Raw genomic sequence first — 72,089 nt, 5'->3', positions numbered from 1 at the left:
GCCAGCATAATCAAGGACCCCATGCACCCTGGACATTCTCTCTTCCACTTTCTTCCATTGGGAAAAAGATACAAAAGTCTGAGGTCACGTACCAATCGACTCAAGAACAGCTTCTTCCCTGCTGCCATCAGACTCTTAAATAGACTTACCTCACACTAAGTTGATCTTTTTCTATACCCCAGCTATGACTGTAATGCTACATTCTGCACTCTCTCCTTTCCTTCTCTATGAACGGTATGCTTTATCTGTATAGCATGCAAGAATCTCCTTTCTTTCTCTATGAATGGTATGCTTTGTCTGTATAGCATGCAAGAATCACCTTTCCTTCTCTATGAACGGTATGCTTTGTCTGTATAGCATGCAAAAATCTCCTTTCCTTCTCTATGAACGATATGCTTTGTCTGCATAGCGCGCAAGAAACAATACTTTTCACTGTATACTAATACATGTGACAATAATAAATCAAATCAAAACTTAAAAACCTGGATTTTTTGCCATACCAGGACAGCTGAGTCCTTTCTGGATAGGTGGCCCGAGATAGACCTGTTGGTCTTCCCATCGACGTCCAACTTGCGATCTAAGGAACTTGCGATGGTACCCTCAGCAAGCGTACAGTTTCTACTTAAAATAAAAGGAGCAATATCATTTCACCCATGAGGTTGAAGCGGTGTCTCCAGAATGTACTGAATAGTCTGCTGTCAATTTGTGAATTGATCTAATGCCAGTCTTGATGACGATGCCTCAGCCTTGTTCATATTTCTTTTACATGTGTCATAAACTTCGTGACAAGCAATTAATTCAATTAGAATAAATTGCTTTGAATCACAATAATGCATTAGTCATTAATTTCTTTCCCCAAAAACCATCGCCAGCTGTGATATATTTGTGTCCTGGGTATATAAATCAAATAATCTAATTATTGGCCAAGAATGTACTCAGAAAATATGAGCGAGTTTAACCCGCTCACTGTTATTAGAATGTAATTAACCCGCAATATCTGGTAAGGAGGAGATACTTTGTGATTTGCAAATTGCCACAAATTGGACAATTCGGGTCATTTCACCTTTGACCCCATGAAGACAGCAATTCACCTCCAATCTCCCTGTAAATGTCAAGATGCTGTTCCATTTGCACTATTAAAACAAGCTAAACTCAGTTAGGGCTGGAAAGAATGTTCCCGATGGTGGGGGAGTCCAGAATTAGCGGGTCATATGATGCGCGATTAATTCACTCGGGAGGCTGGATCATACCCAGGAAATAAAGGCTTTTATTAGCAACAAGAATAGGGCATACTGCTTAACAATACAATCCCAGACTAAAGGGTCACTAGGAAGTGCAGTGACCTTTATACTCCTATAGGAAGGCGGAGCCAACCGGAGTGTACCACAGAACAATACCAACAGGTGGAACACCCCAACCCTAACCCCAACAGTAACAAGAGTAACATATGTACAAGTACCCATAGTGATAACCATCTATGGTTCAGTACCCATAGTGGTAACCATCTATGGTTCACCACATCATAGTTTGAGGAAAAGGGGTAAACCTTTTAGGACTGAGGTGAGGAGAAATTTCTTCACCCAGAGAGTGGGAAATGTGTGGAATTCACTACCACAGGAAGTAGCTGAGGTCAAAACATTGATTTCAAGAATAAATTAGATATAGCTCTTGGGGCTGAAGGGATCAAGGGATATGGGTGGAGGGTGGGATTAGGATATTGAATGGATGATCAGTCTTGATCAGAATGAATGGTGGAGTAGGCTCGAAGGGCCGAATGGCCTCCTCCTGCTTCTAGTTTCTATGTATATAACATTTTTTTAAAGGAGCATCTTGGAGCTCAGTGGTGAGGACCAGATTCTAAAAATTGAATGTGTACAGGGTACAAAGCTAAAAACAGAGTCTTAAAAATATTTTGGTATGAAAGGATGTCTGTGAACTCAGTGTGAAAATCTTTCATCTTTTTCTGTATATCTATGTGATCCTGCAGCCCAGATTTGCAGGATTATTTCAAGTGAATCAGATTGGCTGAAGACTGGCATCTGTGATTCGGGGAACTTCAGAGGGAGGCTGACTTGAATCATGAAGGTGTGTTCATATTGTGACCTAACAAGTTCAACATTATCACCCAAATCCTTCCAATGTGTGTACAGTGGGCAGGAGAGCCTCCTGCTTTGCCATGCTGGATGTGGAGTGCTACCCCTCAATGGGTGGCACAGTGGTTTGCACTGCTGCCTCACAGCGCCAGGGACCAAGGTTCGATTTCCGGCTTGGGTCACTCACTGCCTGTGTGGAGTTTGCACGTTTTCTCCGTGTCTGCGTGGGTTTCCTCCGTGTGCTCCTGTTTCCTCCCACAGTCTGAAAGACGTGCTGGTTAGGCGCATTGACCCGAACAGGCGTCGGAGTGTGGCGACTAGGGGAATTTCACAGTAACTTCATTGTAGTGTTAATGTAAGCCTTACTTGTGACAAATAAATAAACTTTAAAGCTATAGTCCTCTGTGGCAGGCTGATAGCTTGTTCCCGGGAAAAAAACTAGCAACGCACACCAGGTGCAAACATGGGCTTTGTCTACCTCATACACCGCTAGATGTGGGAAGAGAAAAGAAGAATATTACTAATACGAGCAAAGAACAATAGAGCACAGAAACAGGCCCTTCGGCCCACCAAGCCTGTGCTGACACATGACGCCTTTCTAAGCCAAAGACCTTTTGCCTTTACCTTGATTTTTCTCATTTTTCATTTGCCCGTCAATGAGGCAATGGGGGGAATTTTCCAGTCCCCCCCGCTATGGGAATCGGACGATACAGAAAATTTGACGGATAATTCAAAGGTCTGTTGACCTCGGGCAGGGATTTTGGGTGTTGCCGAGTGGCGCGCAGCCTGAAAATCCCGCCCTATGTGCCAGGAACAGATGCTTCCAGGTAAAGTTAAACTAGAAATTTTGAAGGATAAAAACTAAGAACAAAATGTCTGAAATAAATGGGTAAAAAGGCTGGAATGGCAGGGCTTAGTGCTCGTTGCCAGCTTAACCCAGTGTTACATTTAAGAACTCTCCATTGAAGGCCAAACTGGACATGTTCCCTCCCACAGTCCGAAAGACATGCTGGTTAGGTGCACTGGCCATGCTAAACTTATCTAACAATGTCCACACTTCCCGCTGCCTCGGCAAAGCAGCCGGCATAATTAAGGACACCACGCACCCTGGACATTCTCTTTTCCACCTTCGGGAAAAAGATACAAAAGTCTGAGGTCACGTACCAGCCGACTCAAGAACAGCTTCTTCCCTGCTGCTGTGAGACTTTTGAATGGACTTACCTTGCATTAAGTTGATCTTTCTCTACACCCTAGCTATGACTGTAACACTACATTCTGCACCTTCTCCTTTCCTTCTCTATGAACGGTATGTTTTGTCTGTATAGCGCGCAAGAAACAATACTTTTCACTGTGTGCTAATACATGAGACAATAATAAATCAAATCAAATTCTCCCTCAGTGTACCCAAACAGACGCTGGGGTGGGGTGACTAGGGGATTTTCACAGCAACTTCATTGCAGCATTAATGTAAGCCTACTTGTGACACTAATAAAATTAATTTTAAGAACATGTGTTTGCCACATGGATAAATAGGGATAAGGGAATGAAAATGTCGCAAGCCTACCTCTCTAAATGAGAGCGATCCAGCAATGGTATCTTTCAAAGTTTACAGGGTACTCACTTACTGTATGTTGGGTCTTTGACTGAGATTGCTTAAGTTGCTTGAAGACACACTGCAACAGAGCAAATGGAAGAAAAACAGGAAGTGAAATTTAATAAAACGTCAAGCTACGCAATTACACTTGCTAATCAATGCTTAGAATTCACCAACTTCACATCATCGTACTTTTAAATGCCATTGAACGGTCATGTGTTGCTTCAGTTCTCTGTGAAGAGCACTGAGGATCTATTGCGGTAGATTCTGCCTCCAGACGTGCTTAATTATTAATTGAAAGACTGATGCCAATTCCTACCGCATGTATTGTATTTCTCTAAAACGCTGTCGCTATCACTGACATCTCTTAAAAGTCAAACAGTAATATGAAAAGAATCCTTTTCACTTGTCTCTTTCAGTATGTTTTAGATGCTCCTTGCTAAGTCAGTAGGTGTCATTTTTCGTGTTTGCTCCACTGGCGATGAACCTTACCTGCTGGCAGTATGTTTGCGATTTCCTGATACACGTAGCTGGTGGCCTCTCCACAAAATTCAGAAGATTGCCTCCAGTAAGTGCTGTGAAATTGTCCTGATTTAGTTAGGGAAGAATTGTTCTGGGTTGCTTTGTGGGACATTATAGATGTCTTTACGAACTCCTTTGTTCGGTATTTTTTCAAATGTTAAGAGTTTATAATTTAGCCGGAAATGGCGTGACATCTTTGCAATATCATGCAAACCAAAGCACTTCACTCCTGAACACAATAATGTATAAAATCCAAAGTATCTCTGAGTACTTTGAGGCATTTCTGGGAGAAATGTATTTCGGGGCCAATTCAGAGTCAGATTACTTTTCATGGAATCCCTACAGTGCAGAAGGAGATCATCCAAAGACGTGAGGGTTAGGTTGATTGGCCATGGTAAATTGCCCCTGTGTTAGGGGGACTCGGAGGGTAAATATGTAGGGTTATGGGGATAGGACTTGGATGGGATTGTTGATGGTGCAGACTCGAGGGGCCAAATGGCCTCCTTCTGCACTGCAGATTCTATGATTCTATGATTCGACCCATCACCGGCCCTCCGACAGAATATCTTGTCGAGGACCACCCCCACCTTATCCCCATAACCCCATTTGCCCCACTAATCCCCTAACCTAACTCATCTTGGGACACTAAGGGGCAATTTACCATGGCTAATCCACCTAACCCACACATCTTTGTACTGTGGTAGGAAACCGAAGCACCCGAAGGAAGCCCACGCAGACACAAGGAGAACGTGCAAACTCCACACAGACAGTCACCCAAGGCTAAAATTGAACCCGGGTCCCTGGCGCTGTAAGGCAGTAGTGCTAACCACTGTGCCACCATGCCGCCCACGGTACATTTGTTAATAATGAGAAAAATTGATATAAGAATCACAGAATCCCTACAGTGCAGAAGGAAGCCGTTTGGCCCATTGAGTCTGCACCAACCACAATCCCACCCAAGCCACATCTCCACGCATTTACCTTAGCTAGTCCCCCTGACTCTGAGTAATCTGGCATGGCCCATCAACTTAACGTGCACATCTTTGGACTGTGGGAGGAAACTGGAGGAAACCCATGCAGACACAGGGAGAACATGCAGACTCCACACACACAGTGACTCAAGTTGGGAATTGAACCCGGGTCCCTGGCGCGGTGAGGCAGCAGAGCTAACTACTGTGCCACCGTGCTGCCCACTTAGCAATATCAATGTATTAATGACTGATTTGAATTCAACTCCTGCATATGGTCTGGTTCAGTAACCTTTCCTAGACAGTGTAGCTATCCGTTCAACGAGGCTTGTTAATCCTTTTTTAAAAAAAGTTATTTCAAGTTAAAAGATTTCGCTGGAACCATTGTACATAGTGCTTTTCAGAAGAAGGAGCGGGTACATTAGGTTTGTTAACATGGTTAAACACGTACGAGGACAACATGTGCTCAGTGACTGGGAGTTGGAGGACAAATTGACAAAGCTATGAAAAAAAAATTTGAATGTGAAACTAGATTTTACAAATAGGAAGACGGGTCCCAAAGCAACGAGGTGATGCTAAACTTGTATAAGGCATCGTTGCAATCGTTTGAGGTACTAACACCACATGGCAAACAGTACTCCTAATCGGCATCCTGAAACCACACAGCAGCCTCCAACCAAAATCACCATCACCAAGTCCAGATGGATAAACAAACTGTTGATATGTTTGAGGCTTGTAAATGTATTTCTTTGTTTAAGGGTATATTCGGAAGCAATGTATTTTCTTTTGCTGTCATTCAAATAGCCTGATTATTGAAGGATAAAGTTCTAATTTAGGATAAAAAGGGGGATGTTGCGATGTGATGTACATGTGCCTTTAATGCAGTACGCCTTCAACTGCTGCCATTCACTGCCATGTGACACAAGAGAAGATGCAGTGGCTGTGATGATGCTGTGCCTTGAAGATATTTATATCATGTTTCTTGTAAGAGGCAGTATTTTGTTTCAAGGGGATGATTTAAAAGTCATAGAATCCCTACAGTGCAGAAGGAGGCCATTCAGCCCATCGAGTCTGCTCGAATCCCACTCAGGCGCTATTCCCATAAACCCATGCATTTACTCTGCTAGTCCCCCTGACATTAAGGGGCAATTTAGCATGGCCAATCCACCTAACCCGCACATCTTTGGACTCTGGAGGAAACCCAAGCAGATGTGGGGAGAATGTGCAATTTCCACACAGAAAGTGACCCAAGCTGGGAATCGAACCCGGGTACCTGGCACCATGAGGCAGCAGTGCTAACCACTGTGCCACCGTGATTTATCTGAGACTCCATGCTGAGACTGCAGGATAATTCATTTTAGCTAATGATGTGTTTGCCTAAGCAGAGTTAATGCATTTGTGTTTACTTGTTTTTTTTCCCCCTGAGGTTTCAGAGTAGTGTTTTGATTAGGTCGATTGACAGAGACAGAGTCATGTGCTTAACGGGAGGAGCTAAGCTTGCAGGGCAGATACAGTTTCTCTTTCATTTTTAAAACAAGCAGATCCTGCCTGGTTCAGAAAGAAGAGCGACATATCTTTCTGTCCCTCCCTCGCTCTCTGGAGGTTGTCTGGGAGCTCCAAGGCTGGCAACCTAAAAGCAAGCAAGTAAACCTGTGTTTTGGAAACTGATTTTGAAGAGGGGTTTAGATCTGTAAGAGGGACATTGCTTGAGTTGGAATTCATGGGAATAGATGAGCAGTAATGGATTGCATCTTCCATGGTCTTCTTCAGATTGCACATAGAATGCTTACATCCCCTCCACCACAACATGTAATGAGCATTGACCGCCCTATGGGTTGGCCCCTGGCAGTCAATCTCACAAACTAGCTGGAATTGGCAAACAGGATACGTGGAAAGTTGATCCCTGGGAAATCAATACCCTCTGCCATGGTGGGTTCAGCAGTGGGGGCATTTAATTGGGGGGGGGGGGGGCTTGGGAACCCCCCCCCCCCCATCCCCATAACTTTCTAGTTCCAACCCCAATTATGTCTGGACAGAAAGGCCCACCTTTTTCACCTTGCTGCCAATTGAGACCACTATTAGGCAATTATTGCCCACTTATAGGCCTCATCCTCTCACCTCTGGTGTTGACCCAATGGCAGGTGATTGGGAGGGGGAGGGGAGGTCTCAGCATGTAGACAGCATGACAAGTAAACCCATGCAGCATTGCTTGTGACATTCCAGAGGGGGAGAGGGGGGCGGTCTCATTCAAAGACTCTTTGCCCCTGAGCAAGGGATCCTGGCTCGGGAAGAGGTAGTTATTCTTCTCCCCTTGCTGCCATCCCCTATTGCCTCCTGTAACCACCAGCTCATGATCTCCTCCCTCCCCCTTCAACCGTCACTCACCTAAAGGTCTAGGATCCAGTGACAGGCCTCAGGGTGAATGTTGTGAATCCAAAAGGAACTCTTCAAATGTAGACAATAAAAATATAACAAAACTTACTCCAACTTATAAATTAAAGAAAAGGTTTAATAAAGAAACTTCATGACTCCAAACTTGAGGCCTCACCCTGGGCCATTCCAGTTCCCCATAATTCCCAGCATGTTCTAATTTATACTGAGTCAGCTGGTCATCGCATCATTCTGTCATTGGTTACATGGTTTACTGGGCCAGCTGACCTTTAAAGCTTGTTGCCATTAGTCAAACTATAACAGATCCAATGTTATCACCGGTTACATTCTAACAAATGTCATACTGGCACTGCCATTCCAGAGAGCTGCCAGTCTCTGATTGGCCAGCAGCTCCTGGTAGGTGGGGCTACCACCCATGGGGGGCTTTGATCCTGGATAAGGACCATGGCTGTCTAGTTAATTGCCTGACCAGCACTTATTGATGGGCCTTCCCGAAAAGAGGCAACAAGGGGATCTCAGAGCTCTCCTGCCAGTGCTTGAGACCCTCAATACCATTAAATACTACCCTCTGGATTTAAATAAGTCCTGGATGCTAAACTACGCTGGGCCTCATTTCTGATTCACACAGTTGCTCATCCATCCAATGCAGATCCAGTTACAATCAGACATACACAGGAATATATAAGCCACATCTAAGCAATGTACTTTTTAAAAAATACAACCACATTTCCCCCCAGATATTTTAGTGCCTTGAGATGTGTCGACATTAATAATTAAAGTTTTCAATGAATTTCTGTCAGGAAACAAAGCAACAAAATATCATTGTTATCATATTCCTTTCCCGTATTCTGTCTGCTGTTCAGTTTTGAACTAGACAAAAGATACAAACCTGTTCTATATGTATAAATCAGTCATGGGCGGCATGTTGGCACAGTGGTTAGCACTGCTACCTCACAGAGTCAGGGACCTGGGTTCGATTCCCAGCTTGGGTCACTTTCTCCCTGTGTCTGTGTGGGTTTCCTCCGGGTGCTCTGCTTTCCCCCCATAGTCTGAAAGACGTGCTGGTTAGGTGCATTCTCCCTCAGTGTACCCGAACAGGTGCCGGAGTGTGGCAACTCGGGGATTTTCACAGTAACTTCATTGCAGTTTTAATGAAAGCCTACTTGTGCCACGAATACATCTTTAAAAATCAGTAAATATGAATGAGCCATATTGCCAACACCCACAGTTTTGTTTGGCCGTGATTCATGGAAGTTTACATGTGGAAAAACTGTTGAGAATTAACAGCGTAAGAAGTCTCACAACACCAGGTTAAAGTCCAACAGGTTGATTTGGTAGCAAAAGCCACTAGCTTTCGGAGCGCTGCTCCTTCGTCAGATAAGTGGGAATTCTGTTCATGAACAGGGCATATAAAGACACAAATCCAATTTACAAAATAATGGTTGGAATGCGAGTCTTTACAGGTAATCAAGTCTTAAAGGTACAGACAACGTGAGTGGAGAGAGGCTTAAGCACAGGTTAAAGAGATGTGTATTGTCTCCAGACAGGACAATTAGTGAGATTTTGCAAGCCCAGGCAAGTCGTGGGGGTTACAGATAGTGTGACATGAACCCAAGATCCCGGTTGAGGCCATCCTCATGTGTGCGGAACTTGGCTATCAGTCTCTGCTCAGCGACTCTGCGCTGTCGTATGTAGTGAAGGCTGCCTTGGATAACGCTTACCCAAAGATCAGAGGCCGAATGCCCGTGACCGCTGAAGTGTTCCCCAACAGGAAGAGAACACTCTTGCCTGGTGATCGTCGAGCAGTGTTCATTCATCCATTGTCGTAGCATCTGCATTGTCTCCCCAATGTACCATGCCTCGGGACATCCTTTCCTGCAGCGTATCAGGTAGACAACGTTGGCCGAGTTGCAAGAGTATGTACCGTGTACCTGGTGGATGGTGTTCTCACGTGAGATGATGGCATCCGTGTCGATGATCCGGCACGTCTTGCAGAGGTTGCTGTGGCAGGGTTGTGTGGTGTCATGGTCACTGTTCTCCTGAAGGCTGGGTAGTTTGCTGCGGACAATGCTCTGTTTGAGGTTGTGCGGTTGTTTGAAGGCAAGAAGTGGGGGTGTGGGGATGGCCTTGGCGAGATGTTCGTCTTCATCAATGACATGTTGAAGGCTCCAGAGAAGATGTCGTAGCTTCTCCGCTCCGGGGAAGTACTGGACGACGAAGGGTACTCTGTCCACTGTGTCCCGTGTTTGTCTTCTGAGGAGGTCGGTGCGATTTTTTGCTGTGGCGCGTCGGAACTGTTGATTAATGAGTCGAGCGCCATATCCTGTTCTTATGAGGGCATCTTTCATAAGAACAGGATATGGCGCTCGATTCATCGATCGACAGTTCTGACGCGCCACAGCAAAAAACTGCACCGCCTTCAGGAGAACAGTGACCACGACACCACACAACCCTGCCACAGCAACCTCTGCAAGACGTGCCGGATCATCGACACGGATGCCATCATCTCACGTGAGAACACCATCCACCAGGTACACGGTACCGACTCTTGCAACTCGACCAACGTTGTCTACCTGATACACTGCAGGAAAGGATGTCCCGAGGCATGGTACATTGAGGAGACCATGCAGACGCTACGACAACAGATGAATGAACACTGCTCGACAATCACCAGGCAAGAGTGTTCTCTTTCTGTTGGGGAACACTTCAGCGGTCACGGCATTCGGCCTCTGATCTTCGGGTAAGCGTTCTCCACGGCGGCCTTCACTAGACACAACAGTGCAGAGTCGCTGAGCAGAGACTGATAGCCAAGTTCCACACACATGAGGACGGCCTCAACCAGAATCTTGGGTTCTTGTCACACTATCTGTAACCCCAACGACTTGCCTGGGCTTGCAAAATCTCACTAACTGTCCTGTCTGGAGATAATACACATCTCTTTAACCTGTGCTTAACCCTCTCTCCACTCACATTGTCTGTACTTTTAAGACTTGATTACCTGTAAAGACTCGCATTCCAACCATTATTTTGTAAATTGAGTTTGTGTCTTTATCTGCCCTGTTTGTGAACAGAACTCCCACTTATCTGATGAAGGAGCAGCGCTCCGAAAGCTAGTGGCTTTTGCCAGCAAATAAACCTGTTGGACTTTAACCTGGTGTTGTGAGACCTCTTACTGTGTTTACCCCAGTCCAACGCCGGCATCTCCACACTGAGAATTAACAGTGCATTCAATTGTCCATAAAATCATGAGTATCAGAGATGCTCAAATATTCGAACTGGATCTCATTTTCCTGTACAATTTGTTCACTTATACAGCTAGTCTCCTCTATAGTTTAGACTTGGGTGTGTGTATATTTTGAAGCTTGTACAGATAGTGGAGCTCTCATTATGCACTGCTACTGGAGGCTGAGAGGCAGACCATTATAAAGTTTCAGTGTTAATGCCATTCCACTGTTGCTAAACTGAAGGATGAACCTGCTGCAAAGAAATATGTTTGCCCACCACTGGAAGGCACTCAGAGCAGCAAAGTGAGAAGAGGTGGAATTGAAACCACCTCCAGAAATATTAAACGTTAGTCTGATGAGCAACCACTTCTAAATCAAATGTTCATTTTCTTCCAAATCTCTGGAAAGTTAAAGCGAAGGCAGCAGAATAAAGATGTTGGGCAGGGTTTTCCGGTTTTGGAGCGGGCATGGCTGGAAAATCCCGCCCGATGTCAATGGACATTTGTGTGGTCCACCATCCCCCGTCCACTCCCCCCCCCCCCCCCCCGCTACGATTCCCGTGGCGGGCTGGATGTGGTGAACCACTGTAACTACATGTGTATGCCTGGACACACCCATGCTGCACCTGGCCCGAGACTCCTCCCTTTCCACCTGAAACTCCTCCCTTTCCACCAGAGCGAGGTATAAAGGTGATGGTTCCTCCTCCTCGCCTCAGTCTGGGCCAGGTCAGCTACAAGGGTGTGCTCCTGTTCTTTGTGAATAAAAGCCTGTTAATTCACTCACTCGCTGGAGTCCTCGTATCGTGATTGATAGCGCATCACTGGACAAGAAAAGTCCCCCCATTAAGTAGGCAATAATTACCCACTTAAGGGCCTCAACTGGTGGTGGATTGGGAAGACCAACGTCAAGGCTTCCTGCCTGTGGGTTAATTGGAGCAGAAACGGGAAGATAATTCGGATCTCACCTACATCCCTGCCTCCGATCTCACCTCATGGGAAAGCATTAATTGGCACCCATGCTGTATATTAAAGTGGTTAGCTCAGCTTTACAGCAAGATAAAAGAATGAAAAGGTTGCCACATGATGGTTGCTTAACTAGTTTGTGCAGCTTTATTAGATCGGTGTTGCTTGCTTACAGGATGGAAGAGAGGGAAAATCTCCCAATACCTCTGATGAAGTCACTACACAATCATGTGGCACACTACACAGTGATGGATTGATTTACAATACATAACATCCTTCCCCCTTTACTCCATTAGTACAACAATTAACATTAATTTTAACTCTTATTCACTGTAATTAATAATTATTTTACCAAGTATCATATGTACAAGAGTCTTTTAGATGTTTGACAGTTTTGCTTCGGCAGAATCTGTTGTTCAGGAATCTTTGCTTTCCTATTCTCAATAGTCTGTTCACCAATTGGCTCAGGCACATCATCTGATAGGGTTGGTTCTCCTCCAGCTTCCACAGATGCTGTTGATCCAACTGATGTAGAATCCGCATTCGACTCAATAGGTTCAGCACGCTGACAGAGTGGTTAGCACTGCCACCTCACAGTGACAGGGACCCAGGTTTGATTCCCGGCTTGGGTCGCTGTCTGAGCAGAGTTTGCACATTCTCCCCATGTCTGCGTGGGTTTCCTCCGGGTTCTCTGGTTTCCTCCCACAGTCTGAAAGATGTGCTGGTTAGGGTGCATTGGCCATGCTGAATTCTCCCTCAGTGTACCCGAACAAGCGCCAGAGTGCGGCGACTGGGGGATTTTTGCAGTAACTTCATTGCAGTGTTAATGTAAACCTATTTGTGACACTAATAAATAAAGGTTCAGGCATTTTCAAACATTAAGTGTCAGGTTTTGACCTTTCAGATACCAACTCTGCAAATTCTCTTCTTGAAGCGAGGATTTGACCCGTGTGACTCCTCCAAACTCGCTCATCGTCGGTTTTTGCTGTGTAAGAGTAATTTCACACTAAAACTGTTTCTCCTTGATCAAACTTCTTGGTTTTGATATCGGTTCATGGCGAGTAACTTGGTTTAGTTGTTGTCACTCTACTCTGGTAGAAGTGTCGGGTGTCCTTTCCAAATCATGTCCACAACCTTCCCCCAATACCGGATCTGACTTTGTGGGTCATGCAGTTAAGAGGCTATAATAGGGACACTATCAAACTGGGAAAAGTACAAGATGTTCACATCGCTCTCCTATGATTTGGCTTTGTCTCAAATTGGTAGACGAGATAAACCATGTTGCTCACATCTTCTGTATTTAATCTGGTAATTATGCGCAGATTAGATGAGGGACCATCTCTGCAAACGACTCACAATTCAAAACCAAAAGAGAAACTGCTGGAAAATCTCAGAGGTCTGCCAGCATCTGTAAGGAGAGAACAGAGCTGATGTTTCGAGTCCAGATGACTCTTTGTCAAAGCTCCATCCAAAGATGTACCGGATAGGTTGATTGGGCATGATAAATTGCCTCTTAGTGTCCTGGGATGGGTAGGTTAGAGGGATTAGCGGGGTAAATGTGTGGGGTTGTGGGGATAGGGCCTGGGTGGTCGGTGCAGATTCAATGGGGCAAATGGTCTCCTTCTGCACTGTGCGTTTCTAAGATTCAATGACTCATGTATTAACATACAGTGCAAAGTATTGGGCCTGATTTTACCGAAACTTCGCGCCCGTTTTCGGGAGCAAAATTGCGGTAAAGTTGGGCGTCGGGCCTTTAACGCGATCTGCATCCAAATCTGAGCAGATCGCGCCTTTACCGACACCTGATTCGGGCGCATTTGCATGCATTTAAATCAACTTAATGAACCGCGTGCCCAACCCTACCGCCAAATCCCACTTTACCGTCTTCTGGCCCATTCTGCATCCGCGCTGTTACCGACTGCAAAATAAAAGTCTGAAGTCGCCGCTGCAGCCTCCAAAGAGCGGGGTCAGAGACTGCAACGGCTCTCTGACCCAGGTCATCTTCTGGTCGGGGTGGGAGGGGGGTGGGAGGAGGAGAGGAGGTGTGACGTCTCATCCACTGGGGGGGCGGGGGGTTTGGGAGGGGAGGGGGTGTAACGTCTCATCCCCTGGGGGGGCGTGGGAGGGGAGGGGGTGTGAATGATCATCCCCTGGGGGGGGAGGGGAGGAGAGGGGGTGTGACGCCTCATCCCCTGGGGGGCGTGGGAGGGGAGGGGGTGTGATGTCTCATCCGCTGGGGGAGGGGGGGGGAGGAGGAGAGTGGGTGTGACCGATAATCCCCTGGGGGGGGGAGGAGAGGGGGTGTGACGTCTCATCCTCTGGGTGGGGAGGTTCCGCTGCCTGTCTGCGGCTGATCCCTCCTGGCACCATCACTGGGACACTACCAGCCACAGATTACTCTTCCCTGCAGGTGCGAGAGAGCGGGAGAGATGGCTGTGGCTGGTAGTGAACCAGTGATGGTGCCAGGAGGGATCGGTCGCAGACAGGCAGCGGAACCCCCCCCGACCAGAGGATGGTACGTCACACCCCCTCTCCTCCTCCTCCTAGGGGATGATCGGTCACACCCCCTCCCCTCCCACCCCACCCCCCCCAGGGGATGATCGGTCACACCCCCTCCCCTCCCACCCCACCCCCCCCCAGGGGATGATCGGTCACACCCCCTCCCCTCCCACCCCACCCCCCCCCCAGGGGATGATCGGTCATGCCCCCTCCCCTCCCAACAACCCCCCCCCCCCCACCCCGCTCCCCGACCGGAGGATGAACGTCAGAGAGCCGTTCTCTCCGCTTTCTGCTTTTTCTTTCGTGCCCGGGCGCGCTATCAGATTTTTTTCGAACTGCGCATGTGCAGTTCAGAGCTCCGATCGGTCCGCCAATGCTAAGCCCCGCCCACAGCGCAGATCAGGTCGGAGCCGGCAAAACGCGTATGGGCGCGCTGGAAAGAGGATTCCAGGCACGGGTCTATTTGACGCCCAGATTCGGCACTTAGACTCAAAATGGTAAAATTCCCCCCATTGTTTCTTGCACGCGATACAAATAAAGCATACCATTCATAGAGAAGAAACGAGAGAGTGCAGAATGTACTATTACAGTCATAGCTAGGGTGTAGAGAAAGATTAACTTAATGCAAGGTAAGTCCATTCAAAAGTCTGACAGCAGCAGGGAAGAAGCTGTTCTTGAGTCAGTTGGTACGTGACCTCAGGCTTTTGTATCTTTTTCCGGAAGGAAGAAGGTGGAAGAGAGAATGTCCGGGGTGCGTGGGGTACTTGATTCTGCTGTCTGCTTTTCCAAGGCAGCACGAAGTGTAACATGGACGTCTGTGGTAATCTTGAGGAACAGAGAGATGCGAGCAGGCACGTAGTCCCAAAGAAGATATAAATGTTGTCATAGACTGAGCCAAATCAACGTTAACCTATAGGAAGAACTATTGTGGAAGATAGCTTCAAGCGCTTGGCTTAAAGACAGAGTTTCAAATTCCATTTCCACTTTTGGTTTGATAGCGTATGGCACAGTTCTAGCCTTTAAGCTTTTGTGGTACTAACCAGTTTTATCTTACGTCATGCCTCAGCTCCGGTCATTTCCCCTAAAGTATTTTCAAATACCTTCTTGTATTTTTCTAAGAGTTTCTGAAATATAATCCTCGAATCAGTTTCCTTACAGTGCTGAAGGAAGCTATTCGGCCCATCAGGTCTGCACCAACTCTCCAATTGAGCATCTTTCTCTCCTCCCACCACCCTATCCCTGTAACGCCACGTATTTACCCCACAAATTGCCCCAACCTACACATCTTTGCACACTAAGGGGCAATTTAGCATGGCCAATCCACCCAACCTGCACATCTTTGGACTTGTGTGCTTTCCATCAACCGATGGTTAACTGCTTGCCAATTCAGTTTAAGTTTGTATAACCACGCTCTTCCAAAAAGTGCAGCAAAATTCCCTTTTGCTACATGTAATGACAATGTTTCAGACTGCCCATTTGTTTCAACTTGCACCATGACATAATCCTTCACTGGAACCATCTCTTCTGTGTAAATTCTCATGAATATATTAGATGGCTTTAATGGTAGGTTCTTGATTTTTAACTGTATACATTTTCACAGCAGCTCCGGTATCTACTTCCATTTTAATTTCATTCCCATTCAGTTTCAGATAGACCCAAAATCTTTGTGTTTCACCTCGCATCAATAATACACCTTTGATCTCTGTAGATATCGCGTTTTACTGGGAATTTTCATTGCCTTCAGTTTTTCTGCAGATTTTGCGTGTAGATTTCAGTGCTTTCTTGCGTTTACTCATCTTCAAGGTTTGAGGATTCTGTTTGGTCCAACATGCCTTGGTTATGTGACCTTTCTTGCCACATTTACGACACCAACATTCCTGTGGAGAATGCCCCATCTGGACACACTAATGATATGATTGCGCGTTGAAAGATTTTCTTTCCTCTGTGTTTGCCTTGTGTATTTTGGTGCCTTCTTGATTTGGGAAGCTTCTTTAATGGGCAATTCGTTGGACATTGCAATCCCAACAGCAAGTTTTAGTGTTAAAGAGCTTTCGGTGAGCAGTCTTTGAATTGCTTCATTTCAAAGTCCACAAACAAGTCTGTCTCGCAGAGTGTCACTGAGGGTCGGGCCAAACTCACCACTCTTTGCTGGTTTGTGTGGCACAGCTACGAGTTGTGGAATATTTTCACCCTGTTCTTGGCTTTGTCGATGAAATCGGAATCTCTCCGCTATGATTAAAGGTTTGGGCGAGAAGTGCTCTTCACGGGTCTTAGTCGGTTCCTCATAAGTCTTTGTACCAGGTTTGGCAGGATGGACAAGACTTTGCAACAGAGTGAAGATTTTCCATCCTATTACACTCAGCAAAGTTGCTACTTTCCTTTCATCTGGCATCCTGTTTGCAGCAAGATTATATTGAAACCTCTCTTCATAGCTACTCCATGGTTCCACATTTTCATTGAATTGCTCCATAGCGCCCCCTTTTCCCATCATCGCAATTACCTGTTCTTAAGATGCAGCGCTTTCTTTAACTTTTCCTCCTCTCTAATTCTTTTCTCTTCCAATTTAATTTGTATTATTCCTGGTGTTGTTTCTTTAAAACAAAAATAATTGGATGGACTGTAGCTCTAAAAAAAAGATTAGTTTCCTCTTTTGCTTTTATCGCAAACACCAATTTGTTTTAAGACCAGGAGATTTCAGTTTTAATTCTGCTTAATCTTGGTTATTATTGTGTGTTTTATGACTTTTTAAGCAGTTGCGTCTCCAAATGCAGGTTTTCTCTCTCTCTCACTGAGTTCGAGGACCCCAGGCTACAGCTCACCACATGTGAAGGCACACTGTTGGAATAGAGTCCCCAGCTTTGGAATGTAAACTTGTTTCTACACCACCTACTTCGCTCGTTTTCCAGGAGATTTTGAGTCCATGGATTGTGTTAATCGAGTAGTATTACTATAACCAACTCTCTGAGCGCTCCCCAGGTCGTGGCCAAGTAGAAAAAAAAGGAACAATCCAGAGTGCTTTATATCCATTTTAAAATTAATGTACACCCTTAGCAAAGGCTAAAAACCCATGGCCAGAATTACTGCACTTCAATCGATAGTGGAGCGGCTCCTGAAAATCAATTCTTGACCTAAGGTCCAGATCTGAGTTGTTTCTTCCGACTATTTTTACTGGGAAACCATCCTTGTCACCAGTTTCATCATTTACTGCTGTATAGCAAAGTGGTTAGGTCACCTGTACAGCAAAGATAAATGGATGAAAAGGTTGCCACATTGTGAGTTACCTAACCAGTTGGTGGAGTTTATTAATAAAAGCAAATTACTGCGGATGCTGGAATTTGAAACCAAAAGATTGAGTCTGTGTGCAATCAGGACCCTGACCTTCCCGTTGCTGCCATTTTAACACACGATCCTGCTCCCGTGCCCACATGTCTGTCCTTGGTCTGCTGCAATGTTCCAGTGAAGCTCAATGCACAACTGGAGGAACAACACCTCATCTTCCAGCTCGGCACTTTACAGCCTTTTGGTCTCAACATCGAATTCAACAACTTCAGATGATTTGCTCTACCCCACCTCCACCCCTTTGTTTTCATTCTATTTTATTTTATTTTTTACTGTTCTCTACCTTTTATTTCTTTATTGTCTTTCTTCATTTTTCTCCCCCCCCCCTCCACTCTTTCCCCCTACTTTATCCCCCTTCCCTTACCTTTTCTCCCTCTTGCTTCCCCTTTTCTAAATCTTACCTCTGTCCCATCCATTCCCCCCACTCCCCCAATATCTTCATTTTAGCTTCTCTGCCATTCACACCCTTTATTCTCTCTGTGGACAGCCATTAGCTGCCTTTCCCCTGGTTTCTGTGGCTGTGACTCAGCTTTCATTCCCTCCCCCTGCAGTATAAATATCTCCCACTTTCTTTGCCTTTTAGCTTTGACAAAGGGTCGTCTGACTCGAAACATCAGCTCTTTTCTCTCCTTACAGCTGCTGACAGACCTGCTGAGATTTTCCAGCATTTTCTCTTTTGATGGAGTTTATTACATGGGGTGTTGCTTGCTTGCTGTCCAGGGTGAAAGGAAGGGAAAATCTCCCAAATGCCTCTGATGATGTCATCATGTAATCATGTGACATATACACAGAGATGCATTGGTTTATAATTCATAATAATCCAGGTGCAGTGTTATATATTTAAGTTATTTTAGATCGCTTTAGAGCTGATCACATGATTTGATGCTGATGTCATTTGGGTGTTGCACAGAATGCTGTTTTAGTTTTTAGTTGGACTTTACTATTTTATATTTATATTAATGATTTGGATGAGAATATAGGAGGCATGGTTAGTAAGTTTGTAGATGACATTAAGATTGGTGGCATAGTGGACAGTGAAGAAAGTTATCTCCAATTGCAACGGGAACTTGATCAATTGGGCCAGTGGGCTGAAGAATGGCAGATGGAGTTTAATTTAGACAAATTCGAGGTGATGCATTTTGGTAGATTGAACCAGGGCAGGACTTACTCAGTTAATGGTAGGGCGTTGGGGAGATCTAGGGGTACATGTTCATAGCTCCTTAAAAGTGGAGTCACAGGTGGACAGAGTGGTGAAGAAGGCATTCGGCATGCTTGGTTTCATCGGTCAGAACATTGAATACGGGAGTTGGAATGTCTTGTTGAAGTTATACAAGACATTGGTAAGGCCACACTTGGAATACTGTATGCAATTCTGGTCACCCTATTATAGAAGGGATATTATTAAAGAGTGCAGAAAAGATTTACTACGTTGCTACCGGGACTTGATAGATTGAGTTATAAGGAGAGGCTGGATAGACTGGGACTTTTTTCTATGGAGCGTAGGAGGCTGAGGGGTGATCTTATAGAGGTCTATAAAATAATGAGGGGCACAGATCAGCTAGATAGTCAGTATCTTTTCCCAAAGGTAGGGGAGTCTAAAACTAGAGGGCATAGGTTTAAGGTGAGAGGGGAGAGATACAAAAGTGTCCAGAGGGGCAATCTTTTCATACAGAGGGTGGTGAGTGTCTGGAACAAGCTGCCAGAGGTAGTAGTAGAAGTGGGTACAATTTTGTCTTTTAAAAAGCATTTAGATAGTTACATGGATACGATGGGTATAGAGGGATATGGGCCAAATGCGGGCAATTGAGATTAGCTTCGGGGTTTTTTAAAAAAAGGGCAGCATGGACAAGTTGGGCCGAAGGGCCTGGTTCCATGCTGTAAACCTCTATGACTCTATTACTCTAGTTTGTTTTCTGTACCAGCAAAATCTCCTGGAATAGACTGATTGTTATACGGCAGCGATTCTAGAGAATTGGAATTTGTCCTGCCTTTTTGGGGACAGGACATGCATGACTGCTTACTATCCAGTTCAACCTCCTGGTCCCCTCCTCATTGCCGCATTCTGCTTCCCAGATTGTTCAGATGAATGAAGTATGTTGGGGTAGAAATTTGGTTTCAATATTGAATATGAGGCAGGGTGTACGACAGGTCACTGATTTGATCATTGCGAACTTCGTGCTGCAGCCAAGATAAGTTCAGATCCAGAACACCATTGGGACCCTTATTAATTGCTTCAATAAATATCCACATAGAATCCCTGCAGTGCAGAAGGAGGCCATTCAGCCCATTGAGTCTGTACCAACCCTCCGAAAGAGAACTCCATCTAGGCCCACACCCCTGCCCTATCCCTGTAGCCCCGAGCATTCAAAGGATCATAGAAATCCTACAGTACAGAAGGAGGCCATTCGGCCCATCGGGTTTACACCGACAACAATCCCACCTAGGCCCTATTCCCGTAACCCCACATATTTACCCCGCTAATCCCTCTAACCTATGCATCCTGGGACACTAAGGGGCAAGTTAACATGGCCAATCCACCTAACCTGCACATCTTTGGGCTGTGGGAGGAAACCGGAGCACCTGGGAGGAAACCCACGCAGGCATGAGGAGAATGTGCAAACTCCACACAGTCAGTCACCCGAGTCTGGAATTGAATTCTGAGGGAGCAGTGCTAACCATAGTGCCACCGTGCCACATCTAAGACTTTTTCTGAATTAAGTTGACAATGAACTCGAAACTGAATGGCACTATCAGGATTCAATAGGAAGAATGCTGCCATCTCCCAGCGATACTAAAAATGAATTATGCCAACTAAAAGAACAGCTTGAATTTTGATGTATGTGTTCTTTAACATTGAAAAAAAATAGACCAACTGACAGATTGTGTTGACTGTTTCCATAATTTCCAAAAAATCTGGAATGCATTAGGCTGTGTTCATTAATTTCAGAGGGGCGCTTTGACAATTAAATGCCTGAATGAGGTTTAATTTATTGATTTTGTCAGGTTCTTTTTTTAAATTGAAAAAGAAAACAGATTATATTAAACCTCATAAAGCAAAATTTGTAAGAAACATGCGTGCATAATCACAGCATTATGTAAAATACCACACTCCTGTCTCAACCAATTAAGATGTGGAGATGCCGGCGTTGGACTGGGGTAAACACAGTAAGAGTTTTAACAACACCAGGTTAAAGTCCAACAGGTTTATTTGGTAGCAAATGCCATTAGCTTTCGGAGCGCTGCTCCTTCGCCAGATGGAGTGGATATCTGCTCTCAAACAGGGCATACAGAGACACAAAATCAAGTTATAGAATACTGATTAGAATGCAAATCTCTACACCCAACCAGGTCTTAAAGATACAGACAATGTGAGTGGAGGGAGCTTTAAGCACAGGTTAAAGAGATGTGTATTGTCTCCAGACAGGACAGCCAGTGAGATTCTGCAAGTCCAGGAGGCAAGCTGTGGGGGTTACTGATAGTGTGACATAAATCCAAGATCCCGGTTTAGGCCGTCCTCATGTGTGCGGAACTTGGCTATTAGTTTCTGCTCAGCGACTCTGCGCTGTCGGACTCAGAGGGAGAGAATGGACACTAGCAGAAAGCGCAAATGGTCTGAAACATCTTAAAGAATCTGTACATATACTGAGTGAGTGATAGAGGCCCCAGCTACATAGGTCTGGAAGATCTAAGGTACAATATCTGGCCAAGCAATGGGAGCATCATTAAATGGCAGCACGGTGGCACAGTAGTTAGCACTGCTGCCTCACAGCGCCAGGGACACAGGTTCAATTCGAGCCTCAGGATACTGTCTGTGTGGAGTTTGCACATTCTCCCCGTGTCTGCGTGGGTTTCCTCCGGGTGCTCCGGTTTCCTCCCACAATCCAAAGATGTGTGGGTACGGTTAATGCTAAATTGAGCCTAGGATCAGGGGGATTAGCAGAGTAAATATGTGGGAGTTACGGTGATAGGGCCTGGGTGGGATTGTGATCAGTGTAGACGCGATGGGCCACATGGCCTCCTTCTGCACTGTAGGGATCATATGATTCTATGATCAGCCAGAAGGGGAGGCGATGACATAGTGCTTTTGTCACTGGATCAGTAATCCAGAGACCCAAAATAATGCCCTGGGGTCCTAGGTTCAAATCCCACCACAGCAGAAATGTGAATTCAGCAAAAGTTGATTGTTGTAAAAATCCACCTACATGTGAGTCTGGATCCACAGTAGTTGACTTTTAAAATTCCCTCAGTTCAAGAACAATTAGGGCTGAGCAATAAAAGCTATCCCAGCAAGTGAATGAAGAAAATAAAATGAAGGCTTCAATGCCACTCAGTTTAGCACTCTTGGAACCATTGGTAACACAGTGGTTAGCACTGCTGCCTCACACCACGAGGGACCCGGGTTCAATTCCAGCCCTGGGTGACTGTCTGTATGGACTTTGCACGTTCTCCCCGTGTCTGCGTGGGTTTCCTCTGGGTGCTCCGGTTTCCTCCCACAGTCCAAAGATGTGCGGGTTAGGTCGATTGGCCATACTAAATTGCCCCTTAGTGTCAGGGGGATTAACAGGGTAAATACGTGGGGTTACAGGGAGAGGGGCTGGGATTGTGGTCGGTGCGGGCTCGATGGGCCAAATGGCCTCCTTCTGCACTGTAGGATTGTATGATTCTATTGGGTGAAATAAAGATGATGGTACCCTTCTGACAATCACCATTTAGTCTTCCACTTGAATGAAACTCTGGAGGAGAGTCAGCACAGTAAGAAGTCTCACAACACCAGGTTAAAGTCCAACAGGTTTATTTGGTAGCAAATACCATAAGCTTTCGGAGCACGGCCCCTTCATCAGGTAAGTGGGAGTTCTGTTCACAAACAGGGCATATATAGATACAAATTCAATTTACAAGATAATGGTTGGAATGCAAGTCTTTACAGGTAAGAGAGTCAGCAGCCCAGGAATAGAATTGGGGAAAAACATTTGGATGGGAAAATATGATAATTGTTAGGATTGGTGACCATGAGTTAGAATAATGAACTGGAGTGGTTTATGTACAAGCAGATAAATATACAGAGGACTTTCACGATGTTAACCCTTTCAGCTCTAGGATCTACTTCACTGCAGAAGCCCGTGCTCCGCAACAAGGTCCCTACGCGCCCGTTCCCGATTGGGTGATCGGATCACATGATCCTCCCGACGTCCGCCCCTGAAAGGGGCCAGCTACAACAGAAAACAGAAACGTCCAATAGAAACTCCAGGCGATTCACTGGGAGAAACAGTAGGGGTTTTCTTTTCCTTTTATTAATGTGTTAGAATCATAGAATCCTACAGTTCAGAAGGAGGCCATTCGGCCCATCAAGTCTGAACCGACCACAATCCCACCCAGGCCCTATCCCCATAACCCCATGCATTTACTCTGGCTAGTCCCCCTCTCACTAAGGGGCAATTTAGCATGGCCAATCCACCTAACCTGCACATCTTTGGAGTGAGGGAGGAAACCAGAGCGCCCGGAGGAAACCCACGCAGACACGGGGAGAATGTGCAAACTTCACACAGACAGTCGCCCAAGGCCGGAATTCAGCCTGTGACCCTGGTGCTGTGAGGCAGCAGTGCTAACCACTGTGCCACCGTGATGCTATAAGACATCAGAAAAATAACTGACTGCAGCAGCACAGTGCCACGAAACTCCATTGGCGCTTCCAAAATGAAATCCAGATAGTCCAAAGATATCTTTCATAAGAAAACAATGGAGGCCTCCATGTCTATCACCATGGAAACTTCCTCCCCAAACTGACACAATCTGTAAATGACTCAAACTCCTTCAGAATTTCGGGAGCAGTGCTATTGTGGCTTTGGTAGGACTCACGGATGGATCTAGAATTTTCCATTGATTTCAAAATTCCAAACATTTTTAACCAGACCAGTCAAAGGAAAAATAAAATTGGAATGTAACTGCTGATGGTATGGGAGCAAACAGGAACGTGCTGATTTAATGTTTTCTCCCCAGGATCTTGAGTTTATTTATTTCATTTATTAGTGTCACAAGTAGGCTTACATTAACACCGCAATGAAGTTACTGTGAAAATCCCCAAGTCACTGCACTCCGGCACCATTCGGGTACACTGAGGGAGAATGCACCTAACCAGCACGTCTTTCGGACTGTGTGAGGAAACCAGAGCACCCAGAGGAAACCCACGCAGACACAGGGAGAACGTGCAGACTCCGCACAGACAGTAACCTGGGAATCGAACCCGGGTCCCCAGCACTGTGAGGCAGCAGTGCTAACCACAGTGCTAGCGTGCCGCCTTGAGTAAGTGCGGTGAGCATACTACTTATACATTGAAAGATTTGAATATGTCTAGAATTGTGGTCCTGAAGATCTGCAACTTGATTCGCACCACACTGATTTACAGATGTACAACAATCTTAGAAAATAACTGCAAAAAGTAGAAGTGAAACAGTCTCTTACGCGGGGTTCCCAGTCTAGGCAGAAGCACGGATAATGTACAGAGAAACAATTATCCGATAATTGACTTCAGGACGTACTAATTAAGAACAATCACACTTATGGCCTTTAAGAGTTCGGTCAGTGAACACAAACAGTTGCGCCCTAACAGAATGATGCAGTGCGCGCTATTTGGTCGACTGCTCCTGTCTTTATAAAATAAAACATCCCTCGACTTACCATAAGCAATGCTGCAGGAGATCTGCTAATGATTAATTAGAAGAAACATAACCATATTGTGGGACACTTCACTAGTCAGGCTTCAATTAGAGGCTGCCAAAGCCACAGCAGGTAATATAATTAATTGCTTATCATGTACTTGCAGTGAATTTTTTGCAGTCTCTCCATCAACAATTAATGAGGTTGATTGGAGAAACATTCTGGCTGCGATGTTCCGGCCCCATTACGCCTGGCACAGATTGAGCTACTCTGGGAAAATTGCGTGAGGATCCAAAGATGGTGGGCAAATTTTCCCATCCCGCCCACTACCATTCCTGTGAAAATTTGGTGGATCATGCAAAGGAAGGCATGGTGGCACAGTGGTTAGCACTGCTGCCTCACACCACTAGGGACCCAGGTTCAATTCCGGCCTTGGGTCACTGTCTGTGTGGAGTTTGTACATTCTCCCCATGTCTGTGTTGGTTCCCTCTGGGTGCTCCGGTTTCCTCCCACAGTCCAAAGATGTGCAGGTTAGATGGATTGGCCATGCTAAATTGCCCTAGCCTCAGGGGCACTAACAAGGTAAATACATGGGGTTATGGAGTTGTGGGGATAGGGCCTGGGTTGGATTATGGTCGGTAGGGAAAACATTCCAATTTCTTGCATTTCAGCACTGTAGGGATTCTAGGATTCTAGGTCCGTTGACCTCGGGCAGGAATTTCCGGTCTTGGGGCAAGCATGACAGAGAATCCCAACTGGGGCTTGCGCCTGGCACCAAACAGTTTGCAATCTTCCAGGTTCCTTTTTGTTGGATCAAAGTGGATCTCGCCCAGAAAGGGTACGAGGCCGATTAGCATGAGATCGACTGGATTTCAATCTCATTAGCGAGTTTGGCACGTGATAATCCCACTTCCGGAATGTTCCCACCCAACCCCGCACCCCTTCCCAACCCCCACCGCAGGTCAGGGCCCACCGCTGGGTTGGGGCTCGTGTGGCGAGTGCTCTCACTGGCTGCTGAGATGCCATTGAGGGACTGCTATGATGCCAATTGCAAAGCCATTAATGCGCCCTCCACAACCTGGCGGAGCAGCGGGCGACATTCTGGAGGAAGAGGATCGTGCGTCTTTCTCTGAGGAGGAGGCATTCCAGGAGACAGTGGAGGAAGAGCCCAAAGAGGACCCTGCAGAAAGAGGACAAGCAGTGGCAAAGGTCCAAGAGGACCAGAGATGTCCTGATTGTCACCGGCTGCTCCAATTGGTGATGTGTCCAGACAGGAGAGTGGCAACAGCTCGCTGTGAGGAGATTCTGAGTGTAGATGGGGAGATAAAATCCCTGTGGAAAAAGGGACAATGACAGAGGAGTTGCGGCTTTGAGATGCAATATCCTTTAATGCTGATTATTTACAGTGCCAATTACCTTATGCCAAACTACAGTGTCTGCCTTCACCCATGCCCTCTCAGTACATCTAAATCCTCTCAAACATGTGTGGTCTAAGGCTATGTCATCAATATCTCAAAAACACTAGTTCCATTAACACAACCGCACTGTCCCTGCCTTTCAATAACTTTCACTTTCTCACAAGCTTTTAAATATTTAGCCAGCAGAAAATATTCCAATTTCTTGCATTTCCCCTTTGGTTTAACATCACCAATATTTTCCCGACATCTCAAAGTCACAATGTGTTCATTCCTCACTGCAGGAGCATTTCAATGGGCTCATTCAGAACTGTAATCAACATTAATGGCATTTAGCTCCTATATCCCCCGCAGTGCCTGCCACAACTGGAGTCCAACTTAATTGTTTAAAGTTTAAAGTTAAAGTTTACTTATTAGTTTATTTATTAGTGTCACAAGTAGGCTTACATTAACGCTGCAATGAAGTTACTATGAAAATCCCCTAGTTGCCACATTCCCGCGCCTGTTCGGGTACACTGAGGGAGAATTTAGCATGGCCAATGTACCTAACCAGCACCTCTTTTGAGTGTGGTAGGAAACCGGAGCACCCGGAGGAAACCCACGCAGACATGGGGAGAATGTGCAAACTCCACACAGACAGTGACTCAAACCGGGGAATCGAACCCGGGTCCCTGGTGCTGTGAGGCAGCAGCGCTAACCACTGTGCCACCGGGCGGCCCCACATTGTTACACAATGGGTGGGATTTTCCACGCCATGCACCGCGCGTTTCACGGTTGCAGAGACGGCCCGCCATATTGGCCAGTGACGGGATCTGCTGCTCCCACTGCTGTCAACGTGATTTCCCGATTTATGCAATCCCCCCACCCTGCCGCCGGGAAACCCGCAGCGGAGGTTCGCTGTCAGCAGGACCGGAAGATCCCACTGACGAGAATGGCCAGAAAATTCCAGCCAGTGCTCCTGAACGTGGAACTGCAGACTTTCATAAGGCCTTTAACCAACTCTCAGGGGATCGAAAAAAAAGCTGAAGCCACTCTTGTCTTCGCTTTCTGAATGTTTAATTTCAAAATGTCCACAAAGTAGCAGTCTTCATGGGGAACACTCCATATAAAGGTGTGGGTTACACCCTGCATCATATCATATGGTGTTCTGCATTACATCTTGTTTTTCTGATGATACAGCTAGGCTTCTGTCCTGGAGATTTTTAAAGGCAGTTTAAATACAGTTCTGGCAGCTGTTACTGAAAAGCATTTCCTTCATTTGTGCATTGGAGCATGTATGAACATTCATGCATTGGAACCACTGCTCAAACTGAAGTGATTTCACATCAACTGTAACCAAGTTACCTTCTATATAAAACATATTTATGATACCAGAACATTGTTAATGGATTCAGACCCTGTTCCAGAATGAGAAGTATTGAAGAAAAGCTATAGTTGAATTATTCTGACTGTAGTTCATGGAATCAAGGAATCATAGAATCCCTACAGTGCAGAAGGAGGCAATTCGGTCCATCGAGTCTGCACCGACCACAATCCCACCCAGGCCCTATTCCCTTCGTTACAATAAAGGTCACCAATGGTTGATGTCTTCAGTCCAGTTCACCCAGCTCCTGCCCTGTTTTAAGCACAGGACCAAATGTCCTTTGGTCTTGTTGGGTGCCATTCTCTGTTTAAAAATGTAAGCACAATTCACTGAGAGATATTCAATGTTCTGAACTGCAGCCTCGGAATGGCTGGCTGTTCAACAGCAGTAATCTGGCCTGCACTGTCCTCATCCACATCACTAAATAATGGCTGCAAAACATCAGTATCTGGGCTGTTGCTGGATGCAGGTGGTGACAGTTCATTCTGTGACTAATCTGCTTCTGCATTTGTGCCCTGAATCGCACTGGCATCCTTCCAGGATGAAGTGGTCGACCTGATTGCCACCATCCACCACCTAAAACATCAACTTTCTCCACCATTCACGCACTGTGGCTGCAATGTGTACCAGCTACAGAGTGCACCGCTTCATGGCCAGTATTTCCCAAACCTGCAACCTGATGCCATCCACGACTGTTACCACCTGGAAAGGCAAGGGCAGTAGACACATGGGGAATACCACCAGCTGGAAGTTCCCTTCCAAGCCACCCACCATCCTGACGTGGAAATATATTGGCTGTTCCTTCACTCACTGAGTCAAAAGGGGATGGCGATGGCCGAGTGGTATTATCGCTAGACAATTAATCCAGCAACTCAACTAATGTTCTGGGGACCTGAGTTCGAATCCCGCCACGGCAGATGATGGAATTTGAATTCAATTTAAAAAGTCTGGAATTAAGAATCTACTGATGACCATTGTTGATTGCCAGAAAAACACATCTGGTTCATCAATGTCCTCTAGGGAAGGAAATCTGCCATCCTTACCAGGTCTGGCCTATATGTGGTTCCAGAGCCCACAGCAATGTGGTTGACCAGCAACTGCCCTCAGGCAATTAGGGATGGGCAATAAATGTTGCCAGGCCCATTACCCTGGGCAATGGTAATATTGGAGAACAATGATTCAAGTCGCTTCTTTTTACTCGTTGCTGGCTAGGCTTCACTAGGCCAGATGGTCCTTGCTTAGACCATCTTAGGCCTCTGATCCTACCTACACCTGAGGCCTCCAAACCCCCTCCTCCCCAGCCTGCACGAGGTTTGAATCCACCTCGACCACCCTGCAAAATGCCTCCTCCCGCCAGGTCTCTGACCACCCTTTCACGAGGCCCGGATGCGTTCCTGCCAACCTGGTACCCCAGCACCCCCACCAGGATTGGACAGCCCACCAGAGCATGGACCTATCAGGTCCCATGGCCTCCTCTGGGCATTGCTCCCATTTGGTCTGGAAATAAAGCTGGCATTCCAGGCAGGAAAGCTGTCTCTGATATTACACAAACTCTGTGGGGTTAACATGCATCAGAACCCCAACACCTGGATTCCCCATACTGAACTGAGCCCCATGTAAGTTAAAATCCAGCCTGTAGTTTTATCTGTTAACTAGACACCACTGGGTGTGAGTTACAATGTGTTCGCCACATTGTATCAGCAATGAATCACCAAATCTGACCTAAACATCTGAAGATTAATATGCACCACTAATAGAATCCTTATAGTGCAGAAGGAGGCCATTCAGCCCTGCACCGACTTTCTAAAAGAACATCTTATTCAGGCCCTATCCCTGTAACCCCAAATATTTAGCATGGCTAATCCCCCTAACCTACACATCTTGGGACACTAAGGGGCAATTTAGCATGACCAATCCCCCTAACCTGCACATCTTTGGGATGTGGGAGGAAACCGGAGCACCCAGAGGAAACTCATGCAGACACGGGGGAGAATGTGCAAACTCAGTACAGAGAGCCATTTGAAGCTGGAATTGAACCCGGGTCCCTGGCGCTGTGAGGCAGCAGTGATAACCATTGTGCCACTGTGCTGCCCCAATATTTTCCAGTTCATCTTTTATTCTCACATCAGTGTTACTTAGCACAGTACCAAGCCGGAAGATGAGTGGTGCCACCATGCCACCCGTGGTACTGTATCAGTCACTATGCCTGTATGACTCAGAACTCTCTTCCTGCTTTTCAAATCTTCTTGTTTTATTTACTTGCTTTATTCACTACTTTTATCTATTTCCTCCCAATCAATCTGCTTGTTTTTCCTTCCTGCGCGCATTGAAATGATCTGTCTTGACATTCGATATAAATACCTTGCCTACACATTATATCGATCCACAAAGTTGCTCAGTCGAGCACCATCATCCTCTCCTGACAGTTCATGCAGGAGTTAGAAACCAACATGAGATAAACAAAGAAAGCAAAGATGTTATGATTTCTCACAATACACAATGGATATCTTTCTTCCTGATCAATATCACCACTTGAGGTTTTTAGCTAATGTTGATCAAGAATAAAGTTGAAGGTTACATTCTACATGTGATCAATTATATCACTGAAAGCAGTCAGCAGACACTTGAACAAAGGATGGACCTTGCTTTGCATTCTGAGGTTACAGAGTTGCAAATTATTACTCAAACTTGACTGCCTCACATCTGCCATCAACCAGCCCTGCTTTCCTCAGCGCAGTGGGCGCATGTTTCTCCTCAGTATTGTTGTGAGGCTAGAATTATCTTTGTCCAACTTAATCGCACTTTTCGTCAACATTTGAGGTTGAGACTTGCAAAACTGTTCAGTCCAGGGGGGATGAGGAGTGAATATTCCCTTTGCACTTACGGCTGTGTGGCCAAATTCCGCTCCAACTCCATTTTCAGGTTTGCCGATGACATCACTGTAGTGGGTCAGATCTCAAACAATGACGAGACAAAGTTCGGGAAAGAGATAGAGAATCTGGTGAACTGGTGCGGTGACAATAATCTCGCCCTCAATGTCAGGGAAATGAATGAGATAGTCATCGGCTTCAGGAAGCGCAGTGGAGAACATGCCCCTGTCTACATCAACGGCGATGAAATGGAAATGGTCAAGAGCTTCATGTTTCTAGGTGTTCAGATCAACAATGATCTGCCCTGGTCAATCCACGCCAACGCTATAATTAAGAAAGCCCACCAATGCCTCTATTTTATCAAGAGGCTAAGGAATTTCAGCATATCCGCTGCGACTCTCACCAATTTTTAAGATGTACCATAGAAAGCATTCTTTCCGGATGTATCACAGCTTGGTATGGCTCCTGCTCTGCCCAAGACCACAAGCAACTACAAAGGGTTGTGAACGTAGCCCAGTCCATCACGCAAACCAGCCTCCCATCCATTGACTCCGTCTACACTTCCCGCTGCCTCGGAAAAAGGAACCAGCATAATCAAGGACCCCACGCACCCCGGATATACTCACTTCCACCTTCTTCCGTCGAGAAAAAGATACAAAAGTCTGAAGTCACGTACCAACCGACTCAAGAACAGCTCCATCCCTGCTGCTGACAGACTTTTGAATGGATCCACCTTATATTAAGTTGATCTTTCTCTACACCCTAGCTGTAACTGCAGCACTACTCTTTTCTTACCTTCTCCCTTATGTACTCTATGAATAGTATGTATAACATGCATGAAACAATACCTTTTACTGTATCCCAACAATAATTAATCAAATCAGATCAAAGCATTGATAGTTGAAATTAAATGAAGAATGTTGTCTGTTGTCTATATGCAGCAGCAGTGGCCAAGGTTCCCTGTGTTCCTGACAGACAGAGTCACCAGCTGAAGTGCTTTCAAGAATGTTTAGTAAAGGGTAAAAAATGAATCAAAATCAACAATGGAAAGCATGTCCTAAAAGCGCTGCTTTCCTTTGATGTCACAGCAAGACCCTGCAGCAGCTTTGTTTTCACAAAAAGCTGCAGACATCAGGCCATAGCGTCTGTAGCGTGGATCAAAGCGCCAGTCTGCTTTTAGTTATCTACACTGAGACGCAGCCTCACCTTTCTCACCTGACCTTGTGATTCAGGCAGGGTGGGACGGGCGCAGTGCAGCAGCGACCCCAGGCCTTCTGTCGAGGGCAGGAGACGCGCCACAGCGCCACAGCGAAAAACCGCACCGACCTCCTCAGAAGACAAACACGGGACACAGTGGACAGAGTACCCTTCGTCGTCCAGTACTTCCCCGGAGCGGAGAAGCTACGGCATCTCCTCCGGAGCCTTCAACATGTCATTGATGAAGACGAACATCTCGCCAAGGCCATCCCCACACCCCCACTTCTTGCCTTCAAACAACCGCACAACCTCAAACAGACCATTGTCCGCAGCAAACTACCCAGCCTTCAGGAGAACAGTGACCAAGACACCACACAACCCTGCCACAGCAACCTCTGCAAGACGTGCCGGATCATCGACACAGATGCCATCATCTCACGTGAGAACACCATCCACCAGGTACACGGTACATACTCTTGCAACTCGGCCAACGTTGTCTACCTGATACGCTGCAAGAAAGAATGTCCCGAGGCATGGTACATTGGGGAAACTATGCAGACGCTGCGACAACGGATGAATGAACACCGCTCGACAATCACCAGGCAAGACTGTTCTCTTCCTGTTGGGGAGCACTTCAGCGGTCACGGGCATTCGGCCTCTGATATTCGGGTAAGCGTTCTCCAAGGCGGCCTTCGCGACACACGACAGCGCAGAGTCGCGGAGCAGAAACTGATAGCCAGGTTCCGCACACACAAGGACGGCCTCAACCGGGATATTGGGTTTATGTCACACTATTTCACATAAATATTTCTGCTTTTTTCCTCCTGAGTCTTTATCATGCGATCCTAGAATCAGAATTTATGTCACACTATTTGTAACTCCCACAGTTGCGTGGACCTGCAGAGTTTCACTGGCTGTCTTGTCTGGAGACAATACACATCTTTTTAGCCTGTCTTGATGCTCTCTCCACTCCCATTGTTTTGTTTCTTAAAGACTGGATTAGTTGTAAGTATTCGCATTCCAACCATTATTCATGTAAATTGAGTCTGTGTCTTATAAGTTCTGTTTGTGAACAGAATTCCCACTCACCTGAAGAAGGGGCTCAGAGCCTCGAAAGCTTGTGTGGCTTTTGCTACCAAATAAACCTGTTGGACTTTAACCTGGTGTTGTTAAACTTCTTACTGTGTTTACCCCAGTCCAACGCCGGCATCTCCACATCATGAGGGCAGGAGAGTCAGGGGTGGAAGAAAGACATGCTCTTTGTTTAACAACACTGGTGGTCAGGTTGTGGGGTTCAGGTGGTCAGTGGGGTGGGGGGAGTCAGGTGGTAATGGGGGGGTTGTCAGGGGGGTGTTGGTCTGTGGGGAAGTGTGGGAGGGTTTGGCCAATGGGGGGGGGGGGTTGGTCAGTGTGGGGGGTTGACCAGTGGGGCAGTGGGGGGGGGTGGATGGACAGTGGGAGGGTTTGATCTGTGGGGGAGTTGGTCAATGGGTTGGAGTTTGGTGGGGCTGTTAGTCAGTGGAGGGATAAGATAGTCAGTGGGGGGTGGGGGTGCGGTGGATGGTCAGTGGGGGTTTGGGTGGTCAGTGGGGCGTGGAATATAATAACTCAGGGCTTGTTCAGCTCGGTGGTGGATTGGCAGAGTAACGCGCCAACTAGTTATCATCTTCGCATGTCAATCCTTTCCCACAGTCCAAGTAATCCGAGTGACCCTTGACCCTATCTGGTCTGAATCGAACCATCTGACCAAAAATTTGTCAAGATCCAAAATCCTGCAGGGACTCTGTCCTGAGGTTTCTGAGTTTGGAACACGGCACCTGGATTGGAATGGGCTATTGTATTATTCAAATCTAGCGAAGACATTGTTGTTGAATTTGAGCTTTGAGTGCGATCTCATTATTTCCCACAATCCTCGTGTTCTGCAGTGTAAGCTGTCTGGAGGTAGAAGGTTACGACTTACAGTCCACAAAGATTACAGAGGGGGGCGTGATGTATCTGTGCCCAGAGACACTTGAACACAGGGCATTAAACAAACACCTGGCAGTAAGGATTAAATAAGCTTAAGGACAATTATTTCACATCTGCCTAGCAATCCTTGCACCTGAACACCTCACAAGTGATGTGTAAGGTTAATCAGCGATTCATGGCAAATTAAACCCTGATTTTCAGATACGACAGGAAATAAAGTGATGTTTTTAAAAAAAAATTGTGATTCATTCGGAAACTTTATAAAACGTATTCTCAGGGAGGTTTGCAAATTATTTTCTTTCTTTGAAGGTATTTTTATACCTTTGATAGAGCCACATTCAAAACCAACTAGCTTCCACATTTGGATCTTCTTCGACATGTTGGCTGGAATTCTCCAGCTGTTCATGCCGGCGGGATCCTCTGGTCCTGCCGGCGATTCCACCGCCCCCCCCCCACCCCCCCCCCCACCACCACCACCACCCCAACCCCAACTGGCATGGAGTGATGTCAATGGGAATTCCCAACATGCGGCTGGGAGGCCCGGAGAATCCCGCCCATTGTGTTAGTACGCACGAATGATGGTTCGATGGTCAAATGGTCTCACTTTGATATTAGAGCAGGAGTATGATGTGAGTTCCACGCTCTTCTTGGAGCCCCAGTTGCTTACACTGACATTCATTTGTTTGTGCTGAATATTTAGCTTCTTGTGTTTAAAGTTTATTTATTAGTGTCCCAAGTAAGCTTACATTAACACTGCAATGAAGTTACTGTGAAAATCCCCTAGTCGCCACACTCCGGTGCCTGTTCGGGTACACTGAGGGAGAATTTAGCACGGCCAATGCACCTAACCAGCACGCCTTTGAGTGTATTCTAACCTGATTGGCAAAAAATTCAGGGCAAAACTGAAGTGGACCGAATAGGTTTGTTCATGAGCTGGGTCATTTTGTGAGTAGCTTTCGATTGTATCCTGTAGAAAATTCCATACCATACAATGTAGATTCAATTTCCCGGGAAAGAGTTTAAAGTTTAAGTATTATCAGTCACAAGTAAGGCTTACATTAACACTCCGGCGTCTGTTTGGGTCAATGTACATCACCAGCACGTCTTTCAGAATGTGGGAGGAAACCAGAGCACCTGGAGGGAACGCACGCAGACACGGGGAGAACGTGCAAACTCCACATAGACAGTGACCCAAGTTGGGAATTGAACCCAGGTCCCTGGCGCTGTGAGGCAGCAGTGCTAACCACTGTGCTGCCGTGCTGCTCAGGTTATTTCCTCTGAGACAAGGCCGCTGTATAAGTCTGTCTTCTGAGTTGTGGCAGCCAGACATTTGACACTTCGATTCCATGTCACAGTTTATATTGCATGACGCTGCGGTTTCACGTGACATTCCTCCACTAAATCTAAGTTGCCATTGCTACAATATATGGGCTTGCACCTTTAAGGCTCAGGAGACAGTCGTTACCAGGAATAGAACTCTCTCCACCTTTGCTCGAGTACAGAAGCCTCATCTCGTGTAATCTACCGAGGGTTGAAGTTGTCAATTTTGGATTTGAAAACTCATAATAAAAACAGAGTTTTGTACCGCTCGAGTAGCCTGCAGCAAACAGCAGTGCACATAACAACAGATACTGTTTCCCAGAGGAAATAATGTACAATCCCAAAACAGCAATATTCAAACGCACAGCAATCATTTTCACAGACAATGAACCTGTATAAACAGTGGTGCTTCCAACTTTACTGGGGTACAAATAAAGAGATTATGAAGTGGTTATGAAATAGCCTCACGCCCATTGTCCCGTGTTGCTAAAAACCAGTGTGAAGTGATGTAACCTCTAACTGTTCACTCTTTAACGCATTTTGGAAGATTCATTCAGTGATAAGGAAAAGAAATGTGTTTTTTTAGCTGAAAGCCCATTTTGGAAACAAGTGACTGACTTGGAATTGCCAAGTTCTGAGTGGTGTTCTTCCAATTATGAAGAAAGTAGCACATTTTTTGATTTGATTTGATTTATTATTCTCACATGTATTGGGATACAGTGAGAAGTATTGTTTATTGCACACTATTTAGACAAAGCATACCGTTCATAGAGTACATTGGGGAGACGGAAAGGAGAGGGTGCAGAATATAGTGTTACCGTGACAGGTAGGTTGAAGAGAAAGATCAGCTTAATATATGGTAGGTCCATTCAAAAGCCTGATGGCAGCAACGAAGAAGCTGTGCTTGGGTGGGTTGGTAAATTTCTTTACTGATGATAAATTTACAAGTTCTAGACCCGTGCTATCCAAATTATGCCATCCAAATCCATTCCAAAGCAAACGTCCATTATTCTACAAACTGGAAACCCAATGTGGTTGACTCTCAACTGCCCTCGGGCAACTAGGGATGGGCAATAAACGCTGGCCATCCAGCCAGTGACACGCATGTCCCATGAAATAATAAATAAAATCTCCGCAGACATAACCACAAAACATAGGCTAATGCTACAGCAAAGCACTGAGGAGATACTGCACTCTTAGTGGTGTTGTCTTGTGAATGAGACTTTAAACTCCTCTGTCCTCTTATGTGGATGTTATCAATCCCATGGCGTTATTTCAAAACACGGTAGGGAGTCCTCTAGTCAATATCTTTCAAATAACATCACTTTTGAAAAAAGATTATCTGGTCATTTTTGGAGTCGCTCTTTGTGGGAGATTGCTGTGGGCACTAATTGGCTGCTGTGATTCCTACGACAGCTACTGCACTTTTTAAAAAGTACTTAATTGGTTTTAAAGTTCTTTGGGGTGTCCTGCGGTTCTGAAAGACGCCATATAAATGCATGTTTTCCTTCATTTCAGACCTCACACCGCCTTACTTCCCTTTGATTGAATACACTCCCAGCAGGCCACACAGTCAAAACACAACGTACACTTGAAATGTTGGCCACACTCACGAGGGATTGACATCAAACCATCGGAACACGTGTTTAGGGTCTGACAGTGCTGGTAGATTTCTCTTCATGGTATTGGCGGTGGGGTGGGGGTGCGGGGGGGGGGGGGGGGGGGGGGTCCTCTGGCTGCTTTGCTCACCTCAATTTGTGGCCTCAGGTGTAGGTTGGGACTCAAGATGTGCTCTTAATGGTGCAGATGAACCTTCCACTGACATTGCAAACTCCATTGGAGTCAATGCCATGGTTCACCAGCAGGTACATCCTCAGACTTAAGAGACTATTATAGTTTATTCATTAGTGTCACAAGTAGGCTTACGTTAACGCTGCAATGAAGTTACTGTGAAAATCCCCTAGTCGCCACACTCTGGCGCTTGTTCGGGTACACTGAGGGAGGATTTAGCATGGCCAATGCACCTAACTAGCAACACCCAGCAGTAGCACCTTATTCTTGAACAGTGCACCAGAGTGACGATGCTGGTCAGCTGTGTTATGACAGTCAGGAGGAGAGTAGGCACTAGCTTTGATGGGAACATTTGTCAAGCTTCATCCATCTTGGAGCACCATATACTGCCATTGTGTTGCTGTTTGAAAATGAGTCATCCACCTAGCCATTGAGGGTACTGGAGCCCATACCAGCCACTGACTTTGCTGTCACTGTGTGCGGAATCTTCCCTTCTGGAGACAAATCCGATGGTGGACAGGAAAGCCAGAGTGATTCCCATAGGGCAGTGGGATGGCTGAACGATCTTCTGCTGTTCAGCTCATTAACATTGCACCTGCATGGAACTCTGGGAATTTCATTGCAGAGGTGCCCAGGAAGTTGCCCACCCCACCCTTATCTCAGGGTGTCAAATGCCCTGGTGCTATATTTAACTGGCACCCAGACAGCCATTCGCTCACTCTGGGCCAGGGGCTCCAGATCTCCAAATGTCACAGAGAAGGTGACCTTCGACCCCACGGCTCAGCGACTCCTCCCTCGAACCTTTCCTCTGTGCCGTCAAGGAAAGGCAGGAAGTGCTGTTGCCGAGGGATGGGAGTAGGACGCTCCCTCACCTGACCATGCCTGCTGGGGAGGTGGTCGCTAGGGTGCATAGCACCTGATGCGCTATCAATAAGGCGAAAGACTACTTGTGTGCCAATACAACTGTAGGCTTTTATTCACAACAGAATCAGGAGCAGATCCCAACAAATAACCAACCTGGACTGAACAAGGGGGAGGAGACAGCCACCTTTATACTAGGTGACAAGGGGAGGAACCAAACCAGGAGGGGATGTGTCCAGGCATGACAAATACACAACGGTGGTCCATATAGGACAAAGGCACAACTGAGGTCCACCACAGCACCCATGGGGCACAAAAAAAGGACAGGCCTGTAGTGCAAGAAGAAGATGGAAACGATCTGGTATGGGGCACCAGGGTAACGATTACTCACTACAAACTCACTCTCTCTTCAGGGCATCCAGCAAGCTAAGCGTTCAGATGCACAGGGATGTCCCACACGACAGGTAGATGCAACACAGCACTTTAAGCTCACCATCTCATATTAGTTCCTGGATAAACGGCTTCTTAATCACTTACTGCAAAGGCCTCAGCAACCACAATAGGCAAGTGTGCATCTGAACTGCTCATTTAACCAATTGCCTCACAATCAATCCTTCTGTTTTTCTGCAGGACAAGATAGTGCAAAAGGGTGGCCAAAGCCAGGAGGGTATACTCCGCAAATGTGTATCCTGAGGAACAGGATGCAGAGCTGGTAGAAGATGAGAGAGATCGTTCCTCCCCCACCCCCAATGATCCTATGATCCAGTGAGGATGCTCCCAGTCTCCATCTGTGACATGCAAGCATTGAATGTGAGTGATCTTTAATCTATCAGCCTGCTTCGTCAATCACTCATCCTCCTTTTTCTCCATTCCATGTACCAGCAATAAATGGGGGAGGACATCATCCCTGAGATGCTCCCAGCCCACCTCTAAGGAGAAACTCTTCATATCCTTAGAGGAAATACCATCACCGCGATTGCCTGTACCATGCACCAGAGCAGAGATACGTACCTTCAAGGGTCCCGGTTCTAGAACGGGCTTGGGTTCACAATCTGGTGATCATTGCACTGACATGGGGCCACAGCTGGTGGAGGCAATGACAGCGGACATATCTGGCCTCAGTCTCCCGGACAGTCTCTTCAACATGACCCCCTGGACAGTCTTTCATCTTTTCCCTTTGGGTCTGTCCTCCAATGACCATGATGTGGAGATGCCGGCGTTGGACTGGGGTAAACACAGTAAGAAGTTTAACAACACCAGGTTAAAGTCCAACAGGTTTAACAAAATAAACCTGTTGGACTTTAACCTGGTGTTGTTAAACTTCTTACTCCAATGACCATCCCAGTCCTACATCCGTCTCACCCCTCCCTCATGCTCATGTCTCCCAGACCCAACCTTAGCACAGTGTGTGCCACTGACACCCGGTATGGAGCAGTGAAGATTCAAAAGGAAGATGAAAACAGCATCTACAGACTGAAAAGTCATGGATGAAGATAAACTCACAGAGACGCACCATTTATACAGTCATAAAGCAGAATGTTCCAATTACCCGCTGGTAGGGACTTAATTTGGAAGGGGTGGGGGAGGGTACTTCTAGCAAGTTGACCTTTTAATGAACCCTCGTGGCATGATAATTCATGCAAATAGGGTTCCTGACATTTCTCATTGGGTTAATTGAACCATTGTCAAACTGCCTTCCAATTCGGGCGAACAAAATTCCAAGCTTTGTTTCCCCTGTCTAGAAACTGATTTTTGGATTCACACCAAATTAATTGCCCCCTTCCCCCCCCCCCACCCCACTCCGCCTGCCATGATTGCCACCATCGACAGAAGTGGAAGATTCTACCCTGTTACAAGTTAGCTGTGAGTGTACTGTGGAGGATAAGGCCTAGCGCAGCTGATCAGAGCCAGCTGAAGCGGCCATCTTCAATCAGGGCCAGCTGGGGCGGCACGGTGGCACTGCTCAGCGCCAGGGGCCCGGGTCCAATTCCGGCCTCAGGTCACTGTCTGTGAGGAGTTTGCACGTTCTCCCCATGTCTGTGTGGGTTTCCTCCGGGTGCTCCAGTTTCCTCCCACAGTCCAAAGATGTGCAAGTTAAGTTGATTGGCCATGATAAATTGCCCCTTAGTGTCAGGAGGACTAGTTAGGGTAAATGCCAAATTCACTCAAAGAACGAAGAACTCAACTGCTTTGAGAGACAGGTGGAGTGAGCAGAATGGGTGGAGGCGATGGTGTAGTGGTATTATCGTTAGATTATTAATCCAGAAACTCAACTAATGTTCTGGGGACCCGGGTTTGAATCCCGCTATGGCAGATGGTGGGAATTTGAATTCAATTTTAAAAATCTGGAATTAAGAATCGACTGATGACTATGAAACCATTGTCGATTGTTGGAAAAACCAATGTGGTTCACTAATGCCCTTAAGGGAAGGAAATCTGCCGCCCTTACCTGGTCTGGCCTACATGTGACTCCAGAGCCGCAGCAATGTGGTTAATTCTCAACTGCCCTCCAAGGGCAACTAGGGATGGGCAATAAATGCTGGCCAACCAGCGACGCCCATGTCCCATGAATGAATAAAAAAAGACTGCATGGGGTTATGGGGATAGGGCCTGGTTGGGATTGTGGTCGGTGCAGACTCGATGGGCCGAGTGGCCTCCTTCTGCACTGTCAGATTCTATGGGCATGACAAGGCCTGTGGACAAGCTGTGAAGGTTATAGGACAGACTAGGAAACTGGAGAATCCGGAGGAAACTCATGCTGGCATGGGAAGAACACATGAATTCCACACAGACGACCATCCGAGGTTGGAGTCGAATTGAACCCGGGTCCCTGGCACTGTAAGGCTAACCACTGTGCCACCGTGCTGGAAATCCAGCAAGTACTGTTAAAAAAGCACTATCGCCCCACTCGCTCCACATCTGTCTCAAAGCAGTCAAGTTCTTTGTTCTTTCAGTGAATTAAAATACATTTCACTGGGATTGTAGATCTCCTGGGGATGGATTCTTTTATCTCAGACTTTCTCAACCAGAAATTTTGCAGTCCAAAAAATAAACATACTTATTAAAAGTAAGGAGTCAAAGAAAAGTCGCCAAAAATAAATACTAATAAAAAATTCAGATATAAAAAGTCTAAACGAAACCCAGAAGTGGACCAAAGACCTCCTCCACACAAGGCAAAACATAGGGTGGGAAAAATGTTAAATTTTCTTCACAATGAAACATTCTGCTCCTTTTTTCAGTGAGCTCACATGACAAATTGCAGGACAAACCGCCAGTACAAAATAGGTTTTTTTTATTCATTCATTTGGACACATGGGCCGCATGGTGGCACAGCGGTTAGCACTGCTACCTCACAGCGCCAGGGACCCGGGTCCAGTTCCCAGCTTGGGTCACTGTCTGTGTGGAGTTTGCACGTTCTCCCCGCGTCTGCGTGGATTTACGCCGTCTGCTCTGGTTTCCTCCTACAGTCCAAAGATGTGCAGGCTGGGTGGATTGGCCATGTTAAATTGTGTCCAAAGATATGAATCGCTGGGTCAAAATCCTGGAATTCCCTCCCTAACGGCATTGTGGGTCAACTCACAGCACGTGGACTGCAGCGATTCAAGAAGGCAGCTCACCACCACCTTCTCAAGGGCAGCTAGGGATGAGCAATAAATGCTGGCCAGCCAGCGACGCCCATGTCCCACAAATGAATAAAAAAATAAAAATGTAAGATTAGGTGGATTAGCCACAGGTAAGTGTGTGGTGTTACAGGAATGGGCTGGGGGTAAAGTGCTCTGTCAGAGAGAGTCGGTGCAGACTTGATGGGCCAAATGGCCTCCTTCTGCATTGTAGCGATTCTATTCCATTCTATGTGGGCCCATCCCCGAGGGCGTTTAAGAGGCAATCACATTGCTGTGGACCTGGTGTCACAAGTAGGCCAGACCAGGTAAGGGCGGTAGATTTCCTTCCCTAAAGGACATTAGTGAACCAGATGGGTTTTTACAACAATCAACAATGGTTTCATGGTCATCATTAGATTTTTAATTCCAGATTTCTTTTAATTGAATTCAAATTTCACCCACTACCGTGGTGGGATATTGTCAAGGTCTTGTTGCATTTGGACATGGACTGCTTCAGTATCTGAGGAGTTGTGAGATGGATCATCCACTCGAAGATTGTTGCAAACGCTTCAGCCTTATCTTTTACACTGATGTGCTGGGCTCCTCCACCATTGAGGATGGAGATATTTGTGGAGCCTCCTCCTCCAGTGAATTGTTTAATTGTCCACCACCATTCGCGACTGAATATGGCAGGACTGCAGAGCTTAGATCTGATCCACTTGTTGTGGGTCGCTTAGTGCTACCCATCACTTGCTGCTTATGTTGTTTGGCATACAAGTAATCCTGTGTGGTAGCTTCACCAGGTTGACACCTCATTTTTAGTTATGGCTGTCGCTGCTCCTGGCATGCCCTCCTTCACTCTTCATTGAACCGGGGTTGATCCCCTGGCTTGGTGGTAGAGTGGGGGATATGCCGGGCAATGAGATTACAGATTGTGGTTATGTACAATTCTGCAGCTGCTGATGGCCCACAGTGCCTCATGGATGCCCGGTCTTGAGTTGCTTTCATCCCCGGAATCAATCTGGGGAACCTCCTCTGAACTGCCTCCAATGCCACCAAATCCTTCCTCAAAAAAGGAGACCAAAACTGGACTCAATACTCCAGATGGGGTCTCACCAACACCCTCCTGCACCTTGCCACCTCCCCATAAATATTGGGGCTATTGATTGAGGAAGGAAATTTCAGTGGTGGATTTGGCTACATCTAGATCAAGCAGGCAAGGATGAAAGAACAGTTCTGAAGAAAGAACAGAACATTTTGTGGAGTTCTAATAATAAAATAGACATGGAATGTTGGTGTGATATTTTATTTTAAACAGCGCAGCCTTCATGGATAATGTGTGACTGGTAACTGATTCATATTCGCTGCTAATTATTTTCATGACGTCAGTCAAACACTTCTTGGGGTAGTTAACAATTTCACACGTTGTAAAAAAAGATCTTCATGTCAGTGCACAAAGTACCGAGACAGGGCATTGTGAAAGTAATATTAATAACCTCTGTGAGGAGAAATAGCCACGAGAAGGGTAGAGGCTTCCAACTAAACAATACTTTGTATTAAAAGAGGTCATCTAGCTCCTCTGTGACACAGTCGATAAAAATAACGAGTTTCTGAGTCATGGGTTCTCCAAAGATCTTACATGTGGTTCCCAAATTAAGCACGGTTTGTTCAACAACAGAAAATAGAATGCCAAAGTAGGACTCCCATGTTGAACAGTTGAGATAACTGCAGCCGGAGCCCACCTCCAGATTACAATGTTACGGGATCCCGGTACAAAGCAAGATCTTATGAGACCCTTTTCCGCAGGTGAGATCTGGTACACATTAAATAGCTTACTGGAAGATCGCAAATACACTAACCAACATTCTCAGTCCACAGGGAGTCTCGGAGTGATGGCTACAATTTTCCAGTAAGTTGGCTGGATGGCTGTTTTGTAATGCAGAGTGATGCCAGTGGTGGGTGTTCAATTCCCGTACCGGCTGAGGTGATTCATGAAGCCCCGCCTTCTCAACCTTGCCCCTCATCTGAGGTGTGTCGATCCTCAGGTTAAATCACCACCAGCCGGCTCTCCCACTCAAAGGGGAGAGCAACATATGGTCATCTGGAGCTTTGGTGACAATACATTTAAAGGATGTGCAGGTGGTTTGGGATTTGAGTGATGGTGGGATTGGGGGGATTGTAAACTGGAGGAACACCATCTCATCTTTCGATTAGGCACTTTACAGCCTTCAGTAACCCCAATTCCTCAACTCAACATTGAGTTCAACTATTCTAGATCACAACCACAGCCTCTATTTTGATACTCTCCACAAACAATTGTTTCAAGGTGATTTAAGGAAGAGATTTTCCTTTGATTGCACTTGAGCAGAAAGGAACATTTAGGTAGATTGTGTATGTAATGACTTTAATGAGGCCCAGGGATGTGGATCTCTTAGAATACGAGCTCCCAGATTAAGGCACTAATGGCTTTTCCAATCAGGGAGCCTGCATGTATACATCATGTGGAGTGTCCGGGTTATTGGAACTCCGGGTTTATAGGGTGGGATTTTCCAGACGCGCTCGCCCCAAAACTGGAAAATTCCATCTGAGGTCAACTGACCTTTGCATGATGTCCCACCCACCCCCCCACCCCCTCACCTCCCTCCCCCCCCCACCCCCCCCTCCGCCCGTTACGATTCCCATGGCGGGCAGGACGGGAAGATTCCCCCCATACTCCGTACGAGGAAGTACCTGTCGGAGTGCTGCTTGCTATGCTGATATAAAAAGGCACATGACCCAGATCTAGGGTCAGTGGGGTGTTGGCCAGAGATGTGTTCAGTCTCAGACATGGAGGTAGCCTGTACCCTTCACTCTACATATGTAGATGGTTACAAGTAGTTAATAAAAGGACTTCCTGTTAACATGCAGAAGATTATGAAAACTTCCTTAACAGTCACACTCTGTAACTAACACCATTACAACAGATCACACATAGAAAAAAACATATTTTAAGGATCATTTCTTTCCCTTCCTGCCGCAGTGTTCCAGAAGCTCAATGTAAACTGGAGTAGCACCATCTCATCTTTCGATTAGGCACTTTACAACCTTCTGTAAACCCAACTCCTCAACTTAACATTGAGTTCAACTATTCTAGATCATAATCACAGCCTCCATTTTGATTTGTGTTTTTTTGCTCCTTCATTTTTTTTCTTGGGCAGCCCGTAGCTCCCCATTGCTTTTCACCATGGTAACACAGCAGACCCTTATACTACACCTACCCCCCGAGTCGTTAGCCCATGGATATTCATTTTACTTCAAGTCTTACATTGCTACAAGTCTTGCGGGCAGTTGTCTTATTCCCATAAACATAACGCTATTCTAGATCATGCCTATTACCGTATTAGCATTAACAACATTCTCAATACCCCACCTTCCCGCTTTCAGGTCCTTAATGTTCGAGTTTCAGGCAGTCCAGAGGTCCTATAACCCTTCCACATCTCTTTGGCCATTCTGTCCGGAGAGTGGGAGGCTCTGTTGGTTCTGGTTGTTCTTGCCTTGGAGGTTGGACAGGTATTTGGGTATCCCTCTCATCCGCTTCTTCCATTGTTTCATGTGGAACCACACCTGGTCGGTTTGAATGTTGCTCTGATCCATGGTTGCTGTTACTCTCCATTGTTTCTTGCAGAGTGAACGAACATGGCATTCATTATCCTGGTGTGGTTTTATCTTCTGCTTTCTCCATGCAGCCACCTTGAAATCCTCTGAGGCTGAGGAAGAATGTTCCGGTGGTGAGAAGAAGCTTTAGTGGTAAGCTCACCTCTGTGTTTTGTTGTTGATGGTGAGAGGCTGGTACCAGGTTGCAGTATCCCTTGTGGTTGTGGCTTGCCGGCTGGAAGTTGCAGTGTGTGCACAGTGGTTGATGTGTCGACCAGCTATACCATCGTCGTAGTTGGAGGTAGAGACTTCTCACACTGCTGATCCTTCCCTGGTACCACTTCCACTGGAGGTGCCATGGTAACCATCTGGGTGGTAGATTGGTCTGACCATAGGGGCTTTCTGGAAACTCTGGACGAACCTGCTTCACAAAGAGAGACTGAAGGTGAAAATCTGAGTCTGAATGCTCTTTAATGTTTGAGAACTTTTTACAGATGCAGCATAGAAAGCATCATTTCCAGATGTATCCCAGCTTGGTATGGGTCCTGCTTTGATCAAGACCGCAAGAAACTACAAATGGTTGTGAACGTAGCCCAGTCCATCACGCAAACCAGCCTCCCATCCGTTGACTCCGTTTACACTTCCCGCTGCCTCAGGAAAGCAAGAAGCATAATTAAGGACCCCACGCACCCCAGACATTTTCTCTTCCACCTTCTTCCATTGGGAAAAAAATACAAAAATCTGAAAACACGTACCAACCGACTCAAGAACAGCTTCGTCCCTGCTGCCATCAGACTTTTGAATGGTCCTATCATATATTAAGTTGATCTTTCTCTTCTGCCTGTCTGTAACTGTAACATGATATTTTGCACCCTTTCCTTTCCTTCTCCCCTATGTACTTTATGAACGGTATGTTTTGCCTGTATAGCACGCAAGAAACAATGGCCTCAATTCCCTGGCCGTTCATGCTGGTGGGATTCTCCGGTCCCGCCATCAGTGCACCCCCGGGTTTCCTGCCGGCATGGGGTGACATCAATGGGAATTCCCATTGACAGCAGTGGGACCAGAGAATCCCACCGTCAGCAAACAACGCGCCACCTCCCGCTGGCTGGGAGGCCGGAGAATCCTGCCCAGTACTTTTCACTATATCCCAGCACATGTGGCAATAATAAGTCAAAATCAAAACAAATCAACTCAGGACCATGTTGTTCTGGCTGGCTAGCGACCGTGGTGCTCTTGACATCTTCCACCTTGTGGAGGGGATTCAGGGCTAGCCAGGCATCCCAGCTCAGAGAGAGAGAAAGGCCGGTTATGGATGATGTACATCAGCCCCGAGACCTGTTTGCTGCCCCATGTTGTATCCTCTCCACTCACCAGCTTCTCTTTGGCAAAGCATAATTCCTCCATGCTACTTTGCAAGGTCACACTCTGTAATTGCGCTTCTGCCAATTGTTTAAGCAAAGCCTCACCCTCTTTATTGAGAACTTCCATCTTCACTCACCATTCCATGTTCTGGATCTTCATCTCTTTGCTTCCCTCCAAAAGAGAAACCCCCCCCACCCTACTCTTGCCTCCCACTTCATCCCCCTTCCTTTACCTTTTCTCCCCCTCCACTTCCCCTTTTCTACATTCTACTTCTGTCCCATTCCCCCCCCCCCCCCCCCCCCACTCCCCCACCTCCCCCAACATCTTCATCTGTCACAGCTTACAGCTTCTCTGCCGTTTGGCCATTTACACCCTTTATTCTCTCTGTGGACAGCCATTAGCAGCCTTTCCTCTGGTTTCTGTGGCTATGACTCATCTTTCATTCCCTCCCCCTGCAGTATAAATATCTCCCACTTTCTATGCCTTTTAGCTTTGACAAAGGGTCATCTCTCCTTACAGATGCTGCCAGACCTGCTGAGATTTTCCAGCGTTTTCTCTTTTGGTTTCAGATTCCAGCATCCGCAGTAATTTGCTTTGATCTTTGTATTCCTCTTTGGGTATGTAATGTTTTCCCCAGGGGCCTACCAAATGTGCAACTGTTTCTTTCAACTGCGCAGTCATTGTCTTGGACCTCACAGCTTCCTCCCAGAATAGTGAACATTCACGAGTCCTTCTCTGAGAACCGGTTCATCAATTCTTTCCAAGTTGCATCAAAGTCGTTTTGTTTCACTTCCTCATGTTCCTGAGGAACAAACTCACATCTGAGGGATACTTGTAGCGTGTGAAGCTCTTTCAATAGGCTTCTCTTTTTGTTGCAAAGCTCAAGCAGTTTGTCTGGAGTTTTGTTGTCATTTAGCATAGTCTCACTGAGATTCTTCCTGCTGTTTTGCTATTCTGCTCTTCAAAATATTCTTTATTCCGTCGTGTTGCTGAAGGGTTACGTACTGTTTATGAACTTGATCCTAAGAACAATTAACTGTTCTTTCAAATGTTTATATTCTTGTTGGAGTGGCACGACGGCACAGTCGTTAGCATTGCTGCATCATCGCACCAGGGACCCGGGTTCAATTCCAGCCTTGGGTGGATGTCCATGTGGAGTCTGCACAATCTCCCCGTGTCTGCTTGGTTTCCTCCGGGTGCTCCGGTTTCCTCCCACACTCCAAAGATGTGCAGGTTAGGCAGATTGGCCATGCTACATTGTCCCTTAGTGGCCCAAGATGTGTAGATTAGGAGGGTTAGTGGGGTAAATATATGGGACTACATGGATCGGGCCTGGGTAAGATGCTCTTTTGGAGAGACAGTGCAGACATGATGGGCTGAATGGCCTCTTTCTGCGCTGTAGGGATTCTATGATCTTGTTCAGCTCTTCTCTTTTCACTTTGCGTATCAGTGTATAGCTTTGTAATTACTGATAGCTCTCATGCAATTATTTCTGAAGTAGCACTCAACGTCTTTTGAAACTCTCATTGTTTATCCAGGGGCATGTCGGAGAGTCTTTCAAGTTAATGACCTCTGAGTGTTTTTCTTGTCTGGGGTCATGCCTGGATTTACTTCGGGTTGCGTTCTTCCAACTCAGCCTTGAGACGAACATTCTCTAATTGTGCCACTGCTTTATCTTGATCTGCCTTTTGCAGGGTCTTTTCCTTGCCGTTCACTCCTCGCTGTCGGTACAGTTCTGGAGATGTGCCCATGTCTTCAAAAAGGAAATTGTCTGGGATTTCTGTCTCGGGTTTCCCATAAAAATACATTTTCGGGGGTTCCAGAAAATTCTGTGCCTCTCTGGCACCCTCATGTGGTTTGCTCGGGCGCTGTCTTTTGCCTTTTCTTTGTTTATTGCTGGGGTTTCCTATATCTCCGTTTAAGCTCTGCGCACTCCGCCGAAGATCAAAAAACTTGTCAAAGGGTGCCCACACTCATCGAGGCTGGCGCAGGACTCAACAATGCACTGCGTCAGGATCATGCCTTCAGCAAGTTCGCCAGGTAAAATAGGTATTAATCTGGACTTCTTCGGATTTCTTACTGAGGCCTGGTGTTCTCCAATAGTTTAAAAATTTTGTTCTCCAGGACACCCTATTTTTGAATTTGGTTTGGCCCTGGGATGCATCAGAACTGTTCTGGTAAGTTGCATTTTAAATCCACCATCAATTAATTTGTTTCCACTGTAATTATAGCTTTAAATGTCATTTAAAGAATGGGTGTGCATGAACAAATTTTTTTCTTCTCTCTCTGATCTTCCAGTACCTTATCACATTCGATGGGCTCCAGCTGCAATTGAGCTCCTTTTTAAAAAATTTATCAACTGTCTGCCAAAAGAGAAAATGCTGGAAAATCTCAGCAGGTCTGGCAGCATCTGTAAGGAGAGAAAAGGGCTGACGTTTCAAGTCCTCTTTTCTCTCCTTACAGATGCCGCCAGACCTGCTGAGATTTTCCAGCATTTTCTCTTTTGGTTTCAGATTCCAGCATCCGCAGTCATTTGCTTTCATCAACTTTGCAAAAGAATTTTGAAAAACAAAGGGCGGAATTTTCCCTTCCCTCCCACCGTGGGAATCATAGCGGGCGGGACACAGACCCGTTGACCTCGGGTGGGGTTTCGGGCCTTGGAGTGAGTGAGGGTGGAATGTCCTGCCCATACTGCCTGCTGGCAATTTGCTGCTCTGAGCTTTGGAGATCGATTTCAAGGTAATTTAGTGGAGTTTGTTCAGACAATGGCTTTAGCCAAAGATCAGCCATGACCATATAAAATGGCGGAGCAGGCCCATTGGGCTATATGGTCTAATCCTGCTCCTGCTTCTTATGTTGTGTAGTAGACATTGTTATGAGAGTTTGAAATTTGGTATTCTTGTGTTTGTCTCAATTGATGCAAAATGAAGAACTCGAGCATTTTTTTTTTCTCTTGTTTCTTTCTTGATTCCTTTACTTGATGCTCAGATGATGATGATGGCGGCATGGTGGCACAGTGCTTAGCACTGCTGCCTCAGGGACCTGGGTTCAATTCCTGGCTTCGGTCACTCCCAGACATGGGGAGAATGTGCAAACTCCACACAGATAGTGACCCAAGCTGGGAATTGAACCCGGGTCCCTGGCGCTGTGAGGCAGCAGTGCTAACCATTGTGCCACCATGCCTCCCCTCGACATTTAATTTCTCAATTCTGTTTTCAGTCCGTTGGTTCATCTTTCGTGTTCACTGCCTGTCACTGCGATTGTCACGTCACAATTAACCTATTGTCCTAAACAGGTTAACAACAATGTTAAACTAACACAGTCAGAAAATTCACACAATCCACAGCAGGTTCTAGGAGGTCTTGTGGCACAATGGGTTAGCGTCTCTGCCTCTGAGCCAGAAGCTCTGAGTTTGAGTCCCACCCCAGGACTTGGTGGCCAAGCAAAGGTGCATTCATAACGCGGTCAAACAGGTTGAGTGCCAACCTGCAAATCCTTCCGAATACGCCAATAGCTGGCGGTAGGAGCGGGAGAGGCTCCTGGTCAGCCACGCTTGATGTGGAGTGGCGCCCCTCAAGCTATAAGCCCTGGCGACAGACTAGCAACCTGTTCTGGGAATTACTAGCTATGGAAACAGATGAAAGTCTGCCTTAGTGACCCAATAGGTTTGGAAGGAGAATTGGGACATTCGGTTATGTAATAATAACAGGGTGAGCATGAACACAACTCACTGGGCAGAATTGTCCCAAAAAATGACTAGGGTCACAACGGCGAGAAAACGGGAGTGATCTGCACCGGTCTCTCGGACACGCTCCGCACCGCAATCCTCCCACACCCAGTCGCTTTGTTGGAGAGTTGGGAGTTCCGCACAGTACTGGGGTGAGCCCAGCTTCAGAGCGCTCAGGCACCGAAGGGAGCCCTGATCTCACAGTGCACTGGGAGACACACCCCCTCCCCCTGATCGACATTGGAACCCTTTCCCCAACACCGGCCACCAGCATCAGGACCTTGGGGCCCTCCCGATGGTTCCCCCCTGCCTGACCCTTGACATGTTACCCATTGTAAACCCCGACACGTACCCCCAACATCACTATCTTCATGATCCACCCATGCAAAATCCCCCCTCCCCCCCCCTGCCCCCACTGTGAGACCCTCCCCTGCATAGCATACCCCATCATGGAACACACTCAGGCCCCAGCTCCTCGGCACAGCCTTTGGCACACTGCGGTGCCCAACTGCAAAGGGCTTTCTGATGCTGGACAGGCTGAGTGCCTGAATCCCCTTGGAAGCCGGCTAGCAAATCTATCAGTATTTGCTTTCTGGGGTCCCCACATGGCAACTGATGTGTCTGCCTCTAGCTGAATGCCAGAACAGTGGGTTGAGACCCTGAAGTGGGCAATGATTACCCTCTGAAGGATCTCAATTGGCATCGAGCTGGCATTGTGAGTCTTCCGGCCTTGGATTTATTGGGGACAGTGGGACTCTCAATCCACACCTTAGTCCAATGGGATGCTCACCCCTGCTTCCAAACTGAGGGGAGGGTCTGGCCATTGTCATTACTAGTGAGGACACTGCATAACCAGCATTGCAGAAGTGTACATAGCAACAAATGGGTGCGTGGCTACAAGGGAACATATACAAAGGAGACGAGATAAAACCTATTTTCTCTGAAGTTCACTAATTCTAAAGCCACTCTTTGTACATCTGTTCTGTGCATGCAAAATACCTTTCCACTTGGATTGCCAGGTGGTTATGTGACAAGTCAACAAACCCCAGAAAGACTGAAGGCATCCAGCGCCCCTTGTTGTATAAAAGGCCCTTTAATCCTCTTTCATTGACCATATGTAAATTCAAAAGATGATGCTTCAGACGGAAATGCTTTTAATCCCCTGGGTACCTGGCACACCCACTGTGAGCTTTAATAATTGCTTAATTGTAGCCAATTTATCTTGCGTAAGTGATTCGCATTAGAATATTGCCCGCTGCGATGCTTTCAGGTCCTCTTCAGCTCAGATGTTGCACTTGAAATGCACGCAGCCCACTCGCCTGGCAGCCATGATGTGCTCCTTTAGCCTGTGGGACATTGGCCTTATTTTTAATAAATCTTCTCTTGATATTTGAATGTCATTAATATCATTATACCACAGGTGCAGAGAAGAAAAGAGCAACTATGTGCAGAAGTAAAATATCGGTAATTGTTAATGACACTGCATGCAGATTCCAATTTGCATGTAACATGAGAAACTTTACACTCCACATTCCAGTGATGCTGAATAATCAACTTCACTTCTTTTCCTCCCCCTGTTGCCAGCAGCTTCCTTTCTTCTCCAGAAAGATCTGATTCCTCTGGTACCTTACTTAAATGTCAATTATTTCCACAGTAAGAAGTCTCACAACAGCAGGTCCAACAGGTTTATTTGGAATCACGAACTTTCGGAGCACTGCTCCTTCATCAGGTGAGTGGAGAGGTAGGTTCACAAACACGGCATATACAGGCAGAGACTCGATTGCAAGATAATTCCAGACTGGAATGGGAGGAATGGTTGGAATGCGAGTTTTTACAGGTAATCAAATATTTACAGGTACAAACAGTGCGAGTGGAGAGAGGGATAATCAGATGTTAAAGAGATGTGAATTGTCTCAAGCCAGGACAGTTAGTAGGATTTTGCAAACCCAGGCAGTATGATGGGGGTTACAAGAAGTGTGACATGAACCCAAGATCCCAGTTGAGGGATCCCGGTACTTTAACCTGGTGTTGTGAGACTTCTTACTGTGCCCACCCCAATCCAATGCTAGCATCTCCACATCACAATTATATCCATGAATACCCAGACAGCTAATGTCAATAGACTACTGCAGAGGTAAAGCTGGTGGGAGGGGGGGAATGTCACTGCCTACCAACTAGAACTGGAATCCCTGGCTAATGCTTCCCTTCCCTAATCCCAAAAACTTTGAAACAAACTACCACCCTGGCTGGGGTCCAATAAATCAGTATTGACCAGGGATTATTTATCAGTGTCACAAGTAGGCTTACATTAACACTGCAATGAGGTTACTGTGAAAATTCCCGAGTCGCCACAGTCCAGCACCTGTCCGGGTACGACTGAGGGAGAATTTAGCATGGCCAATGCACCTAACCAGCACGTCTTTCAGACTGTGGGAGGAAATCAGAGCACGCGGAGCAAACCCAGACACAGGGACAACATGCAGACTCCGCACAGACAGTGACCCAAGGCCGGGAATCGAACGCGGGTCCCTGGCGCTGTGAGGCTGCAGTGCTAACCACTGTGCCACCATGATTGTGTGTGACCAAATAAATACCTGAAGATTTTATTTACCCACCGACTAATTGGTATGGCTCCATTTTTCATTCATGTTTTATCAGCTGTTCCATAGCAATAAATACATTGTTAACAAAGGCCTTCTGAACAATTAAACAAATCTATTTGAAATGGTTGAGGTCTTGTGGCGCAGTAGATAACATCCCTGCCTCTGAGCCAGAAGCTCCGGGTTCGAGTCCCATCCCAGCACTTGATGGCCAAGGACGCTGCCTGGGATGGAACATTTAAGTTATAAGGAGAGGTTGAATAGACTTGGGTTGTTTTCTCTGGAACAGAGAAGACTGAGGAGCAACCTGATTGAGGTGTTCAAGATTAAGAGGGGCATGGACAGGGTGGATAGGGAGCAGCTGTTCCCCTTAATTGAAGGGTCAGCTACGTGGGGACACAATTTGAAAGTGAGGGGTGGGAGGTTTAGGGGGGGATTTGAGGGAAAACCTTTTTACCCAGAGGGTGGTGACAGTCTGGAATGCGCTGCCTGGGAGGGTGGTGGAGGCGGGATGCCTTACATTCTTTAAAAAGTACCTGGATGAGTACTTGGCACGCCATAACATTCAAGGCTATGGGCCAAATGCTGGCAGGTGGGATTAAGTGGACAGGTCAGGACCTTTCATGCATCGATGCAGACCTGATGGGCCGAAGGGCCTCTTCTGCACTGTAGTATCCTGTGATTCTGATTCTGTGAAGGAATATTCATAATGTAGTCAAACAGGTTGAGAGTGTCAATCTGAAAATCCTTCCAAACACTCCAAAGGCTGGCAGTAAGAGCAGGAGAGATCCTGGTCAGTCAAGCTTGATGTTGAAAGGCCCCTCAAGCTATAGGCCCCTGGCAACAGTGTAGGGACCCGTTCGGAGGATTAATTGCTCTGGAAACAGACAGAAGTCTGCCTTAGTGCCCCACTAGGTGTAGAAAGAGAATTTGATTGGATCTAGAATGGTCTATGAATATTAAGCCTGGCACTTCATGCTAGGCCTGAACTATATCTTCCACCATATATTAGCCTTCAATCCTTAGCTTAACATCTGTCATGGAGAAAATGTTCAAAACTATTATTAAAGATGTTCTGACAGGGCACTTAGATAAATTCAAGGCAGAGTCAACATGGTTTTGTGAAAGGGAAATCATGTTTAATCAATGTATTGGAATTCTTTGAAGAAATAACCAGTGATGTCGGTAAGGTGCTTCATCAAAGATTATTGCTTAAAATCAAAGCTCATGCTGTGGTGTGTGGCATATTGGTATGGATTGAACATTGGCTAGCTAACAGGAAACAACGGGTAGGCATAAAAGGGTCATTTTCAGGTTGGCAGAATGTGACGAGTGGTGTGCCACTGGGATCAGTGCTGGGGCAATTTACAATTTATATAAATGATTTGAATGAAGGAACCGATGATATTGCTAAATTGGCCGATAACACAAAGGTGGGTAGGAAAGTAAGTCGTGAGGACAAAAGGATATAGATGAGTTAGTTGAGTGGACAGAAACCTGGCAAATGAAATATAGCATGGTTTTCCATTTTGGGAGGACAACTAAAAAATAAGTACATTATCTCAATGGTGAGAGATTGCAGAGCTCCGAGCCACAGTCAGGGCAGAGGAATCTGGGTGTCCTGGTGCATGGATTGCAAAAGATTAATATGTAGGTGCAGCAAGTAATAAGCAAAGCTAATAGAATGTTATCATTTATTGGAGGGACGTTATGTTTCAGTTGTACAGGGCATTGGTGAGGCCACATCTGGAGTGCTGCATAAGTTATGAGTTTCCTTATTGAAGGAAATATGGAAATGCATTGGAAGCAATTCAGCAAAGGCTTAAAAGATTAATACTTGGAATGGGCGGGTTGTCTTATGAGGATAGGTTGGACAGCCTGGGCTTGTATCAACTGGAGTTTAGATGAGAGGTGACTTGATTGAAGCATATAAGATCCTGAGGGAACTTAACTGGTTGGCTGTGGAGAGGATGTTTCCTCTTGTGGAAACACTAGAGGTCGCTGTTTCAAAATAAGGGGTCGCCCATTTAAAACAGAGATGAGGAAAAAAAATTCAGAGAGTTGTGAGACTTTGAAATTATCTTCCTCAAAAGGTGATTGAGGCAAAGTCCTTGAATATCTTTAAGGCAGAAGTGGATAGATTCTGGATAGGCAAGTGGATGAAAGGTTATTGAGGGTAGGCAGGAATGTGAAGTTGAGGTTAAAATGAGGTCAGCCATTATCTTATTGAATGACAGAACAGGCTCGAGGGGCCAAGTAGCCTACTCCTGCTCCTAATTCGTCTGTTCCTATGTCCATACCCATTCTTTTCTGAGAAATGCAAGACTGATTCCTGGGATGGCAGGACTGAAGTAGGAGGAGAGATTGAGTTGATTTGGAATTATATTCGCTGGAGTTTAGAAGAATGAAGAGGAACGTAGAGAAACTTACAGGATTTTACAGCCACACTCCACCCAAAACTGTAAAATCCTGCCCAAGGCCAAGGGACCTTCCCAATGACTGCCCCTCGCCCGCTCCGATTCCCGTGGCAGGCGGGGCGGTTGGGTCTGTATGTTTTCAAGAAGGAGTTAGATTTAGCGCTTGGGGCAAAGGGGATCAGAGGATATGGGAGGGGGGGAAGGTGGGATCAGGCTGTGAGTTGGATGATCAGCCATGATCGTAATGAATGGCGGAGCAGGCTCAAAGGCCAAGTAGCCTCCTCCTGCTTCTATTTTCTATCTAAACTTCCTCTTGAACCCCTTTATCTCCATCTCTTCATCCCAGATACCAATCAAGAATGTGGGATCTGCAATAGTCGGAATGTGAATGGAGACCAGCGCTCAATCATTTAATTAAAAATATATTCAATGTAATAACTTGAAATTGGATCTCATTTGTGCTAATCTAGACATCTCTTTAATTCTTTTCAGTTCGGCTCTGAAATCTCCATTCTCAGATCACGTTCTGAGGTGATGATCCATAAATATATAATCTATCTTTATTAAATTTATGTAATTATTAATCATTGCTCCTTGATGTGCCCAGGGTGTTTTGGAGGATCTGACATAAGGATATGAAATACAGAGAGGTGAAACACCAGAATTTGCAAGCAATGCTCAGGAATAACAAAATAACAATTTTCATTTGAACCCTAGCCAATTTGGACAAAACATGAAACCATAGCAGGCGTTAGATGTGATGATATATCATGGTATGGGCTACATGCATGTCTTTTAATATTTATTCATGGATTCCAATTGCAATTCTAAACTAACCCTTCCTTTGGGAAACTGACTGGAAATTAGCTGCAATGCTGGCTTCATGATACCCCACCCAATCTTTCCCTCTACCAAAGTTAAAGTTCGGTGTAAAATGGATGTTCCATCCAATTCCATTGGTTTCCCACTCAAGGGGTGCCGTCCCGTGCGTAGGCGAAGATTGTTAACTGGTGTGCCCGTTGTGCCTTTAAAAATGGCACCCACATCATCGATTGGCTGATTTGATGACAGGGCCGGTGAACCAGAGGCTGCCCGCCAGCAATACGACACGGCACCCCTGGCCTGCCTTCTATCCCTTCAAAGTCCAAAGTGGCGAAAAAAACTTGCCATTACTTTTGGCGACCTCAATGTCATTTTTCCTGCCTAATCATAGAATCCCTACAGTGCAGAAGGAGGCTATTCAGCCCATCGAGTCTGCACCGACCACAATCCCACCCAGGCCCAATCACCGTAACCCCACATATTTACCCTGCTAATCCCTCGAACCTACACATCCCAGGATACTAAGGGTCAATTTAGCATGGCCAATCCACCTAACCCGCACATCTTTGGATTGTGGGAGGAAACCAGAGCACCCGGAGGAAACACACGCAGACACGGGGAGGGCGTGCAGACTCCGCACAGACAGTGAGCCGAGCCGGGAATCGAACTCTGGTTCCCTGGCGCTGTGAAGCAGCAGTGCTAACCACTGTGCCACCCTAATGTCTGCCGATATCGGAGAAAATCTCACCTCTTATGTTTGAACAACCCATGCATTGCTTTAATTGATCTGTACTGGGTGTTATGAAGGGGGGGTTAGTCCCCTCTCTGAGAACTAACACTTAACCATTCAAAGAGGAGTACCTCCCTTTATAATCTGTTCAAAGTGTGTGAGAAACAGTACGATCTGCTCTTCAGCAACTTTTAGTGGTTAAATCAAAATAACCCCCGAGACTCTCTCTGTAAAATGAACAAGTAACACTTTATTTATCTAACTAACAGTGAAGAGGTTAACTAAACTATTAACACACCTAATAAAACACGATTCTAATGGAATACTGTTTAGACAAATACAATTCCCACTTATTAACAAAAAAAAAAGAATTTCTGTCACTCTCTAAATTACAACCGTGTTTTTGTGCCTTCCGGAATCTTCTGTCTTCTTTCTTCTGTCTGGAATCTCTGTCTTATTTTGGTGCCTTTGCTTTTCAGATGAGGCTTTGAGCTCAAAGCTATCAGCTGTGACAGAGAGAGTAGCTGTTGTGTCAGAGAGCAGTTGTTGGCTTCACTAGTAAGATGAGACTTTCTTCTAAGACATAAATGTGGCTGTTACATTGGCAGATGGCAGTTACTTTGTCTCTCTGAGCTGAGAGCTGACTCTTATACTCCTGATAACATACCAACATCCCCACAATAGGACTGGTCCTCAGATTACCAAAACATCAGATCTATCTAATCGGCTGCTGTTGGCTCAGTGCCTATAGTTTAAACTGATTGGGCAAAATTCAAAAACAGTTGCCTTGGCACCACTACTGCCTGGCCTCTCGATACAATTGTTTCACTCTGTGTACTGTGTGCACCTGCACCTCTTTTTTTGTTAAACTCAAAGTACAGAAAAAAAAACTACCTTTTAAATAGACCTTGAAATTTTACAACTCAGTATTTTTTGTTTTAACTTTACAAACACCAGTTGTAAAATGGAGGAAACCTTTATTGTCTGATATTATGATAGGAAATCATCGTAACTGTTGATTTTAATAGCTTTAGTGTGGGGCAGCACAATGATTAGCACTGCCTCACAACGCCAGGTTCCCGGGTTCAATTCCAGCCTGGGTGACTGTCTGTGTGGAATTTGCACGTTCTCCCTGTGTCTGCGTGAGTTTCCTCCGGGTGCTCCGATTTCCTCCCACAGTCCAAAGATGTGCGGGTTAGGTTGATTGGCCATGTTAAATTGATGCTAGTGCCAGGGGGATTAGCTAGAGTAAATATGTAGGATTATGGGGATCGAGCCTGGGTGGGATTGTGGACAGTGCAGACTCGATGGGCCAAATGGCCTCCTTCTGCACTGTAGGGATTCTATGATTCTATGAAAATCAGTTGACAAGAAAATGTGACTTTATTTATGACTGCTCCTTCTCAAAAGGGGGCATTGTTTGTTTGCAATGGCATGTAAACTTCTGGGGTCTGGGGAACTAAATTGTATCTAAATTCATGATGTACCAAGCAGGTGTTGCAGAGGTGGGGTGACGTGAGATGATTTGCACCTTGTGGCCAATGGAAGAGGTGAATTTGGACCATTCCCAAAAAAGGAAATGCTGATTAGTGAATAGTTGGGAAAGAATTTGGAGAGTCAGTGTCGTTGTTGGCACAGTTTTACCATTGCTTCAATGATATACTTCACCTGAGACATCATTACTTACGACAGAAGAAAACACTTTGTGCTATCAGCATTTATAGAATCCTAGGCCCTTGAGGATAAAATATTCAGGCTGTTTTCATTGCTTCGTGTTAAGTATATTTACCTTTTACTTAATAAATTCTGCTTTATTTACAAATACCAGTTGTTCATATTCCATAGGCCAAGTACAACTGAGGATCCTAGGAATTAAAAATTTGAGTTTTTTTCTACTTAGAAATGGTTTATATCTCATAACCTTCAAACCTTATCCGCTCCATCTGCCATACTGTTACCCGATCAGCTAACCTGTCTACATCTCTTCGCAGTCTTTCTGTTCTTTGTGTCCTGCCCAAGGCTTACCTGGTGACACAGTGGTTAGCACTGCTGCCTCACAGTGCCAGGAACCCGGGTTCGATTCCTGGTTTGGGTCACTGTCTGTGCCGAGTCCGCACGTTCTCCCCGTGTCTGTGTGGGTTTCCTCTGGTTTCCTCCCACAGTCCGATAGACGTGCTGGTTAGGTGATTGACCCGAACAGGTGCCGGAGTGTGGCGACTCGGGGATTTTCACAGTAACTTCATTGCGGTGTTAATGTAAATCTAATTGTGACAGTAATAAATAAACTTTAAAACCTGGCTTGGTATCATCAACAAACTCAGATACATGACTCTCTGCCTCTTCATCTAAGTCATTACTTGGAGTTTAGAAGAGTGAGGAGTGACCTTATTCAAACATATAAGATCCTGAGGGGCCTTGACAGGGTAGATGGTGAGATGTTTTCACTAGTGGGAGAGTCTTGAACAAGGGGACATCGCTACAAGATAAAGGGGCAGTCATTTAAAACTGACATTTCTTCTCACAGAGAGTGCTGAAGCTCTGGAATTCTCTGCCCCAAAGGGAGGTGGAGGCTGGATCATTAAAAGGATTTAAAGTGGAGGTGGATAAATATTGTGATAGATCGAGGAATAGAGGGCTATGGAGAAATGGCACAGAAAAGGAGTTGAGGCCGGCATAGATCAGCCATGATCGTAATAAATGGCGGGTCAGGCTTGAAGGGCCTGATAGCCTCACTCCTGCTTCTACTTCTTGTGTTCTTGTGCAGTAATATCGTAAATAGGTATGGCCCCAGCACCAGTCCTTGCAGCACTCAAGGGGTGGCACGGTGGCACAGTGATTAGCACTGCTGCCTCACAGCACCAGGAACCTGGGTTCAATTCCCGGCTTGGGTCACTGTCTGTGTGGAGTCTGTACGTTCTCCCCGTGCGTGGGTTTCCTCCGGGTGCTCCGGTTTTCTCCCACAGTCCAAAAGACGTGTTGGTTAGGGTGCATTGGTCATGCTAAATTCTCCCTCAGTGTATCCGAACAGGCACCGGAGTGTGGCGACTAGGGGATTTTCACAGTAACTTCAATGCAGTGTTAATGTAAGCCTACTTGTGACAATAATAAATAAACTTAAAACTAAAACTCCAATATTCATTTTACCTTAAATTAAGGCACAATTCCAAAACATAAATTTTCCCGCTCTGCCCGCCATGGGAATCGTAGCGGGTGAGAGGCGGACCATGGAAAGTTCTGTTGACCCTGGGTGGGATTTTCCGGTTTCGGGGCGAGCCGGAAAATCTCGCCCAACAAGTTTATAAGCATCATAATTATAACAAAGAGTTGTCTCTCACATTCTGAAATCACATACCCATTCCTGATCCATTTGTTATTTGTAGATTTTAACTGTGATACTGTGATTGATTTATTGGCAGAGTGTACTTGTTATAAAGTTCAATAAACATCATCCATTTCACTGCTTAAAATAAATCTTTTACCTTTTTTTTAACTCCAATTCTTAAACAAAATGGATTTCCTGCTGATCTCAGGTAATGAATCCTGCAACTATTCATCAGAATTAGCACCCAGAATGATTTATTTCTCTGACACATTGCTGGGTTTCCAGTTATCCAGTGGTATTACCTTTTTGTACGCACGGAATGAAATCAGGCTGGCTATAAATGCAACTCCACTAACTTCTTTTCCCAAAGATCCTGTGATGAAATTCATCACGAGCTGGAGCTGTCTTTCAGAGGAATACTTAGGAATTAGATTCACAATCAAAAACAATGAGGTATTAATGAACATTTAATGACCAATTCTGGGGTCGCTACTTTGCGGTGGTTCTGTACTCAATTCCTAATTATATTCTGTACAATGAATCAGTGTCTTTGTGATATGGTCTGTTCGTGTGCTGTGTATTCCATATAATTCTATTAAATGGGGGCGGCACGGTGGCACAGTGGTTTAGCACTGCTACCTCACAGCATCAGGAACGCGGGTTCGATTCCCGGCTTGGGTCACTGTCTGTGTGGAGTCTGCACGTTCTCCCTGTGTCTGCGTGGGTTTCCTCCGGGTGCTGCGGTTTCCTCCCACACTCCAAAAGATGTGCTGGTTAGGTGCACTGGCCATGCTAAATTGACCCTAGTGTCAGGGGGACTAGCTAGGGTAAATACGTGGGTTACGGGAATAGGGCCTGGGTCGGATTGTGGTCAGTGTAGACTCGATGGGCTGAATGGCCCCCTTCTGCACTGTAGGGATTCTATAGTATTGTTACTTGGGCACTGTACGGACAAAGCATACCAGTCATAGAGTACATAGGGGAGAAGGAAAGGAGAGGATGCAGAAGATAGTGTTACAGTCATAGCTTGGGTGTAGAGAAAGATCAGCTTAATATGAAGTAGGTCCATTCAAAAGTCTGATGGCAGCAGGGAAGAAGCTGTTCTTGAACTGTTCTTGGGCGGCATGGTGGTTAGCACTGCTGCCTCACAGTGCCAGGGACCCGGGTTCAATTACAGCCTTGGATCACTGGCTGTGTGAAGTTTGCACGTTCTCCCTGTGTCTGCATGGGTTTCCTTCGGGTGCTCCAGTTTCCTCCCACAGTCCAAAGATGTGCGGGTTAGGTGGATTGGCCATGCTAAATTAATCAAGGGGATTAGCAGGGTTATATGTGGGGCTACGGGGATAGGGCCTGGGTGGGATTGTAGTCGGTGCTAACTCAATGGGCTGAAAGGCCTCCTTCTGTACTGTAGGGATAAGTTTAAGTTAAGTTTTTAAGTTTATTTATTAGTGTCACAAGTAGGCACTGCAATGAAGTTACAACGAAAAATAGGCACATTCAAAAGTCTGATGGCAGCGGGGAAGAAGCTGTTCTTGAGTTTGTTGGTACATGATGTCAGACATTTGTATCTTTTCCGTCACCCAATTTTTTTCCCCCAAAATATACTTTTATTTATAAGAAATCTGTAAGAACCTTACCCAAAATGGCCATCACACAAAAATGCAATAATATTCAGGTTCCTTACATTCATCAAGATGCTTCATTTCAGATGTTTTACAATTGTCCTTACAAATGGTGCAAAGGTATTTTTAAGGTTGTCTATATAGAACTAGTTGCACCCTGAGGTGTTTCAGTGCAACTGAGATACATGTTGTATTCACTGTATAGATTCAGTGAGTCATTCAGCCCGAGGAATGTTGCCCTTACTTCACTGTGGTTAAAAGGTCTTAGACAGCGAGCTTCCCCCATTGTGTCTCCGCGGCAGCTGCCCCAAGCTTTAGTGCATCCCTCAGCAATTAAATTCCAATTCCTTTCCCCAGCACATCAACGCCGAACTGTATAGATGCTTTTTACCTCTGATTCTTACCTGCCCCCGTGTTTTGGCCCCTCTTCCTGTGGGACTATGTCAGTGTTAGGATTGAAGATACACATCGCTGCGAGCTGTAATGAACTGGTAATTCTGTCAGAGTGAGCACCACATCAAAATGGTGGGTGGGAGATACGCCGCACTTCGAGCAAGATAATAGTTCAATTAGATAACCATTTAGGAAGTAGAGATGTTAAGGGATATGGAGAAAGGGCAAGAAACTGGGATAAAATTGATAAAGATATGCCATGCCCCTGAAAATATCAAGCCAGACTTAAAAGATCTAAGCCATTTCTGTGGGTAAAACCCTTGTGCCCATCCTCATGGCAGATTTGGTGGGGACGCATTAATTAATAGAGCAGGAAGGTCACAGGTAGGGACCTCGACACCTTCCTGCTTCCACACCCAAGGTGGGAAGGTTCAGGACTTCATCCCACCAACATTGGTATTCACCCAGCAGCAGATGAGGGGCTTGCTGTATGGGGAGTGTTGGGTCCATTCATTCGTTTGAAAAGACGAGCGGGCAGCGCTGGTACAAGTTTTAAAATGGTTTTCTTTTATGGAACAGAACTTGAAAAATTAACATGACAGGAGCAATAGAAAGCGAACTTGGAGACAGACTCTCTAACCTAAGAACTGAACTGAACTTCAACAGAAAACGGAACACACACACTGTATCAAAAATATATTTCAACCCTTATCTCGTTATTGGAAATATTTTTCGCAGGCTGTCTCCATCTAGCAAAATAATCCTTGCAGCTGCTGTTGTTTGCCTGCATTGTGTACCCTTCAGGAATGCAGTCAATTTTAAGCTAACCCATGCCTTCTGACTCTACACATAGTCAAGCCAGCTACAGTCGTTCAGCTGAGCAGAGTTAGTTCCCCTACAGTCTAGCACTTAAATGTCAGTGTGCATAGGCAGAAATATCTTAAAATGAAGTCTTTGAATTGATTGAAACAAATAGGGCTACGCATACACAGGATCCCTCAGGGAGTGTGATGAATAAACACTGGTGCATTTGCATGAAGGCTTCAGATGGGGAGTCAGGGAGCCTGGTGTTGAAAGGCGACTTGGCACTGAGAAGAGAGAGGCCAGCTGAGAGGCTGCCCCCTGCCCTTGCTGCTGACCCTTACCCTCCATGACCCCCTTCCCACCACCGTACACCTGTGCCTGGGTCTGAGGTGGGTGTAGAAGCATCCACAGCCACCAACTCCCCAGTGACACTGTTGAGTACAGAAAACCTGCCGGCCTCTAATTGGCTCATCAAGCAGGACTTGTGCCTGGGAGGTCCTTGGCCCTGGCAGGGGCCCACTCCTGGCCTACTACGTGCCTGAGTGGGGCCAAAAAGTAGTGACCTTCCCTACTTGAGATGGCATGGGCCCTCAGCTGGAGGCTCAGATCACCATCAGTATAACAAAATTCTATCTCTGTTGCTAAAAGATACAGTCGAGAGCAGTGGCTGGATTGAACCAGCCAGAGCTGGAATATCTACATTGCCCAGCGTCTGGGAACTCATTTAGTTTGTATCTCACTTAAAAGTCTCAGGTTTTGGATTTAATTCCTGGTTGGGCTCACTCAACCTCCCCTTTCTCCAACAAAATGAACACTCAGGATTGGACTGTTGCATTACTTGCCTAAAAAGAAACAGGAACCAACCGTGAATTCGACAGGCTTTTGGTACCAAATGAGTTCTAATTCCACACTTAACATCTTTCTCTTCACTGTGCCTGAGATCCTAATTGTCAGAGGGTAATACATTAACTGGATTGGCCATGATAAGTTGCCCCTTAGTGTCTTAGGGATTAGGAGGATAAATATATGGGGTTTCAGGGATAGGACCTGGGTGGGATTGTGGTCGGTGTAGGCTCGAAGGGCCAAATGGCCTCTTGCTGCACTATAGATTCTATGATTCTACATATTGGCTCTCACTAATTAAGCGTTTATTTGAACTCAGTAAACATACAGTCATTGTGCCAGGATCAATTTTTCAATGCGGTATTAGTATTTCAGAGTGTGGAGGAAGTTGAGAGCCAAAATCGATCAGTAAACTATAGAATTGGGTGGAATGGAAAGTCTCAATATATTGCTACTAATCACGGGGTTGAATTTCCAGTTTCTTCTCCCCGCATTTGGCAGAAGATCCGTAAAGACCAAGGCAAAAGGTGTGAATGGCATTTCTCAGCACTTACCACAGCCTCTCTCCCTCTTATAGAAGAGAACTGAAATTCAACTCCAATGTTCTGCCATGAAGGCTGTAGCAGAAGGTTGGGAATAAGTTAAGGCTAAACTCCTGGAGTTTCACTTTCAATCGCCAACTCCCTGCATCATCTCCTATTTTATCAGTGCTATGTAGATATAGATAGATGTTAAGACATGGAACTAGAATATTTGATCCAACCGGTTCATGTTGGCATATACCATAGAACTGTAGAAAACTTATGGTGCATAAAGTGGCCATTCAGCCCATCGTGTCTGCTCCGAACAAAGAAGAGAATAAAGAAATTTGACACTTGTTTTAATCCCACTTTCCAACACCTGGTCCCCAGCTTCGCAGGTTACAGAGCTTCAGATACAGATCCAGATTCCTTTTAAGTGAGTTGAGCCTTACAGCCTCAATCAGCAGTGAATTCCAGTCACCAACCGCCCTCCGGGTGAAAAAGTCTTTCCTCATGCTTTCTCTAATCCTTTTACCAATCTCCTTAACTCTGTGCGTCCTGGTAACTGACCCTTCAACTCTGGAAAACAAGTCTTCCCTGTGTGGTAGCGTTGGCCCTTTTGGGGGCCGTTCCTGAGGGCCACATGAGCGGGCTGAACCCTATGGAGTGTTGAGGCGTCCAGGTGAAAGGGTGTGCATCCTGGGTAAGGGAGGGTCCTCAGTTGGAGACTGGGAGGGGTGTTGTATAGTCACATCGTTATCTCTCTCTGACCCTTTATTGTAGTTATCTATTTATTGTTGGCAATAAATCCTTTCTTACTTTGAGCCACATCGAGTCCCCCTCAATTCATTACATCCTGCCTACCCTATCTAGGCCTCTCCTAATTTAGTGCACCTCAATTAGGTCACCACTTAGCCTCCTCTATTCTAAGGCAAACTACCCTAGCCTATCCAATCTCTCCACGTGGCTGCAATTTTCAAGTTCTGACAACATTCTTGTAAATTTCCTCTGCACCCTCTCCAGAGCAATGATGTCCATTCTGCAGTATGGTGACCAGAAATAAACACAAAACTCCAGCTGCGGCCTAACTAGTGTCTGATACATTTCCATCATTACAGCCCTGTTTTTATACATAGAGTATCTCACCCAATAAAGGAAAGCATTCCATATCCTATCCCTGACCACCTTGTACACCTGTCCTGTCACCTTCCAGGAGCTGTGGAAATGTACTCCAATGTCTCACACTCCCTCAACTCCTCTCAATATCTTCCCGTTAATTGAATGTGCCCTTGCTTTGTTTGCCCTTTCTGTATAAACCATACCAGCCATACAAACAAATTTCTTTTCCCATTTGATTTGAACAAAACTCAATTTATGTTAATGTAACATATTAGTTGCTAACCTTGTAAAGTTAAACTTTATTTATTAGTCAGCTTACGTTAAGACTGCAATGAAGTTTCTGTGAAAATCCCCTCGTTGCCACATTCCAGCGCCTGTTCGGGTACACTGAGGGAGAATTTAGCACGGCCAATGCACCTAACCGGTACGTCTTTTGGACTGTGGGAGGAAACCGGAGCACCCGGAGGAAACCCACGCAGAAATGGGGAGAACGTGCAAACTCCACACAGTCAGTGACCCAAGCCGGGAATCGAACCGGGTTCCTGACGCTGTGAGGCAGCAGTGCTGACCACTGTGCCACCGTGCTGACTATTTCTGTATTCCTTGGTTCTAGAGTTCCAAAACAATTGTCACAGCTAACCTTAAGAAAGGATGTAGGCTTTGAACCCTGCATTACTGCAGAACCATAATCAAAGCAATCATCTCTCCATTCACTAACCTCACATTTTATGCTTTCTGGAGGCCTTTTTTTTGAAAGAAATTTGCTGTAATTGAAGATAGTTTAGTAGGAAGAGCAGAGTAACAGTAATTCGCCACTGTGGGGTAAGCCCTTTCATCGTAAAGGGTTCAGCACTTTTGATTTCCATTAAATCAACAATGACATTAAAGTGCCATTAGTCAGATTGTAGACACTTGGGTAGATTGGAGCCGACCTAAAAAATATGATGATCTTGAAGAAAATTAGCATTATTGTCAGAGCTTCGCGGCTTATCAGAATACTGAAATTGCGTATTGATTTCTCCACGAGTTTAAAAACAGTTCTTTTTCCCTTGATTATACCATCTGTACAAGAGATTTAAGTTCCCTTCTTTGAATTGCTAAGCCAGGAAGGCTCTGTCACTTGCTCTGCTCAATGGTGTTTGTCAAGATCCCAGTGTATTTCATCTTCCGTCTTTGACAAATTATTTCATCTAACTTTCAAGCATTTCAATGGCAGATTGCCCGCCTGAGTACCTGGGATTGTTGTTTGGATGTAATTACGAAGACATCAGAATAAATTTTGAAATACGTGTCCTTGCAAACAGTCCCCAAACATAATACAGAACAAAATGGCACACTCCCCATGATTTTCTATGAATGTTGAAAGTTACATTTCATGAATGCGCATTACCAGCACCAGGATCTTGTCTGCAGGGACTCTTGAGTAAAATTTACCCTGCAAGGCGTTACATTTTCATCTCTTGTTCCTTTTAAAATTAACTTTTTCTTGCCTTCGTCTCCAATTTCTTTCTGGAGGACTAGTTTAAAGGTGGGATTTATGGGTGGCACAGTGGGTTAGCACCACTGCTTCGCAGTGCCAGGGATCCCGGGTTCGATTCCTGGCTTGGGTCACTGTCTGTGCAGAGTCTGCACATTCTCCCCGTGTCTGCGTGGGTTTCCTCCGGGTGCTCCGGTTTCCTCCCACAGCTGGTTAGGTGCATTGGTCATGCCAAATTCTCCCTCAGTGTACTCGAACAGGTGTCGGAGTGTGGCGACTGGGGGATTTTCACAGTAACTTCATTGCAGTGTCAATGTAAGCCTACTTGTGACACTAATAATAAATAAACTTAAACCTAAAACTTTCCGGCCACGCTCGCTCCAAAACCGGAAAATCCCGCTCAAGCTCAATGGAACTTTGCATTGTCCACCCCTGCCCACTACGAAAATTCCCCTCATTGAGTCCAGGGGCAGCAAAGGCACCAGAATCTGAGCGTTGCAGCCAATGCCCTCTTTCCACATCCATTCTGCCCACCCGCAGCCACTTTGACCGGGACATCCCACTTGAGGCAGGTGGGGGCATCATTAGAGTATTCTGTGAAACCAGGGACCCCAACACTGTTCGACCATAATAGTCAGTGGCATGGTGGTATTGTCACTGGACTAGTAATCCAGAGACCCAGGGTTCTGGTTCAAATACCAGCATGGCAGATGGTGAAATTTGAATTGAATAAAAATAAGGAATTAAAAGTCTAATGGTGTCCATCTCAGTAGTGCCCTTTGGGGAAGGAAATCTGCCTTCCTTGACAGGTCTGGCCTATATGTCACTCCAGATCCTCAGCAATGTAGTTGACTCTTAAATGGCCTCAGTGATGGGTAATAAATGTTGGCCCAGCCAGTGACACCCACATCCCATGAATGAAGATGTTGGAGCAGAAGTAGGCCATTCAGCCCGTCGAGTGTGCTCTGCCATCCCATGAGATCATGACTGATCTGATATGATAATCCTCAATCCCACTTTCCCGCCTTATTCCCGTAACCCTTGGTTCCCTTGATTAGACTATACATTTAAACATGGAAAGCTGAATTAACATGCAGCGAATTGGCAACACCGATACTCTTTTCACTGAGTCAACGCAGCAATTTAGTTCCGGCATCGGAACGACGAAGAGGTAAGAAAACAAAGTTTCAGGGGACTGGTGTACATCGACAGACAGCTGGACACAAGAGGGGGAATTTTCCCGTCCCGCCCGCCATGGGAATCCTATGGGGCGGGGAGAAGGGGGGGGGGAGGGGGGGAGGGGGGGAGGGGGGGAGGGGGGGGAGGGGGGGGGAGGGGGGGAGGGGCGGGGAGGGGGGGGGATGGGGGGGGGGGAGGGGGGGGAGGGGGGGGGAGGGGGGGGGAGGACCACGCAAAGGTCTATTGACCTCGGGTGGCACTTTCTGGTTTTAGAGCGAGCGTGGCTGGAAAATCCCGCTCAAGGTGCCTCTAACACAAGATGCAATCGAGTATCCACACGCTTCGCACGCAGAGAGTGAGGTCAGGTCGGTGTGAAATAGTTAGTAATTAAGTCCTAAAGTGTGAGGACAGATGAATGAAGGCATCAGTTCCAAGTTGGGCTGGCAAGTCCAGTGATCCGGTCATTTGATATTTTGACTTCCTCAGAGTTTTTTGAGAATTGCTGAAAAAAAAAAGACATTTTTTTTGGTTGAAGCATTTTGCACGAAGCAAACCCTTTCTTTCGCAAGGCTGATCGTATCCTTTTTACATAATATTGAGAAAGCGTACATATTTTATAGAAGAATGTGCATGCGAACAAACAGTTGATGTCCAGGGACTTGAACCCAGCAGGAGTCAATAACGCTCAGAGAGAGGGGAAGGAAACTTTATTACCATACATAAATTGCTTTGTGTTCAGTGTATTTTTCCCTGCAGAATGATTTTAGCAATTGAAATTAAAGTTGGCAAAACAGTCAAGTATTCCTTCATCCTATAAGCTGGATTTTGCAATGATAAAGGTATTACTATTGAAATTATGCTTTATCAGTGGTGATGCAGGGAGCAGGTAATTCTCTAACCACACTCCTCCAATAAGGAGCCCTGCTCACAGAAGGTACAGCTTGGAGAATTGGGGTTACAGGGTATCGTAATCATAGAATCCCTACAGCACAGAAGGAGGTCACCTGGTCTCCACTGACAACAATCACACCCAGGCCCTAGCCCTATAATCCCACGTATTTACCCTACTAATCTCACTGACATTGAGGGGCAATTTTTGCACAGCCAATCCACCCTAACCTGGACTGTTGGAGGTAACTGGAACCCCAGAGGAAACCCACGCAGACACGAGGAGAAGGTGCAGACTCCGCAGACAGTCATCCAAGGCCAGAATCGAACCCAGGCCCCTGGCACTGCGAGGCAGCAGTGCTAACCACTGTGCCACCGTGCTGCCTCTAATAATTAGGGGAGTTCTCTAATTTCTGATCTGCACTGCATTGAGCCCAGTCCCCCCAAAGGGATCACAGAGTTGCATCTATAAATCATTAAGGCTGTGATATGCTTTTAAAGCAGATTTTGACGCTGTTTATCTCGGCTATCGATGAGGTTCTGCCTCAGTCCTGCCTTATCCGAGCACACAGCTGACACTGAGAGCTCTCCCTGCGTGGCAGCTGGTATGAGTTTCTCATTGGCTTCATACCTAATGTTGGCTGACGTTTCAAAACCTTTTTCAATCTGGGATGGTGCCAGGTTCGATACCTGGCTGAGCTCCACCGCAGAAGCAGTCAGCAGACTAAATTGACATTAGTCCCCCTGGACTGAGAGGGTGTTTGTCAGGGTTGCTATCCAGTGTCACTCGCTGGAAAGTGGCTGTGTGAACCATTGCTGAGTTAATGATCACCCTTGACTCTGAAGCCTTTTCTAGTGTCAGTCCGGGTCAGTAATTGAGCCCTCACTGCTGAATTGGAATACTATGAGTTGTTTAACCCTTACATCAGGATATAAGAACACAATCTATGCTGATGGCGTTGCTACCATCTCAGCGTCCAATTGTTCAGGTTAGACACTACCTCTGCCTGCCTGTTTCTGGACTCAAAGACTGGTTACAGCACAGAAGGAAGCCATTGGGCCCACTGTGTCCATTCTGGCTCTCTGCAGGAGGAATTCTGCTTCTACGTTCCCTGTTCCCGTAGCCCTGCAAATCATTTCACTTCATAGAACCGTGGCAACGCAGAAGAGGCCATTCAGCCCATCGAGTCTGCAGCCACTCTCTGACAGAGTATTTTAACGCAGGTCCTCTCCCCCTCCCCACCCTATCACTGGAATCCCAAACATTTACCATGGCTAAACCATCTAGACTACATCTTTTGACACTAAGGAGCAATTTAGCATGGCCAATCCACCTAACCTGCTCATCTTTGGACTGTGGGAGGAAATCGGAGCACCCGGAGGAAACCCACACAGACATGAGGAGAATGTACAAACTCCACATGGACAGTCACCCAAGGCCAGAATTGAACCCATATTTTGATTTGAGATTTACTTGATATACATTCTGAATAAACCATATGATATGAGACGTGGGGAAGGCAGTTTCCTTTGGCTGAGGACTATTAGGGAATAACTGTGGTTTTTACCACATATGTGTAAGGTTTCTGATGCTAACCCGCATCAGTGGATTTAACTAAACACAAACCATGATTTGTCTTTGTAAGATTTAAACTCACAACCTGTGTGTTGCTCATCAAGTACATTAACCACTGAGCAACCGAGTTTAAAGGAAAACCAAAGGACATTAACCCTTTCAGATAAGGAATTCTGCAGTTGGGCCAAGAATCTCTTCTGTGGGATTTTATGTGTATCTGCATCCTTAAGGATATGAAAGCACATCCATTGGTAGATTAACAAAATCTTTGCATATACATTCACTATCCTGGTGGAACTTTAGATATCTCTGAATTGGTTAACACTAAATTCATACTTGTCACAATAGTCTTGCTGTATTATAACATGCAGAATTCAGGTGACAGGACCTTTGAACCCGTAACCTCTGCCACCTAGAAGGGTAAGGGCAGCAGATGTATGCTGACACCTACACCTGTAAGTTCCCCTCAAAGCCACAAACAGTCCCGACTTGAAACTATTGCCGGAATTTTACCGCCTAGCCCGCCCAAGGCTCGTAAGATCCCACCCAAGGCCAACGGAGAATGCCATTCTGTGAGCCACGCCCTCCCCAATTCTGGGTGGGCGAGGCAGTAATATTCCGGCCTGTATCACCAGTCCTTTGCTGTTCCTGGGTCAAGATCCAGGAATCCTTCCCCAACAACACTGTTGATATACCAGCACCACATGGGCTGCAGTGATTCAAGAAGACAGCTCACCACTTCCCAAGGGCAATTAGGGATGGGCAATATAAGTGCTGAGGTGGTCTTGTGATGCAATGGGTAGGCATCCCTGCCACTGAGCCAGAAGCTCCAGGTTCGAGTCCCACCCCAGGACTTGATGGTCAAGGAAGGTGCGTTCACAACACGGTCAAACAGGTTAATTGTCAGTCTGCAAATCCTTTCAAATCATCAATGACTTGCAGTAAGAGCGGGAGAGACTCCTGGTCAGCCACGCTTGATGTGGAGTGGCACCCCTCAAGCTATAAGACCCCAGCAACAGACTAGCGAACTGCTCTTGGAATAGGAAATAGACAAAAGTCTGTCTCAGCGCACCACTAGGTGCGGGAAGAGAATTGGAATTGGAATATAAATACTGGCCTAGCCACATAGAAACATAAAAAATAGGAACAGGAGGAGGCCATTCGGCCCTCTAAGCCTGCTTCACCAGTCACTATGATCATCTCTGGTCATCCAGCTCAATAGCCTGACCCCACTCTCCCCTCCCAGGTGGGATTCCATGAAAAAGTAATGAACAAAAAATGATAAGAATGCATGATTCCACAATTCAGCTTGAAGAAAAAAAAAGATGACAAAACGTCTGAGGGACATTTGAAATTTAATCTTTGAAAACAATTATTAGTCGGGTAACGGACCAGCCGGAATAGAAAGGGCAATGATGTGGCACAATGGTTAGCACTGCTGCCTCACAGCGCCAGGGACCCATGTTCGATTCCCAGCTCGGGTCACTGTCTGTGTGGAGTTTACACATTCTCCCTGTGTCTGTGTGGGTTTCCTCTGGGTGCTCCAGTTTTCTCCCACAGTCCGTAAGACGTGCTGGTTAGGTGCATTGGCTATGCTGAATTCTCCCTCAGGCGCCGGAGTGTGGCGACTAGGGGATTTTCACAGTAACTTCATTGCAGTGTATGTAAGCTGACTTGTGATATTAGTAGATAATTTTTTTTAAAATAAGCAGTGCTTTCCAAGTGTAAGAGGAATTTTCTGAGGTGTCCCACTGTGGTGTCTTGTACTCAGTCAATCTCACTCAACCAATACATAGACTACGATAGGCAGCATGTAGTTAAAGAATGAAAAGCAATTTTATTTGCTAATGCATGCATCAGGAGAGAGAACAGCCGGTGAGCTCCATCTATTATCTCTGACATAACATTACAAACATGGAATTTATATACTGTTCTGAACACTTCAATTCCCCGCCCAGCCTGTCATCCAAACTGGAGGGTACAATTACAATATTACACATTATTACCTTAGCCAATAACGTTCCACCTGTCAACAGGATTAGGAGATCATTAGCTCATTGCACCTGAAGGTTCCTCCCCGTTACCTAGGAAACCCGGTATGTCCAAGGCTACCGCTAACATCTGCAAATTTTAATTGGCGAAATGAGTCATTCTCTTGCCCGAATCAGGCCTCTCTTATCAGCTTGAGAGACAACACCAGTCTCACCTACCAGGTGCAAATGCACTCCCGTACATTCCAGACCCCTGATTAAACTTGCTTGTGCGTATCCCAAGCTGATAAGAAGAACTGCCTTTTTGTACTCCATTGTATTAAAAGAATTTGGTCTGTCTACCACTGTGTTTCCCATCATGCTGAGCATTCAGATTGCAGCTAGCCAAGGCGTTCAATTCATATATATATATGAAAAATACAGTTTA

Source organism: Mustelus asterias, chromosome 22 (genome assembly GCF_964213995.1).
Source record: "Mustelus asterias chromosome 22, sMusAst1.hap1.1, whole genome shotgun sequence".
Lineage (NCBI taxonomy): Eukaryota > Metazoa > Chordata > Chondrichthyes > Carcharhiniformes > Triakidae > Mustelus > Mustelus asterias.
Note: the sequence above shows the minus strand (reverse complement) of the source record.